General features: G+C 40.5%; 1 protein-coding gene across 1 annotated transcript; it reads left to right on the top strand.

Moving 5' to 3' along the window:
- The first annotated feature begins 12,934 nt into the window (after positions 1-12,934).
- On the top strand, positions 12,935-65,341 carry TEC (tec protein tyrosine kinase). Its single transcript, XM_062574615.1, has 18 exons — positions 12,935-13,070; positions 31,399-31,581; positions 47,749-47,850; positions 48,222-48,303; positions 49,447-49,575; positions 51,041-51,081; positions 51,166-51,347; positions 52,361-52,426; positions 54,310-54,364; positions 54,532-54,611; positions 55,510-55,643; positions 57,298-57,372; positions 57,959-58,130; positions 58,276-58,492; positions 59,040-59,104; positions 59,948-60,066; positions 60,403-60,560; positions 64,201-65,341. Exons 2-18 carry the CDS (start codon positions 31,444-31,446, stop codon positions 64,276-64,278), a joined length of 1,893 nt encoding a protein of 630 aa, XP_062430599.1. The 5' UTR covers positions 12,935-13,070; positions 31,399-31,443; the 3' UTR covers positions 64,279-65,341.
- Positions 65,342-72,089: the final 6,748 nt, after the last annotated feature.

Raw genomic sequence — 72,089 nt, 5'->3', positions numbered from 1 at the left:
ATGGAAAAATAGTTTTGTCTCCTGAGGAAGAAAAGATATATTAATTTTAATAGTTTTTGTTTTTTGTTGTAAGCCTATGCAGACTTTCACATCATACTTTATCTACTAGCTAAAATTATACTTTGACCCTTTGACCACCTACATTTCAGTAGCAGACTCTAGCTACTCTAGCTAAACAGACCACATCCTGAAACAAAATCTCCTTTCTTTTCTTTTTTTTCCCTATACATTTGGTGTAATTCCACTAAAGTCAGCTCTGAAATTTGTTTTGCTGAGCTCAGAATCTGTTCTTTGGAACATCCATGTCTATTTGTTAGATTTTACCCTGCCAGCACATATCTGAAGGCTGATTCACTAAACTTCCTTTTGAATACTAAGAGTTGTCTCTTCGAGGAAGCCTACTATGTTTCCTCAGCAGTGACACGTGGCCTCTAAACCACATGCAGTGCTGTGAAAGCATTGCAGACTGTGCTGCAGTGTGGCTTAGCCCAAATTCTTGCTAGAGAGTCCTGGTAACTACATGCTGCAGACAAACCCAAGACGTGTCCAGGAATGTGTCATACACTCTGCACTGCACCCATGGTGCTGTAACTTGCATCATGCAGCTTAGCCAGCTGACTTAAGGATCCTTAAAATATCTTCAGAGAAGCCTCAGAGCGAGAGGATCTTACTGAATTGAAGGACTGCCTTTTTTTGGTTACCTCCTGTGGGTCTCCTGAGAAGTAGTTGCTCAATATTTATAGACCCAGGGGCCACACTTTAAAAAAAGGTTACAGAGCAATCCAACACCTTACTCCACAGCCTTTCCTTTTTAGGTAGCTATTCCTTGTAATGAAACTAGCAAGAAACTTTAATATGCTGCCCAATACTACTGTGCTGTCTCTATATGTGCGTTAAATGGGCAAGTAAGCAAAGACTGTATATATTCTCTTCTATTTTAGGCACATGCTTGTTATTTCCTATTATTTTATTGGATTAGCATCTCAAGTCACCACTCAGATCAGACTGCACTGTACTGACTTGTTTTAGTGATAAACTACCTAAGTTATCATAGAATCATAGAATCAGTAAGTTGGAAGGGACCTCTGGAGATCATCTAGTCCAACCTCCCCACTCAGCAGGGTCACCTAGAGCATGTTAGACAGGGTTGCATCCAGGCAGGCCTTGAATATCTCCAGAGGAGGAGACTCCACAACCTGTGGAGCTGGGCAACCTGTTCCAGTGCTGTGTCACTCACAGTGAGGAAATTCCCCCTCACGGTCAGGCAGAACTTCCTGTGGTTCAGTTTCTGCCCATTGCCTCTTGTCCTGTCACACGGGACAGCTGAAAAGAGTTTTGCCCCGTCCCCTTGACACCCTCCCTTCAGGTACTTGTACACGTTGATAAGATCCCCCCTCAGTCTTCTCTTCCCCAGGCTGAAGATGCCCAGCTCTCGCAGCCGTTCCTCATAGGGCAGATGCTCCAGCCTTCTGATCATCTTCATAGCCCTACATTGGACTCTCTCCAGTAGTGCCATGTCTCTCTTGTCCTGGGGAGCCCAGAACTGGACACAGTAGTTGAGATGAGGCCTCCCCAGGGCTGAGTAGAGGGGCAGGATCACCCCCCTCGACCTGCTGGCAACACTCTTCCTAATGCACCCCAGGAGACCCTTGGCCTTCCTGGCCACAGGGGCACATTGCTGGCTCATGGTCAACTTGTCATCCACCAGCACTCCCAGGTCCTTCTCTGCAGAGCTCTCCAGCAGGTCAGCCCCCACCTTGTACTGGTGCCTAGGGTTATTTTTTTCCTAGGTGCAGGACTCTGCACTTGCCCTTGTTGAACCTCAGGAGGTTCCTCTCTGCCCAACTCCCCACCCTGTCCAGGTCTCTCTGAATGGGAGCACAGCCCTCAGGTGTGTCAGCCACTCCTCCCAGCTTGGTATCATCGGCAAACTTGCTGAGGAGACCCTCTGTCCCCTCATCCAGGTCATTGATGAAAAAGTTGAACAGGCTGGGGCAAAGGTGCACTGCAGTATTGCAAAGTAGCAGAGAGAAAGGGGAAAGGAAGATGTTGCAGATGTGTGTGGTGACACGATTTACCAACCTTTGCGGTCAAACAGGCCAACCACCTAAGTAAAGAAGTCTAGCAAAGCCTTCTGTAAGTTTGTGGATCCAGTTTATCTTAAGTGCATGAATACAAATCCTGTAGCTTTAGAGACACCTGTGTGTGTGTATTTGAAGGTTAATATAGCCTGATGTATATTTATTTTACCTTTTGATCCTTAAATCAGTAATTAAATTCATGTTCCTTACAGAGTCTTATCAATTATATATATATATGTATATATATATATATAAATTGATATATATATTATTTTTATATATATAAATAACACTGAAATGTTTTATAATGTATCATCTCCCCTGTTTCTTTCCCTGGATGGAGTTAGCATACATTGCTTTATCCGTCATGGCTAGACTGTGGATATAAAAATGCCAAATTCTTGGGTGGCATAACTCTGCATGTGAAAGGACAATCTAGCATCAATTAACAGTTCAAGCCAAAAGGCTAAAAAGTCATCATAGTAGAAACAGAAGACACCTGGAATCTGCAGGAAGGTTAATCCCAGCTGGATCAGTGAGAGTTATCGTTGCAGTAGGTAATAGTGAGTGTCATGATGCTGCCCTCTCCCTTCCCAACAGCCCAGCAGAGGCAGCCACGACCTCCCACTCAGTGAAGCTGGCTGCTTAGTCCAGAAAGAAAAGCCTGTAGAGAGGAATTCTCAGAGGAGAAGGTGATCAGAGAAGGCAGCAGAGAATGTCAGGAAGGGAAAGGACAAGTGATACATACAGATAATTGCTGCTGCAGAAGTCTAGGTTATAATCATCGCTCAGATACAGAGGTGCAGTGTTATGCTGGGCAATTTTTACAATTAAAAATACTGTCCTAAGCACCAGCTGAAACCCCAGATTGCCTGCATTTCTAATATGTGCCTAAAACTCCTCACTAATTTGACTAAACTCTCCTGTTGTGACTACACTAGCCTGTAAAACCACCTCCTGTAGTAATCTCAGGGCTTGTTTTCTCACCCTCCAGAATAACCTAAGAGAGATCCTGCTAGTATGCTTGCACTTGTTACTTTAGGAGCATCCGCACAGGCAGGCTGGATGACCTGTACTTAGGAGCATCTTTCCTTGGTATTGTATTTGCATGTAACAGCAATGTTATGAGGCACATCATATGGCTTATAGCATCAAGCACTGACGTCGCAGCCTGTTGGTAGGATGCTTTTGCTTCTTCGCACATGGCCTGTCTTCAAAACCCGTGGCACAGACAGGATACGATGTCCTCTCATTTGTGGTGCTGAAACACAACCCCAGTGCCTGGGTAGATAATTGAGCTGGTAACAGTAGGCTGACAGGCAGAAAGGAGGTGAAAGGTGCGAGGCATGGGGCCTCTGGATACTCCTCAAGGATGACTGAAGGAGATACGATTGCTTCTTATTCTACCTTTTGCTATTCTGTTGTTTGGCTATCTTATTTATGTTTGGTTATAGTCTGTGAAAATGGACAATATTTAGCTAGCAAATGGGTAGATATCCCAGGAACTGGGCTAGATGCCCACATTTTTATTTCCTGTACCCTTATGGATTCATGTTAGTGGACAGAGATTCTCTTCGTTTCTTAGATGGTGGTGCCAGAACATGGCGTGTGTTTACATTCTCTTTTATTCTGAGTTCTCTCTCATGGGCCATAAAACAGAGACACCTTAATCTGCAAGGATTCAGAAAGGAATCCAGAGGAAACAAGCAGTAATGGCAGGGGAGCCTGTCCATGCATGGTCAGGGAGAGACCTATGTTTAATCTGGTCTGGCCAGAGCAGGGAAGGGATGCATACCTGAAGATACACTGAATACCATGTGCTCACCACAGTAAAAAGGGCTAATCAGACTACTAGTATTTTCTCTTCTTTCTTTTTTTGAGTCTTCCAGTAGGGCACACTGTCCCCAGACTACAGACTACAGAGGCCTGTCTTTTAAGGCTGCCAGTCAGCAAACTTCCTGTGCATTTGCTTGCTTGCCTTTTACAACCTGGAAAAAGTTCTGATGACAACAGGTACTCCTGTACATATTTTAAACGTGTGATCTGTTCTCTGAAGTAAGAGCTCAGAGGATTCTCATGCAGAGTGTTACTCAGCTTATAGCCAACCGTCATTGCTGTCCACTCTACAATGTGCTTGGAGAACCTGTTTTTTGAGTCAGTAGAAGAAGGATAGCCAGACCTGAAGTTGAAGGCAAGTTCTCCATGCTATAATCAGTTGGCAATGTGTCCAAAAGATAGATTTTTTTTTACAGATAAGAATATGTTTTTAATAAAAGAGGGTAGGAATGTCTTTGTGGTCTGGCCGCTGTGGCCAGAATACTGCCTGCTGTTTTAGCAGTAGAGGAAATATGCCATCTGAATAGGGATGATTCCACTGTTTGAAACAAAGTAGGTAAAAGTAGGTAAAGCCAGCATTCATTAGCAGAAAGTTGGTATTGGCTTGTCCTTAGAGCAAGGTGGGAGACTTCTTGAATGCATAGTCATCAGGCAGACATCTGGCACATCTGGTGTTGCTGTTCACGTATCGCTTCATGACCACTGGTCCTCAGAGTAGGACGGGATGATAACAATTGTAGTTATAACCTAACCATGTTTTGGAAACATCTAGTTTTCTCAAAGACATTCACTGCCTCTTAAATATCTCAGCTAAACAGGCCAGCTAGCACACATCCTTGTAGACCTTTTTGATGATTACAAGGGTGGGACTTGACAATAACAAATTACATTGCCCCTTGCGTAACTGACTGAGGCAGTTTTCAGTTTTCATTTTTGGACCATGCTGGGGCCCCAGACGCTTGGGTTACTCCACAGCTGCAGTCACCTCATGGCACAGAATCCCATATGCTGAAGCACAGCTACATTGGAGATGCATGCATGAACTCACTGAGATACAGCAGGCATGAGATTTGTTCTTGGCACTGGCAAACACATCCTTCTCTGTCCTGACATTAGTGGAAGATCCATCTGCCTCTGTCTCACTCCCTATTTTTCATAAATCTCAACGTATTGCAGCAGTGAGGTCTTCATGGAAACACAGAAGATTGCCCTTTATTTAGAACTGAGAAGTTGGTTCTGGGTTGTGCAAACTGTAGATTAATTTGTGGTAGGGGAAGTGCTAAAAAGACCTTACTGAATTACTGTGAGGGCTTGTGGGATAGGAATAAACATTTCCCCATAACTCACGGATCTGTTGTAAAAATATATTTATTTGTATCTGTGAAACATAAAATCCATCCAGCCCAGCTATGGTGACCACAGATGGATGCCCAGGGAAGAGTAAGAACAGAGCAATTCTATGTGATACCTTTATTCAAGTATTCCTTATGGCACTCTGAGGAGGCTTCCCAAATTTGAGGCGTGTCTATCTAGTGATTCTCAATAGATCCGTGTTCCAAGTGTCTATCCAGTCTCTTCCAAAACCAGAATGATCTGCTCCCTCCACAGCATCCTTTGAAAAGCAAGGAGTTCAACACATCTGACTGCTGCATGATGAACCACCTCCTTTTGTTAGCTGCCAGTCTAGCCCTTATTGGCTTTATTTGAGAACCTTTAGCTTTTGAATCAAAGAGACAGTGAAAAGTAGATTCCTATTCACCCTTTTCATCCCATTAAAGATTGTGTAGACCTTTATCATACTCCTCTTAAGCTATCTCTTTAAAAGCTGGAGATGTTCCATTCCATTCATCTCTAACAAACAAACAAACAAACAAAAAAACCTAGAGAAGTGATTTTGTGAATATTATCCATCCTGAAAATGGATGCAGATGAGTCAAGAAAGAAGCAGATGAGTAGATGAAACAATATATGGTTGTTTGATTAAATATTGCATGATGGCATTTCTGACTTTGAAACTTTAGTACGTATGGTTTTCCTGGGAGAAATGGAAGAAGGGATTTGGGAGGTCATAGCCTATTTTATTCCCTTTTGTCAGGAACCTGAATGTACTGCCAGGCCAGCCTGAGGCCATCAGTCTCTGTCCTGCGACACTGCAGCAGTGCTGGGCTCCAGCCCTGCCATGGCCATGCCATGGCCATGCCCAGCCATGGGTCTCCAGGACCCTGACCTGCAGGATAGTTCAGCCTCAGCCAGTCCCCACAGCAGTAACTGATACCATTGGCTGTCCCTGGCTGCCCTGCTTCCTCATGGAAAGGTAGGATGGGCCCTGGCTGCCTGGCCCTGCCCTGCTGCAAATTGTGAGCCTCTGGAGCCTCCGAGGAACTGCCAGCTCCCGTGGCGCCCTGACAGACTTTCCTTTAGAGCTGGCTGGTGCCAAGTGTGCACTCGGTCTCACGGCAAAGCAGAAACTCTGTGGGTTCATTGTTCCTTCAGTCTACGTTGTGGCTGGATCAACCCACACTTGATATTTTTTCCCCTAACTTAATTAGGTAGAAAAGGAAGATTAAGATCTTTCTCTCTTGTTTCTCAGATAGGAGCACATAGATACAAAATGACTTGAAAGCCTGGAAGGGAAGTAGTTTTCATAAAATGTACAGTTAGACTGTGGAACAAAATGCCTTGAGTATCAGCAAGTTTGGCAGGATTTAAAAGAAGGTTGTTACATGGATAACAAGAATATCAAGAGTTCAGATGGTCTAAACTAAACATATTTTCTGCACCTAGGGAGGAATAACTCCATGCACCAGTACAGGATGTGGGCTGAGCTGCTGGAAAGCAGCTCTGCAGAGAAGGACCTGGGAGTGCTGGTGGACAAGTTGACTATGAGCCAGCAATGTGCCCTTGTAGCCAGGAAGGCCAATGGTCTCCTGGGGTGCATTAGGAGAGTGTTGCCAGCAGGTCGAGGGAGGTGATCCTGCCCCTCTACTCATCCCTGGGAAGGCTGCATCTTGAGTACTGGGCTGGAGCACCTGCCCTACGAGGAAATGCTGTGAGAGCTGGGCCTATTTAGCCTGGAGAAGAGAAGGCTGAGAAGAGAGCTTATCAATGTGTATAAGTACCTGAAGGGAGGTGGTCAAGGGGATGGGGCCGAACTCTTCGGTTGTCCCTTGTGACAGAACAAGAGGCAACAGGCACAAACTGAACCACAGGAAGTTCTACCTGAATAAGAAGAGGAATTACTTTACTGTGAGAGTGACGGAGCACTGGACCAGGTTGCCCAGAGAGGTTGTGGAGTCTCCTTCTCTGGAGATATTCAAGGCCCGCCTGGATGCAACCCTGTCTACCATGCTCTAGGTGACCCTGCTGAGCAGGGGAGTTGGACTAGATGATCTCCAGAGGTCCCTTTGAACCTTACCCGTTTTGTGATTCTGTGATACTTCGTAAGGAATATTAAAATTTATGCTTCAGAATTTAAGGAACGATCTCTCTGCTAAAGACTCACATGAGACTTTTTCCTAGAGTTATAAATTCTTACCTGAGGACCTGTTTACATCTTGTTTTTCAGTGCCAAGTACTAGTCACTACTGGAAACTCTTGGCCTGAGCCATTGTGGGAATTCTAGGGGACTTTTTATTGCTATTGGGTTTCTATTAGAAAGTTATAGAAGACACTGCTACAGTGGGTTACAGAATAGAATTCCATGGGTATGCTTAAACTGGAAGATATGTTAAAAAGAAGTTAATCTTATCTAGCTTCAAAAGTCCATAGTGAAGATACAATAAATATCTGAAAAAATTGTCTTACCTTTAACAAATAGCTGAGAGAGAGACTTGCCCATGGGCAATTCCTCTCATCCTACAATAATTGCATCAGATGAAGTGGCTGTAAAAGTGCTGATTCCTCTCTTTAAAAGCAGTCTAGATGAATCATCTCAGGTACAGATATCTGTATTAAATGTATAAAGTTAGGTAAAATTAATGTAGTGCCTCTAAACATGCAAGTTAGCTGTAAACTAGTTAACTTCAGTACTATTACCTGTGAAAGTTAGATAAAAGTTCATAAGGAAGAAAAGTGTATTTGCTTCCCTTTCAAGGTTTATTCATGTGTTTGTTCTCTCTCTCTCCTTCCTAGTATTCTTGTATTTGTTCTAACTATCCCATGCAAGTACAGATCACAGGGTATCAATAATTACAAGTGCACAGTTGTTTGATTACTCCTCCTTTCTTTTTTTGCCACCTTTTAGCTCATTTAATCTCTCTTCCTCTTTTATTTTTTCCAAAATCTTGAAGACCCTTTCCTCTTTTTTGTGTTTAAGTAGTAGACTTTATACCGTACTGGTCAATACCATACTGGTTTATGTAGCTCTTGTAGATCTATATCTACAAGATGCATTCATCAGTGTGAAACAACTGGGGAATATTCTGGCACATTCATTCCTATCTGGTTCCTTTAAAAACTTTTGCAGTAAGTTTCACTACAGTAATATTTGTGTTGGTCATAATGTCTCTGTACAAACTTCTTCTGATACTCCATATACTTTCCTATGCTGCTCTCTTCTATGCCTGTACCCCTGGGGTCTACTCTCTTTGTCTGATAATGAGATGTCCCACCCCTTCTTTAGTTGCCTGTATACAATCAGGTTTGTTGCTTCACTCCTTGAAAGTTGTCATAGCTAGCATTTTGTTCTATCCTGACATTAAGTCTTCTTGTTACATGAACTGCTTGTGTGATGCCGAGATATTGGACCTCTATTTTCTGGGGATACCTGAGGATCCAAAAACTTTGTCAAAACTGAGATTTTTGTTTAAACTCTGAGTTAAAACTTTCTTTTAGTTTTAAAGGCATGTTCTAGTAGTGCTTTAAAACTGAGGGCATGCAGCTGGCTATGGAGAAGTAGAAGGCAAAAACCTCTGGAGTTGGGCAGGATTCTGGCAGACAGTTATAGTATTGATGTACACATCATTGTGAACATGACTGATGTGCCCAATGTCATCAAGTATGGCAGGACCAAAAATCCGTAGCACAAAGAAGTACGTGACAGGGCACTGGCATACCGGAGCTGATTATGAAGCCACCACAGACACAGATTTGAGTACTTGGCACTCCCTGCCCTACTGACCTGCCTTTACTGCCAGCAGCACTTCAACAGATGGCTAAGCTTAGTCACCTGTCTTTATTGCATTTATTGAATGGCATGTAGTGATGTATTCCTCGTATTTATCATTTACTGTAACACCTACAGATGGATATCTTCAGCAGATGTGAACTTGCAGCCTTTCTGAGTTCTGCTCTACAACCCTCAGTTAAAATCTGCAAAAACATGCTTGAAGTGGCTGTCAGTAATTCCATAACCCACCTTGCAAGCTGGCCTGCCAGGTAGAGCCCTTGGCTCCCCTGCCTCCTGGTTTCATCGCTTTTCTCCTGACCAAGGCGATGGTCAAATACAATATCTGTCGTATTCAGCTATTTTGCTGGTCTCTCCATCCATCTTTAAGACCTGCTCATATGCAATGCTGTGAATCCATGTGACAGCAATATTGCCCGTAAGAAAGTACACTTTATAATAGAACTGTGTTATGCTCTGCTGTTTAGAATTACTTTCTGTGATGAGGAATGACTTTCTGTGATGCAATGGAATTACTGCCTCCAAAGTCTCTTGAAAGTAGGAAGCAGCTCTGGAGAAAGGATCTCAGTATAGGCAGCTCATTTGCTGATACGGAAACCAGACAATGAACAATAATGGTGTTTTTTCTCTCCTTCACAGGGTTCACTCTTGAGATGTTATGCCATCCCTGTCCACAGCAAATGAGAGAAGAGGAATAAACAGAGGAAATGATCAGTGACTGATTTCACAGAAGCCTCTGAGAAATGAAGAAGGGCCAACTAAGGCAAAGAGGATTTGACAGGAACAGAAAGGAAAAAGAGGGGGAGCCTCTCTGTGACCAGGGGACTGGCAGAGATGCTTCTCTCTGAGTAGAAGGATTGCAAAGATGGAGCTTGCTGGACAGAAGAGCTAGCCAGACCACACTGGATCAAAGGACAGAACTGATATGGACCACAAGATGGAGAAGCCTAATCAGATGAACAACTGTTGTTGGAAAGGATATGCTTCAAATACCCCTTGGTCCTTTATGCCACATGAACCTCAGATTTCATAAGCCTCAGGGCTTTCCAGTGGAGACTTCCTCCTAGAGAGAGGTGCAGTTTGGCACAAGAAGTCTTCACTGCTGTTCATTCCTTTGCAGTAGAGCCGCAAAATCAATCACTCTGGGAACTGAGTGCTTTTTCTCTGAAATGGACGACAGTCACTACACCATTTCAGCCCACAGGATCCATTGGGGCTTACCACAGAAAAGGCTCAGGAACAAGTGCTCTGATCCTTTCTACCCTGAGGTGAGATTGGTGCTATGCCAATCCAGTCCACAAGATGCCTGAAATTTTACAAAGAGAAAAGTTTGAAACCGCGAGTAACACTGCTCTTTGGAGTGAGCTCTTTTGGAACTGGAACTGACCAAAACTCCTGAAGCCACGTCCTTTTTTCTTTCCTCTACCACTGCACTGTTTGCACAACTTTTAAGCGTGTGAAATTTTAGGGAAATGAAATCATTTCTTGTTTAGACTTTCTGTTTTTTTACAAAGCAGTTTTTTAAAAAACAGAAGCCAGCACATTCCCCTGGATGGAAAGGTCAGCCTCCTCCTTGTTTTAAAATGTATACAAAAAATGTATACAAATGTATAAAACAAACGTTATATTTGAAAGATATCTTTATTCTTTAAATTCATTAGAGTAGGACAGAGCCCTGGCAATGGAGACTTGAGAAAAAATTTTCATCCTTTTCTGATTTTTTATCCTTTCCCCAATAATTCTGCAATCCCTGCCACTGTGCAAGGGTTGCCAGGTCTCTAAAAATTGTGCCAGTTACTCTATGTAATGATAATGAAGGCATATAGACCACGGGAAACCAAAACTGCACAGCAGAAATCCAAATGCACAGTACTGTGCTGCTCACCAGGCCAAAACAAGCCACCCAAAATATGGGCACTGCTTTTTCCCAAGCTTTCCTCAATGCATGTGCTCAGTGGGCATTTAAGAGAGAGTTTCCCAAAGGCTGCTCAGAACATCCTCAGATCGTCATATTTTTGCCTCCCAGCCTTTGCAGGGCTCTTTTCTCGCTCTCACAGTTGCCATTCGGCCCAGGGTGGTTATGACTGAAGCAAGCACAGCGAATCAGAGCCTAGTAGTCAGTGAGTGACCAACCTGCATCTTCAGTCCCTTGGAGATGCGTCCATGTCCTCAGGTCATCTTGCCCTTTCTTTATCCCACAAAAGGCTTTATCAGCCATTGTGGTAGAATGAGCTGGGAAGGAAGGGAGAGCTCATCTCCAGCACTAGCTGCAGCAGACAAGCCAGCAAATCTTCTGAGAACTGGAAAGCCTTATAAAACATGAAACTAAAACTTGTTAATTGTAATCCATACCTCCACTACAAATCCTCCATTAGCTGATGTGTCAACATCAAATTGCCTAACTCCAGGTCTGCAGTCAGTGAGGAGGACAACTTCAACATGGCAAAGGACCACAGAAATTGTTTCTTTTGTCTCTATACTGCCACTGCAGCTCCAGAAATTATGTAGCTGCTCCTGATCATATCACATTGTAGCATAATCCTTTTCCTCTAGATGACACTTCTTTCTCGAGTTAGAAATGGAACTGTAGTGGGTAAAGCTACTCCAGTTCCCTCCTTAAACAACTGTTGAGTCTTACTGCCACACAGTCGATGGGGTGGGGAAATGATAGCTGCTGTTGCTCCAAAAACACAGCTGAAGTTGCCAACGCTAGTGCCCACTTTGCAAAACTGTTGGCATTGGAGGCAGTCAGGAAGGATCTGCGTGGGCACCTGACTGTGCACTCCTACGAGCATGCAGGACTGCGTGGAGGATGGTGAACAAGGGTTGGTGAGATTGGGTCCTGCGAGGTGGCCACAGGGCAACTGTCATTTGCGTGTAGCTGAGGTGCCCCACAGCTCCCTGGGCTCAGCAGCAGTGTGACAGACACAGGAGACTTGGCAATGCCAAATGTGCACTTTGGAGGAAATCCCCCAAGTGAAAACAAAGACTGCAAGTCATTTCCTCCAGGCTGAACAGAAAGACATCTGTGTTGATCCAACTATTACATACTAGTCACAACAAAACAATTTGCTTTCAAGCAGCATAGGCCTCAAGTTCTGTTTCTGCTAGACTGAGGCTTAAAAATATTTGAGATCTATTTTGAATGATCTTTACAGGCCCTTTTTTTCCTTTGATGAGATTTTGCAGGCTGGCAGTCTTCTGCAGGTGAGACTGAGCTAAGATAAGGAGGTCTGGAAGAAAGGCTGGGTGATGCGTCACTACAGACCTTGAAGCTCTGAACTCCTGACTGGGGTGAAAAACTGCCTTCAGTTACATCTTCTGTAAATGGGTGTCTGAGCTCTGGGGTGGCTGGATGTGACCGTTATGCACAGTTAGGTTTGAAAGAAGGAATTGTAACCCCAGCAGGTGTCTACGCGTGAGGCAGATTTGACCTGCAGAAGCGAGGAGTTGCAACTGAGCATAACAACCCGCTCGGGACAGAGAGGAGCCATGCCCCACTTGTGCCTGCTCTTTCTTCACGGCAAAGTTTTTCAGAGTGAGCAGCACCTGAGTCAAAATGCTTCTCACATGCATTTTAATACCAGATGGTGCAAGCAGGTGCGTGCACGCAGATTTGGGAGAAGATTTTGCATCCTGCTGTTTTATAACATGCACCCCCACTTTTTTTTTCAATTTTCTTTACCAGCTGGAAACACCAGTGAAACGGGGCCACTTGATGCGGATCCCCTCCTTTATTTTAATTTCTAGGCGCCTCGCGCTTGCTGCAAGCCGCGAGGGCGATTAGGGGCAGCGCCGGCAGCACCCGCGGCGCGGCGCACTGTGCGGGGGGAGCTCGGCGACCGCCCCCGCGCACCGCCCCCAGCGCAGCCGCGGCGGTAGCGCGGCTTCCTCCGCCCGCGCCTCGCAGGCTGCTGCTCTCCGCGGCAGCGGGCGCCTTCCCGGGACGGGCGAGTGCGGCGGCTCCCTCCGCACCTGCCCCGGAGGCTCCGGGACCTTTCCGCGGCGCTGCGCTCCGCCGTCTCCAGGTAAGGCAGCCGTGGGGCCGCCGGTTCGCGCCCGCCGTCCGTGTCCGCCCTGCGCGGGCGCGCTGCCGGCGGCGGAGCACCGCGGCGGGGGAGGGTTCGCTGTTCTTGCACCCGCGCTGGGCGGGAGCGGCCCCGGTGCTGCCAGGCGCCGGCAGCCGCGCTCCCGCCGCCCCGAGGCGCAACCCCGCGGGGAGGGCTGCCAGCCGCGTAACCTAGCGGGGCCTGCGGCGCCTCCGCGGTTTACAGCGTGTGCGGCACAACCGGCATGTGCCTTTCTCAAAACAAACAGCGTCCAGCTGCAGTTCAGTTCTGTAAATGGGAGGCTGTAAGAAAAGCCACGCTTGCAACCTCTGCATAAACTTACTGCAGCTTGCGTGATACAAGGCAGTGTGGTCCAGACTAGCAAACCCAGTTTAAAGCTGACATTTGCTTTGTATTTCTCTATTTACATAACTCCACTGTGGGTCTTTCCTTCTATCTGTGTAACTGCTGTGCTAAGGTAGACTAATCTGCCATGTCTCAAGGCACTGAGAGACTTGTACGAGTTCAGTAGTGTTAATAGTTCCCTTTGCTTTCTGTGTTACGATGTGACTGTCCTTTCACTGTGGCGCATGTTCTGATGTAGTTTAACACTCAAATTCAGCGTGCTTGCAACCAGCACAGCAGGTAACTGGATTCACATTTTTTTCTGAGTCCCTGCATCCCTCTGAGTTGATACTGGTAACTAGCTGAACCTTAAACTAAGCTTTTAGAGTAGACACAGCTGTGAATTTTCTGCTTGGAAAAGTGAAGATATACCTTACTTCAACAGAACAACTAAAAAGCTGAACATAGCAAGAAATGCAGCTATAAGTATATCCTGGGGGTACTTGCTTCTTGACCACTTGTTTTTATTTTAGAGTAAACATCGCGGACATGTTAGCTGGCTGTTTTACCTTTGCCACAGCATGGCTGCAGAGTCGAGCACTGCTGTTTAATTTCTCCCAGAATTGTTCAGTGCGTGGAAGACAAGGTGTTAGTTATGGTTGGCATATGAAAGTTTACACTATTTTTTTTGGCCTGAAAGGGCATGGGCCATATGAATAGATGCTTAGATACATTTGAGTGAGTACCCTGAGGAATTTTGAGCATGCCCTTCTTCTCAGCATGCCAGCTGTGCTGCTTGGCTCTTGCACCCTTCACACCAAAGTGGGCTGTCTCCCTTCCTTGAACAGGTGATTTCTCTTCTTGCATGACTGCCCATCTCCTTTTCCCTACAAACGCTCCCTTTCCTGCTTTGTCTTTCCTAGAGATTTTTCTGTGTCATCTCCCACAAAGCTTTTTCTGCTTGAGCCGAGTGCTCTGCTGGAACACGCAGAGGAGGGCCTGATGGCATACATAGCGCCCTTGTTTTGTTTCATGGGTGCTGTCCTTGCAGATGGGGAAGCACCTTCCAGCACAAGGTGCTACAGCAGGCAGCACTGCAAAGGCTGGGGAAGAAACTTCTGCCTGAGGAGCAGAAGTTGCAAGGCATCTCCTTTTGAAGCAGCATCCAAGTGGCGGGGGGAGTCAGTAGCTTGCTGTACCCAGCTTCAGGGCTCCATCGCTCTTTGCTGCTGCCTTTCTTAGTCTTTTGGCAATTGCGGTTTGTAGGGGGGACTATAGCAGGAGAGGCCATTCTGTCAGGAGCCTGAGAGTCTTTATATTTTTTTCAGATTTTCCTTTCTATGATTTAATCTCTAAGAAATTGAAGTTGATGGTAAAATTACAACGTTTGTATGAAGGGATGCCTTACATGCTCTGCTAACTCTTAAAATGAATATTGTGAATGCTTTGAACCAAATAACTTCTATATGAGCTTATATGCTGAAGTCGCTTAAAAACGTAGCAATGCAGTTAGGTTTAGCCACTGTAGGCACTGTATTTTAGCCGCTGTAGGCAGTCAGCCAGGTTTCTAGATACACTATAATACCTGGTTACTTTTGTCTTGTCTGTGTCCTTATTTATTTATTTATTTATATTTATTTATTTATTTATTTATTGGTACAGCTGTGAAAACCAAGGATGAAGATTTGGAATTCTCATAGTTAAAATACAATTCTTTGTAAAGTGACTCTAGGTCTCCTATGCCAGAGCTGTTTTTTATTAGCTCCTTGAGATGCATAGGAGGAGCATCCCTTATTTCAGAAGTTAATTTAATGCTTTAAAACAGTTGATTGTCAGGTAACTAAAATTATATCCTTTAGTTATGTTAGACTTTAATTCTTAGCTATGTTTTCAGTATTTTGAATTCGTCACTGTAATGTATCTAGAAACCTGGCTGACTGCCTACAGTGGCTAAAAATGGAAATAAATAAAATATCAGCTGTATATTGTTTTATCAGCTCTACTGTTTTATCTTTCCCTAAAACACATTGTATTCAGAAATGCCGTGATACTGTGGTATCCTGTAATTAATGATAAAGTAACTGGGACGTGCTTAACTTTACAGAATTACTTGACAGCATCAAAAAAATCTTGTGCCTCCCCTCACTACTTGTGTAGATGAAACCTCTTCTAGATTAGCTCTGTCTATTGTGTTAGCCTATAAACTGAGTACACAAGATAAGGTGCAGAATGGTCTAATTTTCTTACGAATGTGTGTATCTGAAACATGTAAAACATTTTCTGTTCATTAGATAATGGAACTTTGTGGTTCTATCTACACAAGGATCATGGAAAAAATGTCTTTAACCTCCCTTAACCACTGACCTGTAACATGCTTTGCTAGACTTGACTTTTCTGTAACCTATTTCATTCTCATTGCTGAAGTTGGAACTGTGCTTTAAAAAAACACAAATTTGTATGTGCCAAAATATCAATTATAACAGTCTACAGTGGCTCTCCTGCAGAAATAGGATAAGAAAATAACAATATTAAAATCAAACAAGATAGAAAGCACTACCCTGACAAAGCAAGGCAAAGATTGGCATGGGGAAGAAGGCTCAACGACAACAGTTGTGGGGTTTAGAGTTGTGCTACAGATAGTTTTATTATGTAGATGCACATATTTCTAGCCAAAGTATAGGTAATTCTGCCCAAAGTGACAGCAATGGTCAGTTATTGTACCATAGAAGTTGTGAAATAGTGTTTTGTTAAATGGCCTGCTGATACCCATAACTTCCTACGTTATGCAAAGCATAAAGGACAAGACTGTCATTCTGCTGACTGCGGTGTGACAGAACTACTTATTGCAGAGGGATCAGCCTGATTTATCTTAACTCTCACAGCCAGGACATAATGCTAGTTGTATCACTAAAATAACTTGGCATAGCTCCCCAGAAACCAAGGAAACTGCATGTGTTTTTAACAAATGCTCAGCTAGGTCTCAAGAAATTTATTTTTGTTAATGAACAGAGTGTTATTTCTCAGGGCAAATCCCTGGTTTGCTATACTTTCCTCAGACAGAGACAACACTCTGCTACTCTATTTCTAGTCTGTTTTTTCTAAATGTAATTTAAAAATGAAAATGCAATAGCAAAGAATGATGTGTGTGTGTGTGTAGGTGAGGGAAGCTGGCCTGCAGCGGAAGGCGCGTGCCCTTTCTGTCCTGCTTGATGAAGCAGGAACTGGAGATGGGTGACTTGCGACTGACCACTGCCCCGTGGCAATTACAACTCTGGCAACTCTCAGTCATCCTCTGTCTCAGGCTCAGCTGTGCGGGCAGTGATTCAGAGTCAGGACATAGAATCAGGAAGAATAGCATGTTAAGTGATTTTTTTTTTAAGAGACTTTTACGTGTGAGATGAAAAGGGTCATCATAAGAGATGCTTTGGAGGGGAGGGGAAATGTGTTTTTACAGTTTCTTAGAGTGGAGGTATGGTAGTACATGAAGAGAGATCGGTTCCTTGCAAACACAGTAAAGTGGCTGCTATGTTCGGATTGGATCATGAAATCTATGAGAGCAACAGAAGTCTCCTGAGAATAAGTCCATCTCTTAAGCAGAGGATTTACCTTCCTTAGCAAGAATGATATTGCCTAATGGAAGTATTTTTTTCAACAATACCCAACGTTTAGGAGAAAAAAACACATCGCTGGAAACACTCTCTTGTTTGGATGACAGTTGTGTTTTTGGAGGTTCACTGAAGCCCATATCTACCTCAGCTTGTCTAGCCTTGATCCCTGCAGGTGGGAGAGCTGGGGTTTCGAGCCTGCCCCAGAGAGAGAAGCTGTGGTGACAGCCCTGGGGGTGCATGGGCCTGGCTGACCGCTGAAGGAAGAGAGTTGCTCCCCATCTGTCGAGGGCAGCCGTGGGAGGCAGCTCTCGGTGATTGGCGGGACATGTATTTGGCTGTTTGAGGCTGCACTTGCAGGTGCAGTTCCTCTTCTGAGGAAAAGCACTGGGCTGCCAGCTGAGCCACCCTTTCAATTCTTAAGGTGAAAAATTCTACACAATATTAAACAAATACAGGAAAAAAGTTGCAGGGTGCTGGTGGGCATGTGGAGTGAATGGGGCCTGGGGTGAATGCTTTCTTGGCGCTTCCACTCTTCCTCATTCATGTTTCTGCTGTCAACAGGTTGTGTGAATGGGTACCACTTTGCTCCAGTTGCCATGTAACTTGATGTATGCTCAACTAGGTCATGGAATAGTTCCCTGTCAGGAGGGTTTTGCTCAACTCTGTGCCTGTTATGAGATGTGACCTGACTAAATCATAAAAACACTTTAGATCTAGGTCTTATTTGCTCTTGAATACAGGGCAGAAGAGAAACTGGCTTAGAGTGCTGCGGGAAGTAGGGCTCTTCCTTGTGAACCATGGTCCAGGCTGAGTGCACAGGGGCTCGAAGGTGCTGGTAATCCCTTCTAGACTGGAGGGGGATCAATGCCCGACCATTTATACTTAGTAAACAAAAAGAGAATTTTTCTCCCCTTCTCCCAAGTAATCATGTAGCTAACCAGAGATTATTATGAGATCCAAAGGATAACTGCCCTTTTAGTTCTAGCTGAATGAAATATTCTTTTTAACATTTGACAGTCTTGTGCCAGAATCTTTTCATCAGCTTCTCTACTAATCTAAATGGTGGGTGAGATTATAAACTTGTGTTCTAGTTAGGTCTTCAGGGTTGCCATCTGATCTGACCTGTGAATTATAGGATGCCCTATATTACAGGGATAAGCTCCATATCCTGACAGAAAGGTAATTGTTGTATTTTTCCTATAATCACTCGAGTCTCCCTATCTGAAGTTGCAGATCAGTCATTCCCAGCCCTGCTACGGGAGAATGAGAGAGGGGCTGTCCCATGTCGGGTTGTGTGACATGATGCAGTCTAGATGTTCTTAACATATAGAATTGAACTGAAAAGACTGCTCTCTGTCCCATGGAGACATTTTAAAACAATAAATCTTAAATAAACTTTTGGGATCTTTTGGAAGTCAAATTGCTGTCTAGGCGTATATGGCAAGGATGGTTAAAAGAATGTTTCCAAAATGGAAAAATCCAGCACTTGAATGTTAAGAGTTTCCAGTCTCAAAAGTGCTTAGGCAACTTCAATTCAACTCACTTATGCATGAAGTATTACAAAATACTGCTTGGGGATGTCATCACACACTATTTTCTTTTCCCATCAGACCTCTGTTTCATTCAGAGCACTGCTTTCCTGGACCATGTTAGTTTGCTCCCCCTCAGGACCCTGTATGTGGGCTGCCAGTGAGCACCAGTTTGTTCTCGGCTCCCGAACCTGGCACCAGCCTTGCAGCTTAGGTGACCTCCCATTCACTTGCACTTGTATGGGGCAGGTGCAGTTCCTTGGTAGAGGTGGCATATTGACAATTCCCATGTGTCAAAAGCACTGTGACTTGTAAGGGTCATTTTATCCAAACGGAGTCTTCAGAGAAATAAATAGTGAAACACTGTGTAGTGTGACAGAGCAGAGAGATCCCAGAGCCCTATGATTCTGCATCAGGAGTTGCAAACAGCTCTCTCTTGCCATCAGTTCACTCTTGTCAAAGTTCTCTCTGAACATGAATGTGACTGCTGCTTGCCTATTACTTTATTTTTCAATCGAGTAGCTGTAAATTTCCCTCTGTTCTGTTCAATTACTTCTCTGGATCACTTGGACCAAAGCTAACTCTGAAAGGCAGCCTGAAGCAGGTAGTCCCCATGAAAAACTTAGACCCAGCTGTAAAGAACTATAAACCTCATCTTATCTTTACCCCTTGTAATTTTGACTGTGATGGGCATGGATCATGGTAGCCTTACTTCTGCTGATGCCCTTACTGTAGCATCCTTATGGATTACCATAGTCACAGTAGATTAAATGGAGTAAGACATCATTGAGCTTTGCTGAAGTGTCTGAAAGGGAGGTTAAGCTAAATAAAGTCCTGTAAGATACTGTGATGCCTGATGAGCACTTTCATTCCCTGTCTAGCTCCCAACAGTTGAAATGTCCTGGCCCTTAAAGGCAGGCACCAAGAGGAATGGAAGTAATAAGCTGCTCTGCTAGAGATGCTTGTATGTTGCAGAAAGGGATATCACGAGATGTCAGCACTACCTCAACAGTGCTGCTTTTCTCATTAAGAGAGAAATTCTTTCCTTGAATTAATACGTCAATTCTTACACCAGTGAAAGTGAAGTCTTTTGGTGTTCGTTGTTGCTTTTGCTGCACTGTATGTGAAGAAATAGTTCTTCAAGGTCACAACTTGGAAGTTCAGTCCTGAGTCTGGAGACTTTATTGGTAAATGGCTGAAATGCAAGTGAAAGTTTAACAGTTTAACAGAACTCTACAAATAATTTTAGGGTAGAACTCTGTGGGATCTACCTTAATTCCTTCAAAAAAATAGGTCTCACTCTTTCAAGTATTTCTCCAGATGGGGTGGGTTTTACTTTTTAGTTTCCAACCCTTATCATAACATGCACATAGCTCAAGTACAGTGTAAAGCAGAAACTGAAAGGCATTGCTAACTGATTAAAGATAATGAAAGTTACTGTAAGTATAATTCTTAAAATCCTTAAAATAGTGTGTCAACCATGTGCAAAGCACAACACCGTGAAACTCAGCCTAGCAGCATTACTTCTACAGTCTTGAGTGTAATTAAATTGCAGTGCCAGTAATGTGGGCCTCGATGTCCCATTTCAGGGTAGAGAGGGTGTGGCACAATGGTGAGGGAATTTTGAACTTCATTTATGTGCCGTTTTCCCTTGTAATCCATTCAGCATAACAGGATAAGAGGGGCTGGAATCGGAAGATAAGAATGCTGACCTTACTAGCATTACTGTTCTGGCACGTTTAGCAAAAAGCACACGGTTTGGGAATCCGTGAGTTGCCAGCTATGAGAACAGTAGTGCAAGATCTCAGCTGACATGTAGATAGTCGTTTGCTTAGTGTCCAATCTTTTCTACTTGCTTTATATAGCAGAGAAGACCTATCCCAATGAAAATGATGCAGGGGAAACTTGACAAACAGGAACTTGCAGTATTTCCTGTCCCCCTACTTGTTTGGTTTTTATCTCGCACACAGAAGACATTTTTGTGCTATAACTTGAGACATATCATCACTGTCTGTATGAGAGAAGGTTTAAGGCTGGTCATCTACTCAGTAGGTGCAAAAAAGCAACAGTTCATGTTGCGTTACAGTGTTACCTTAAGTTAATGCAGACTTTTAAGGGAAGTAGACCCATTAGCCAACATGCACTCTGACACATGAGTTCATGCCAGTAACTCTTCTGCTGAGTTAACTTCACAGTTTTGTCTTCAACTGAATTTCCCCTGTTCGTTGAAATAGTTCTTACTATTGTAGCTTCTGCATGGTCTAGTGGGAATTTCTTTCTGTCAAAAGTAAGCTATTCTTAAAGTGTGTGTTCATTTTTCTATATTAATAGCCCTATTAATATCTTTAAACAGAGTATCATATTTCTGCAGTATTGTTTCAATTGAACAATCATAAGAGTGAACTATATTATGTAAATTTCTAGTATCTATTTCCAGGATCTTAACACACAGCAGACAGTTACCTCAGTTATGTCTTTTTTTCATGTTTAATTTTGTTAAAAATATTATGTTGGTATACAGACTTTAGAATTACTCCAGGTGGAATGCATAGGGCATGTAGAAGCCATCGCTTGTTGATAAACCTATCTGAATCTTGTACTGGATGACCTACCTATTCAATGAAATGCATAGATTTCAATATTACAGCTTGCTGTTAAGATGTGCTTCATAGAATGTTTAAAAATCAAATAAAGATACTGTTCAACAGTTGAGCAATTGTTTGAAAAGTTGCCCTGACTTGAGGACTTCCATGCGGCTCTTCCCAAATGAGCCATAGGCTTGCTTCTACGATCGTGTGGTCCTTTAGCTGAGAGAGAGTAAATTTTTTACAGATGAATCTGAGTCCATTTTCCCATAAGATCCAGCTGTCCTTATGCAGTGAGACTAAAGGATGAATATATAGCTGACACTCAGTAGATGCTAAAGCACTCAGCTGTTTTCTTATGTTGCATGGGTTACAAGTTTTTACCTATTTTAGGAAGTACAATTTCTACATAACTGTAAGGGCTGGAGAGTATCTTAAGGGGCACTGCAGAAATAAAAGGATTTATTACCAAATTATGAGATAGTTTCATCTAGGTAGAGTAAATCAATGATTCAAATGATAGTAATAATTTTAATACAGATGCATGCAGATAAAGAGTTATAGCGGCTATCAATTTGGGTAGGAGTGATACTTCTGAGCAGTGAAAAGTATCTTTACATTTCTTGTATATAGAATACAAGTGCAAAAAGAGAGCAGTAGTTTAATTCTGTGGCAATAAAGTAGCAAGCATTAGCTGATGTTTGCAGAGTGCTCTGTTTTGATTCAATGAAAGAAAGTCTTTAATTTTATTTGGAGCAAAAGTTTCCCAAACTCATCTCATACAACTTGAGCTGCTAGCTGGCCACATCTAAAGATGAATTGCTACCTTTCTGACTACAGCCAGATCTGTTATATCTGGGTCTAACATGGCTGCAATGAACTACATAGTCAAGAGTTTCTGTAACTAAAGGTAGGCCTTGAAGATGGATTTCAAAACCTATGCATCCATATCACTGGATTTCCTACAAGCATTTGAGAAAATTGTAAGTGCTGCAGACCCAGCATGCTTCTTCATTTATGTGTGACTAGATATCAGATCATTTGAGGGTAGCCTGGGAAAGAGAGTGGTAGAGAAGAAATAATAATTGATGCCCAGTTCCACCTCATGTGGAATAGGCACACAGACCACTTCTGTGTGCTCCTCGTGAGACAAGGGAAGTATAGTTTATAAAGCTTTTACCAGACTTGTAGTCAGTACATCTCCAGGTACTGAAAACTACAGCTTCAGCTACTGAAAATTGTGCATAAGCCTAAGTACGGATGACCCAAAGAGGTTAATTCTTAGGTTTGTCTGCATTTCTCAAGGGAGTGCAGATCAGAGAAGCTAGTGACAACCTTGCTAGGATTGAAAGCAGGCACAGCATTATCTGCACCTCAATGGATGCCTCCAGAGAAGTAGGATTTAGTAGTGCAGGTGTAGGATAGTGCTTTTTTTTTTTTTTTTCCCTTACTATTTCTTTTCTTTTCTTTTCTTTCTGCTGTCCAGAGCAAGACCAGGACTTTTACAGCTTCAGCTGTGCCTGGTAAATGTGCCAGGGGCTCTTTGCCACAGCAGTCCTTCCTTGTAGAGAACAGGCAGGCTCTTCAAAGTATTTCAGGTTTGCTTATTGCTGGCAAAGTATATTCAAGCCAGGAATGTTTTCTTAAGCTACTAATTTAGTTTTCTTAGTAGCTTTTAAGATGATCAGAAATGGTGATCCTGAAGATTGAGTATTGTTTTTACCTGTTGAAACGTTATTGCAAATCAACCGGTCAGGTTTGGACCAGAGGAGAAATGGAGCCAGAAGTTGGTTTAATAAGTGACTGTCTTTACATTCCTCTGTGCTGAGATGGTGCAATTCAGTGGTGCAAAACAAGACTGTGATCCAGTTAAAAAATAGTGCAAATTCAGATTCACTCCACTACTATCGGTTACTTGGAGTTTGTACTGGCAGAACAGAAAGAATTAACTACATGGTCTGAAAACAAATAGTTGTTTAGGGAAGAAAGTTAATTATGGTGTCTGGAAGGAGGACGTACTTACAAAATATTAGGCATTCCCTGTATCAAAGCAAATATCAAATGTTATAGTATATTAGATGATGATAAATGTGTCTCAAATATTAAAAAAAAGAGAGCTTATTTGTGGTCTATCACATGATTCCCTGATATCCTGTACTATTTGGAAAACAAATACATATTATGAAGAAACTGAATTAAAATGACTCCTTAGCTGTAATTTAAAAAGGTGAGGACAGCCTCAGGTGTCATGTTTTATGTACAATAGCAATTAATCTGCTACTTAATTGTGAGCTTTGGGATTCCCAAACACAATTAGGTTAAACCTCTGATTTAACAGAGCACTCTTTTCTTTTTTTCTTTTTTTCTTCTTTTTTTTTCTTAATCTTCCTTAATCTCCAGATTTCCTCCTTCTGAAGGAGGAAAAGCTTTTCCAAAAGCATCACCCATTTCCTTTGCCAATCTCCTCTTTGCTTGTTTCTTTAGTAAGCAGTTTAGTTATTGTTCCTCCTCCCTTCTTATCGCAAGAGGCTTTTAGGGGACAGACTGAGGCAGCAGTTGTGTTTTGCCGGATGTATCGCCAGAGCTGCAGAGCCAACAACAGGCTGCCAGAGTAGCCAGTGTTTGTGTAGAAGTAAACTTAATACTGCTCCTCCAAATTAATGCCAAGCTGTTCTTTTTTGGTTTGTTGGTTGTTTTTCCCCTCTAACCTGCCATGAAAATACTTGTCAGAACAAGAAGGACACACTTTCCTTTTGAAGGTACATAAAGTGCACAAAAGAGCAATATACTGCAGACCCTGACCTTTCCCATCTAGTCATGCTTTTTCTTCTGTCAGGTAAGGGCCAGTTACATTTGTGCAAGCATACTGAACTAATAGTCATTACTTGACGCCTTTACCCTGCACATATGAAAAGGCGAATCTTTTTTTGTGCCTGCCTTATTTTTTGTGCCTACCTGCAGCTGAACTGCTAATTCCCTCCTGAAGTCCTGGTTGATGGCACCACAGCTGCTAAGAGCTGTTATGTGTCTGCAGAAAATTAGGTTTACCATTTGTGCTGCACTTTATGAAATTTAGAAATAGAACAGAGCCACAAAATTTGGACTGGGAGAATCTACTGTATGTCCAAGGATTGAATATTAAGCAGTGGTATGTAAAGGCAGGAGTCAAGCTTGGATTTGGTCCTTGTATGAACATACTGGATTAGGGATCATGGAAATGGCACCGTGTGCAATGCCAGGCAGTTGTGTAGTTGGCTACAGCATCTTCAGTCCACTGTTTCAATTCATTGCTGGGATAGCACTGCTTCCCTCATTTAATATTGAAATCTACCTCCATAAAGAAGCCCTTTTTAAAAAAAAGGAAACTTGTTTGTGTTTTTTAATGCCTCTTCCAATTTATCTTTCTCTGCCTGAATCAGATGTGTGATAATCAAAATGTTGCTAATTTTCTAACATGATTTTTGCTGGCTGTCAGAACCAATTGGGGATGATTGATTTTTTTTTTTTTTTTTTTTTTTTTTTTTTTGGACAAGCTTAGTCTATTTGTGCTCTAAAGCAAGCTAATATAAAAGGCTGTGATCTGAAAGCCATGTGAATGCAGTAACTATGGCCATGTCTGAGTTAATAAACCCTGCTTCCAGCCAGGCAATCCTAGTTTGTGTTAGACTGCAGAGGGCTTCTGCTCGGCCCAAGACCACGCAGATTCCCAGGAGAGGAGGTCACCCCTGACGAGGTGTGAGGCTGGGCCTCGTCTGCTGGAGGCGTTGGGTAATTGTGGTGCATTCCCTCAGTTGGTTAGAGCGTGGTGCTAATAATGCCAAGGTCATGGGTTTGATTCCCGTATGGGCCACTCGTTTGGGGTTGGACTAGATGATCTCCAGAGGTCCCTTCCAACCTTCCCAATTCTATGATTCCCTCAAAAGCTTATGATCTATAACAAAAAATAAGGTGCTTCTTTTTTGGAAGCTGGAAGGAAACTTAATAGTAGCTAATATTTGTAGCTAATAATAGCATTATTATGGAAATAGTAGCAACTATTAACTTCTGTGTGCAGGTTGAACAGAGACAAAGAGCTGCCTTATGTATGTGCTTACAGAGTTATCCAGTTTTCTCAAGTGTAAAATACTGGAGCGGCAGAGTATTTGAGACTATTACTGTTAGAAATTTGCTAGATACAGCTTTGCATGTGTCTTTAATTGCCTATGAATATGATGCTTTACAACTGCTCTGCATATCTATGCATGCACACGCACGTACAGCGCTTCCCCTTCCCCAATCACATTAAGCCACCAGCTTTTCCTGTCATATTATTATTACTTTGTGTGATGAAAGGGGCTAGTTATGCTATGGATATGTTATGGATGGGTTAGATGTTAATCAGCTGTACAGCTGATTACAATTTTTGCTCTTCTCTGCCAAGTGTTGAAAGAGTGGCAAAAAATACAGGCTTGGAGAGGTTCCAGCCTTCTCTAAGTCGTCTGGCATGCAATAAGTAAGGTAAGAGAACAAGTTCATTTTCAAAAAGACCTGGAACTCTTAGGTAGTGGGTTTTGCTCATTTTTAGTTCAGAAATGAAACCGGATTTGTTTCTAGTCTTTGATTAAATCACAAGACAAACTCGATACCTTTTGACTAATGAGATATATATGGTAAGTTGAGGATGGAGTATAACAAAAAAAAGCTGAATATTTGTTCTGTAGTTAATACTATTTTTTGAGGCAGTGACACATTCAGGGGCTTTTTATCTTTAAAAAGAACAGATGATTAAGCATGCAAAAGGTCAGTAGTCTGAGAAAACCTTTGGATTTTGCTGCTTAGACAGATGTTTCAGAAGGCTTCCCCCTCCCCCCTGCCTTGTTTTTATGCATCCCAAACTACCAAGTTTGAGCTCTGTTTTCTTCTAGCAAAGAACTGTACAAATGCAGAAGAGGTTTTTGATCAGAATATGCTATAGGCAAAGTAGAGCAAGTTTACAGATATTACAGGACTTTTAGGTAGAAGAAATATCAAAAACTACAAATATTTCACTCTGGAGGAGGGAGTAAAAATACAGTAAGTTACTGAGAACAGTGAAAAATGTTCACTGAATCCGTTGTGTGATATCCTGTAGTGTCGCTAACTCAAAATTAGTAGTAGATAATTTAAACTTTATTTAAAGCCCCTGTAATCTTATTTGCTACATCTTAGATCTTAAGAATGTAACTGTTGTACAAGTTCGTTTCCCAAGTGGTTTACTCATGAGGAAATTGAAGGTGTGCTATGAAGCTGTAAAAAGATACTTAGTTATGGGAGTGTGCTATTTATAGGGGGCCATGATTACAAGCAATAGCAGGATTTACAGATGATTTGGAGATGTGTACACTTCATTCTCCTAAATGCAATCTCATTATAAGGGGAAAGAAACCCTTTTGCTCTTACTGCTTTCACCAAGTGGCTGTATGCACTTTGGAGCTGTTTCTCTTTTTTGACACTGGATCAGAAAGCAGTGAGTTGGCAGTCGAGTTTGCTGTGATGAACCACCTCAATGCCAGCTGACCCTTTTTAAGAGGTGTGGTCTCTTTTTCAGCACTGTTTTCATCATTCACCTGCCCTCAGCTACAAAAACCTCCCTGGCACTGGATAAAGACTTAAGTAATTTCACACCACTTGTCTACTGTCTTGGATAGTTACTCCCACACTTCAGTGTAAGTGTCCACCAAATGGACTGTAGTAAAAGATGAAAGCGCATTATCTTAGTTTATCTGCCTGTGTGTATCAATATTGGCAAGTGTGACTGACATTGCATTAAACTTCTACTTAAAATTATAATACTAAAAGGGAACAATTGCAATTATTTTATAAAATGTAGTGACCCTGTTCCAAGGAATTTCAGAAAACTTGTGCTGGTTGCAATGCCATGCACCTCCTGTGTGTGTACGTGAGTAGTTTTCAGTTGAACAAAGGATGTTTTACAACATTAAGTTGAGAGTGCTGGAATTGCTATTCATCTGGAATTCAGATTGATGAGCCCAAAATCTGAAAAGGGGCAGTTGTATGGAAGGTGTGAAAGAAGCATGAAATCTGTCAGTCAGAAGCTGAAGTTGCCTGTTACAGAGGTTCTCTGCAAGATTGATCATCGTCTGGACAGCAGCCCATCAGCTTAGCAGCAGGACTTTGCATGGGAGAAGGCAAATCACTAGGTCGATGTTACCATTAAGGAGGGGTTGAAACTTGGAAAACGAAGTTCTAACTTGTTTGTTTTTCAAACTCATCCTGTTACAAAGACAAATATTTTCTATTGTTACTTGTTTTCTGACTGTTGTGGTAAGTGTGTTTGCAGAATGCCTTTATTTTTCTGAATGACTCCATTACTTGTGTGATACAAAGATTTGTGCCAGAAGGAGTGACAATTAAATATTATATTTGGACCAGAGAAGCTCTAGCCAGATCAGGATATATTTTTATTTATTTATTGAATTGTTTGAATGTTGCGTGTGCTTACCAACAGGCTAGCAATGACTAACTTCTAATAAGCAAACATACTCCAAGGCTTGCCAGCAGGAACCAGGAGGTATATGGGTAATGTTGCAACTGCTCAGGTTACTTAATAATAATTAATTTAATAAATTAAATAACTTGACTTAAGTCTCAGTTTCCCCAGTGAGAAATGGGAAGGGTGGTATATGATTTTTATAAGGAGCCCTGAGATTTACAGGTACAAACTTACTTTGTGCATCTTGCCCAATATTGACTTAATGAATTTAAGAACTATCTTATCACTTTCTTGTTTTGAGGAAAAAATGTGATTTTGTGGCCGTATTATTGAATATTTGTGTAACATGAAGGCTGGTCAGTGGATGTTGATGCAGACTTCTGTTACTTAAGGTAACCTTTGATTTTGTTGTTCTTGTTTTTCGATAATTTTTTTCCTTCCCCAAAATGCTGACCATCTGTAACTCTTCCCGATTTCAGTCATAGTTGAGTACTTAGCATCTCTGCAGATTAAATCATATCTGTTATTATACAACTAAGATTCACATGGGAACAGGGCAATACCTGAAATATTGTGAAAAGTCTAGGGTGGCATCATGAAACTCCCACAGCTATTTAGAACAGGATGAATAACCTGTCATACAAACAGATTGATGCTCCGTGGAATGGCTTGGGAATAAGGGAGTACTTAAAAAATATTGCAGAAAAGTGCTAAAAACTGTACTGAAGAAAAATAACTAAAATATAGGCTCTCTAAGAGATAAACGAGATTTGTTAGCAGTCCTTCTCAAGGAAGCGTAGGAAGTTTGGAAAGGAAACTTTCAGAGTAATAGCTGAGGGTTCAAGTGTCCTGACCATTATTTATGGAAGTAGAAAGGTGGCTGAACTACTGTTTGCGGGCGGAACAGATTTCTGTAACCGGATACAGATTCAAAGACTGATCTTCTGACCTGGCAAACTGGTTCTAATCTGCAGAGGTCTGCATGTAGGTGATGATTCAATAAATATCTGTAGCAATTGGGTACAAACACTGGTCAATTTTATTATCAATGTGTTAACTTAAAACTGGTTTTTGTCAGAAGGATTTGGTTTGTTTCTTGTATAATGTTAATTTGACCAAAGAGGGCTGGCGAGGAAATGAAGTATTTTAGCATTATCAATTCACAGTTTCTAAGACAAATAATAATTCTATTTTTTTGTAAGCTACCAAAGGAAGATTTGTACTGTAGAGGACACGAGGATTGTTTTGAGTGTTAAAGCCGGTGTTGGGAGCCCCTATAGTTTGGCATGCCTTCAGCTGGTCTGAAAATTAATGCTGACTTTTAATTTGTTGAATAATGTTATCCAATTACCTCTAAGCATGCCAATTTATTTTTAGAAGGAAAATAAAACTGAATTTGACAGCTTGAGTAATTAAAGAATGCACTTAAGATAATTATTAATTAAGAAAGATCTGTCGTCTTCCCAGGAATGCGATGTGAAAGATCACCATCAAAATATGTATGTGTACATGCATCAGACTGTAAGCAGAGGAGTAAAAAAATCGTTCATAATAGTCACTATTTCCAATTTCATTATAGTCTTTTACTTCTAAACTGTTCAGTTCTTGTGGCTCCACATAAAGCACAGGTGAATTCTTTAGCGTGCACACTGCTGTAGCATACCTTAGGGAGCAAGGGACGTTTCTGGAAGTGGACAAATAAATCCGGCTGTGTGAAATGGTAGGAACATGGGATATAACAGATTAATTGACCAAGGCAGTGACTGAGACTCGGAGTCAGGATTAGACTGAAAGGCAAAGGGCGTCATTTCCTCTGCTGTCACAAGAAATAATGAAGTGGTTGGGCCTAAAGCCAACGGGGAGGAACTAAAGCAATTGCGTCCATATTTCACTTTACTTAAACTTTACCTTTGTAAAGTAATACTGTTAGGAGGCCTGGGGCTTTTAAACCTTTTCTGTACAATACTGTCAAATGTATTATTTTGTCCATGCTAGAGTTGTGCTGTCTGCAGAGATAAGTGTACGTGCGTTTCCCAAGAGAATTTTGAAATAACTCCATGCAGTAAATAGGAGTGTAAATCATCAATCAATCAGCAGCCTAAATCTCCTGTGAGAACTGAAAAAACTCTTTATAGGTCAGAGGGAAGTTCCCCGTTGATACGGAGACCTGCAATATTTACTTAGGGCTTGGATTTGAGTCAGCCCCTCCTGCTCCCCGCCGCGTGGGAAGATTCGTAGTCCCCGATGCACCTGAGGACAGGCTGTTGCTTCTCGGAGATGTCTCCCCCCAGTTGCAGCCAGAACAGGGGTGCCGTGCCGGGCGCGCACTGTGCGGGAGCTCGCCTGGGGCCGCGGCGCGGTGCCTGCCGCTGGCAGCTCTGGCACAAAACCGGGAGAGCAAGAGGTAACTAATAGCAGGTTTCTGAGAGGGCTTTTCTGCAGCCTCTGCTGCACCTCTCCCTCCTGCCTCTGTGCCTCCTGCACAGACGGCGGTCTGCCCTGCCTGATGAAAAGTTATTTTTGGTTGGATCCGTTCCCAAGCCCGCCTGGGTGCACAGCTGGAAAAACATTTGTACCAACACAATGCAGGGTGGTGCGGAGTGGCAGGAATGAGCAGACAAGGGAGGAGATCAGCTGCGCTTAAGTTGGCAGCATTGCCAAAAAATTGCATGCTGTTTTCTGTCTTACAAAGCACTGGAGCCGGATTTGCAAACAAAGTAGCAAAGTAGCTCTGGGTGTATTTGTTCTGATGCACCCCTAAGTCCATCCTTAGGTATCAATTATTGTGCAAAACTTTTAAAGCAGCCTGACCTTACTGCCCAATGAGAACTGTCCAGAGTGATGTAGCTTTCCGGTGGTCAGTATGAAACCTTGCTAAATAGAATGTGGGGGGCATGCATTTAGCACTTTCAGGGAAAAAAGAGTTTCTTTAATTTTTGCTTCTCAAATGGACATTCTCCTAAATCACCTTTTGTTTCTGAAAATTTTCATTAGTATAATTGGGGTGAATTTTCGGAATGATTTCTGATCCCTGTTCAATTCTGTATATTAAACTTTTGCAAATAAAATATTCTGAAGCAACAAGATTTCAGTTGCTAAGGTCTGTGCATATGTAAATGTTAAGTGTCACCTTTCTAACTCCTTCCCTTACTCCCTACCTGCCAGAGCTGTAGTTAGATTTTTGTATGGGAGTTTCCTCTCTCCATCTGGGGCTCCATGTGCCAAATGCAGGCCATGCTGTGCCTGCCCACACAGACTGGCATGTGGACTCTGCAAGTGAAATAAAAATTATGGCATTGAACCATCAGTAAATGACAGGGGACAGTGTTTCACCCAGAATTTCTAGGACTTGGCAGAGTGAAGTTTTAGAATAATTTGTTTTGCAAAATGTTGTGTTACAGTAGGTGATGTAGTGGGAATCTGTTTGCCTTTGTGGTGAAGAATACTTGTACATGACTATTTCCATGTAGTAGGTCTCAGACTACTCATCCACGTTGCCTGTGACGTAGGCTGCAACGTCCTTTCATACTGATCAGGTACAGCTTCGGGCTTCCTGAGAATGTGTCAGTGCAGCTCTCAATTGAGCAATGCCTGAGCTTTCTTGTCTAATGAATAACTTCTGTAAACTTCCAAGTGCTTAGGATGTGCTCCAGCTTTCTGTGTTTTCAGGTGGCTTCATTTACCAGCAAAAGTCTCTCTACTACAGAAATCTCCAAATCTGTGATCTTCCAGAAATACAGCAATGATTTATTTCTCTCATCTTCACAGGAGCTGATATTCAATGGCTGGAAACAGAGGTGCCAAGAGGCCGAAATGAATATGACTACTATCCTACAAGAGATTTTGATTAAAAGATCACAGCAGAAGAAGAGGACTTCTCCCTTAAACTACAAAGAGAGGCTTTTTGTACTTACAAAGTCCATGCTAACATATTATGAAGGTCGAGCAGAGGTAGGAAATACAGACTTGTGCTATGCTGTCTTTATTCCTTCTTACTTTGGTACAGTATTAGCTTTTTTTTTTTTTTTTTTTTTTTTTTGAGACAGTATATCATACCTGTCAGGAACTGATGGGGGAAATGAATGTGAGTGGCAATGAACATGACTTGCTGTTTCCCCTTTCTCTTATTCATAATGCAGACAAAACAGCTTTTATAGCTGCTCATCAATGCTGATTTTCTTTTTCTTTCTTTTTTTTCTTTTTTTTTTTTTTCCCTCTCCCCTCTGCTATAGTTTTACTCCTGAGTGTTTCTGGTGGAAGGGCCTTGGCATAATTTTACTGCTGGTATATATCAAGGCTTTGTCAATCGCTTCTAATAATCAATTCCTAACTGATTTTGGCATCACTTTTTCTGAAGTTTTAAACTGATACGGCTTTTTAGGCCTCTTGAATACTGTGCTAGAAAAGCTTTGGCAAGAAGTTTACACATCCCCCTTGTAATTGAACACCCTCTAGTGCTGCTGTAGGTTCTCACAGGGTGTCTCAGGTAGGGTCTGTCCTCATGAAAGTTTGCTGAAACTTTGGTATTTGGTATCCATCTCCCATCAGTGCATAAACTTCTTATTTGAGTTTCATGGGAACTTCAAAACAAGCTTGCTGACATTGCTAGAGGTAAAGCTTAGGAGTGGGTAAAGGTTGGGGTAGGAGGAGGGAAGGAAGGAGTTCACATAAAATGTGGTAGTGAGAATGCTAACTCACAGGTTGATAGGTCTCTGGTGTCTTCTCTTATTTTCCTGAACATGCTCATAAGAGCAGACATTTTTCTCAGACTTCACTGCAAAGGCTGTTCACGTTATTGTATTGCAAAAGGCAGTGGCCTCCTCCTGTAGATGTCCTAGCACTGCACACAAGGGCACGCAGCAGCAATGTACCGCGTGTTTAGGTGTGGTCTTCAAGCTTGACCAGCTGCAGTGGTGGCTGAGCCTTCCTGGCAGAAGGGCAGGACCTCACTGCAGGTGCTGGGGCAGAGTGCAACCAACCTGCATTTCAGCTGGACCTCTGCTGAGGTTGCTACTGCAAACAGTAAAAGATCAACACTATCACAAGGTGACAAAAAGGTAGAAAATCCTACAGTTACAGTTGATTTTGGCAGTGTTCACTGTAAAGGTCATTACTTTCACACCTGGAATGTAATTGACTTTTAAATTAAACAAGTTAAATATAAAGAGAACAAGCATTTGATAAGAACAGTGCATTGCAGACCAATTTCTGCTCTAATTTGCACTAGAATGAACCATTTAATGCAGTGATTGAAATTATTTTTCTCTGACAGCACAAACAACCCATTATTGTTCCTCCTTTCTATGTAAATTAAGTTACACCAGGAATCAACAGTGTAAATCAAGCAAATCCTTAAACCAGCATTTTTCAAATGAACACCAGACTCAATTTCGTCAAGATTACTAGTCCCGTCACGCCCCACCATATCCTCAAATTTTCCACTTAACTGAGCCTGCTTTGCAGGTTTATAGCAATACATTCAAAATGGCAGCAATAGCTAGTGGAGAACTCTCTGTGCTCTGGAAAGCCATTCAAGAAATAAAAATTAATGGAAACTACTCTGCAACTTGTTGTGTCTGTGTCTTAGCTCTGGTAAAAGAAGGAGGTACAGAAAAGCTGAGGCTTGCTAAGTGTGTTTCTCTGCCAGAATGAAACATATTACAGAGCTTGCACTTGCAAGCTGACGCCCAATTCTGCTGCTCACTGTGCTCCAAGATCATAGCAGATTATCGTAGTCACCATTCTCTGAATATAGCTTGGACATAGTCAAGGATTGAGAATGAGATATGTATTTTTACTGGCTTTGGCATTTGAGTATCTGCTTAGTTTGAGGTGCAGGTAGTGTGCACTCTTGTGTGTACTTTCTCTCCCTCTCAAAAGGGGACAAGAAGCCTTCTCAAACTTCTTACAGGCTTATCTTGTGTTAGCTTAACAGGTTTTGCAGGTTTAGTCGGTGTCCTTTAAGAAGTTACCATCACCTTTCTCCTGCAGCTTAATACCCCTTTGGCTAAAATACACTTCAAGAAGACTGAATGATGAATCTGTCTGAGTAAGGGTTTAAACTATTCATTTTGTTTCTACAGAAATGGAGTAGGATTGCTGACAGAGTGCCCTCAGGTGTGGCAGCACTAACTTAAAACTTTCCAGCTTGAGAGCAGGACTTTTGGGGTAAAACTATGTGTTACACCTACATCAGCCCAATAATTTGCTGCTGAAAGAGATCGGTCCATCTCTGCCCAATCCTAGCCTGGCAGCACTGCCTCCTTTTCACCCTAAGTGGGCCTGGTACTTTTTGGACTCCACACTGGTCTGAATAAATCTTCTAATCAGCAGAAAACCTTTTTTGTTTGGTTGGGTTTTTTTACGCTCTGAATTATTGTTTTGCTGGGTTAGCAAGCTGAATTAGCTCCACTCAGGACCAACAAGCACTGAAGGTGGTGCCAGGTGGTGGAGGACAGGAGGCCTCCAACAGTTGACATTAGCAACTTGTTAGACTGGCTCAGCCATAACATGTAGCTTTACAACCAGTGCCTCAAGACCTCTCCGTTTTCCCTGTTCCTTGCACTTTAGAGTCTTTAAATGTTAATCAATGAATCATTTACTTGATTAAGAATATTGTCTGAAAATAATGAGGTCTAATTTTACAGGGAAGCGCTGGAATATTTTATTTCAACGATACTCAGATTCTACATAAAAAAAACTTACTGATGACTAAGTTCTGTCACATAGTGATAGTTACTTCTTTGTGTCAGTGTGCAACTGAAACAAAAAAATGTCTTTTATTAGCCTCCCCCCTCCAGTGATGATGGTTGTAAATTTCTGTTTACAGTAAGGCACTTTTATATTCCAGCTGAAGTACTTTCTGCAATATAAAGTATTACAGAGTAATATAATTCTGGTGCCTCTGAATATTTGAATATTTATTGTGGAAATCAAATGTTACTGCAGTTTACTGATTGAATTCAGAGATTCAGCAGATAAAGAGTAGGTACAGACTGGTTTAATTTCAAGGTTGATAATGTTGACAGTTTAGATTGGTGAGACTGACCTGGAATTTCCAAACTAAGAGAATCCCACAGTCACATTTAGTCACGTAACTGCAGTGGCAGCAGTCAGCCAAGGGCAGCTGAATTCTGCTCCTCTGGGCAAATATGATTCCCAATGCAGTCACTAGCCAAACTGAAGCCTTTTAAATTAAATTTTGTCAGAATTTGACAGAGAAGTAACTTATGAAAGAGTTCAGTAAGAGCCCAGGATCTGTGTTCACATAAATGATTGTACTTGGTTAGAGCATGGTGCTGCTAATGCCAAGGTTGTGGGTTCAATCCCTGTATGGGCTACACTGAGGGTTGAACTAGATGATCTCCAGAGGTCCCTTCCAACCTTACTGTTCTATGATACCAATTTATTTTAATAAGATTAAATTAAATTCTGTTAACCAGATTAGTCACTGCTCATAAAAAGTGTGGGCAGCTCAGCACTGTAAATAAGGCAACAGAATTAGATACTTGGTGTGTCTGGTGACAGAAGTGGAACATTTATAACAAAAAAAAAAAAAAAAAAAAGGCAGTCAACCATGGAAAATGTTGTTCTTGTAGATGCTTCTGAGTGTTTTGACCAGCTATATGCTGTGCAGTTGGGGTCGGGGGTAGTTCAGCGGGTTTATTTGACCAGAAACTGCATAGGATATTAAAAAAATGTATATATTCTTTATTTTTTCTGTCTTATGCGTGACAATGTGCCATATAGCTACTTGAGCAATAAACAATTTTGTAATAAACATGACTGTTAGCAGCAGGGTAAGATCTTGTTTAAACTTGTTTGTGACATACTAAATTTTTCTTTGTATGTACTTTCAAGCAGCTCTGGCTCTTCATTGTTTTTGCAAGATGATACAAAATGCTCCTGTGGTGAAACTGGAGCTGCGCTACAGTCACGAAAGGGATAAATGTAGCTTCTGCACTTAGAAATACTGTTGGAACATAGGTCATACCAAGAAAATATAACTATGGAATCAGGAAAGAGGCTAGATTTCAAGATTGATTTCAAAGCATGGAAATGTGGGGAGGGAGAATCCTGTTTATGTTCACCTATGTAAAGCTCTACGATTAACAAGTAATACCACAAAGAACTTATTGTGTATAGAAGTCAGTAGGACCTTTTATGGCTTGATTTCTTCAGGGTATTATATTTTTTAGTAAGGTACAAAAATGAGATGTATCATCTTAAAATTGGTGGAAAGAGATGGATGTTATAAAACTTCAAATTAAAGCTACAGGAGGAACTGACTTCCCTTATGTGTTAGGGAGATGAAGTTAATATGACATTAGAAAAGAAGAATATTTTGTTTAAATTGCAAATGGCTTCTATTTGGGGCTTTTTGGCATAAATTCTGTGAATTAGGAAGTGTAAATGTTGGGGAAATGTCACTATTGCCTTATGGAATTATATACTTGCAATTCTTGATTGCAGAAATGGCTGAGTTACCATTATGTTTCATGAGACCATTAAAGGTTTATCAGCTGCTGTTACTGGAAAGAATATTTTCTATTCCTCTCTCCTTTTTTATTTATGTTGCAGAAATGGCTAATGAGATCTGAATGTGTTTGATTCCGTTTGTAATGAAGACAAAAATTCATCACAGTAAGAAATAATTGAATTGTCTTCCAAGCACAGGCTAGTGATCACAACTACGTAAAAATAAAGTAGTAAAACATCATCTGAGTGTCAAGGATGTAATCTAAAAACCCTTGTGCTGCAGTCAGTAAGACTTAAGATATGTACAATGTTCTCAGACAGTCACTGTAGACTTATCAAGCCAATTTTAAATAGATTTACATAGATGGTGGCAGCTACGTCAGTTTAGGGAATGAGAATTAATAAGCAGAATGCTGCAGAAATGTGAAGATGATTTGGGCGTTAAGATGGAGGAAGCAGGTTGGCAAGCCAGACTAGAAATACCTGGGCCATAAAACCTTTGGCGCTAAAATGCCTACCCTGGTTGTAGGTAGGTTGTCTTGCTAAATTCTCAGTCACCTTTGCTGATCTTGCTGCATTCCTCTGTGACATGTTACCTCTGTCTCTGCTGTAACAGGGCTAACTGGTTCTTATTAAAAACAACAAAAAAATTGTTGAAGCCTGGGGCACTTCTGGAAAGATTAATCTATCTTGTTTTAGGTAGTCCAGATTAAATCAGTGTTCATGTTGCTGTCATTACTTTGGGGTAAATTCAGCATCCAGCTTTGGCGAATGAAGGAACTCTGCTTCAGTCAAGCTGTACCTTCATGTATTCAGGCCAAATTGGGCTTTTTTTCCATTGTCAGACCTATTTCATGCAGAGTGTGGCCTTCTCTGCATAAACAGGCTTTCTCTGTTGAGAGGTCCTGCATTATGCTGCATGATAGCAGCTGAATACATTGATTGCAATGCAACTTTCCCAGATAATTTGATTGTACAGGAAAGCCGTGTAGCATTCTAGTGAGGAAACAAGGATAAGTCTGATACTTCTAATGTGAAATATTCTGTTGGGAAGTAGCTTCTGTGTTTTCTGTGTGTGTGACTTGAAAGCTCAGTGTACTACTTTAGGTATACTTCTGTTCATTTTGATAGACTTTTCTTCTAAAAAAATCAAAAAAGATTAATTTGTATGACATTAATAAGTAGTTAAGTGACTTTGAAATAAAATTGCTTGTCAGCAAAATAGTTAATGAATCATTAAGCTAAATATAATCAGGATTCTTTTTTGTATTTTTGATAAACAACAAATTAAAACTTCAGTTAGTGAGACTTTCTCCACATAGATCCTTTCATCTTTAAGGAGGTACAGGTTTGAAATTCAAGGAGACATCTGTGGAAATAACTTGATATATACATAGACCTTGATAGATTTGGCTGCTTTTGTCAGCAATGGCCTTACGTTTTGAATATTCAACTTAAGGTGGTCTGGATTTTATTTTCAAAGGTGCAGAACATCCATACTTCCAGATGACTATGTTTGGAAAAAACAAGCCATAGAGCTTATCTAGGAGCCCACCTTAATGTCAAATTTGGAAATACTTCTGTAAATAGCTAAGCAGTTTTAACTCTATTTACAGCTTTACCAGTATCTCTGACTGATGTGTCCTGGTGCAAAGTGATCTCGTGTTCTCCTTCGCAGGGTGTTCTAGCTGCTATTGGAACTGCTGCTTTTATTCCTCTCGAGTTTGTCAAAGACAACCAAGACAGACCTTGGAGAAATACCAGTCAGGCTGCCATGGCCACTAGAGCACTGCATATATGCTTGGTTTATCCTGTTGCTCTTTGTGTCGCAATAAGTCATGCTATTGTATATTCTTTCTCAATGAATTTTCAGAAGACATATCTGAATTTGCCCTTGTTTGGGCAAGGTGAGCTATATGAAGACATTAGAGAAATCTGACAGCCCTGGTTAGAGTTGGCTTATTTCGTTGTTACAGAATAGTCATGATAGCAGGTAGTATGTATTTCATGCAAATTTTAGCTAGATTCTGCTGACAGGTAGCTAATGTGAATTCAAGTACCACTGGACTTGTGGTTTCTGCTTTATATAGCACTTTGGTTAAAGGAAGTTCTTTGAGGTGAAGGCAAGACATTAGTTAACACAAGCGTTAAAGCATTTGTCCCTGGAGCAGTTGAAAGGAGCTGGTTTGTGCAAGTGAGATCGCTCGCTAGTTTGTTGGTTTGAAAAACTTCTCGTTAGATGTTTCTCATGAGAGTGCAGTGCTTCCAGAAGGCTGATGCAGATCCGAACATATAAATATATATATATATATATAAAATATATTTTATATATTTTAGCTGTAGTTAATGTGCTGATTCATATCTTCATATCTTTTGGAGTTGTTGAGCGTTCCCTTTCACTGGTATTTTTGTATCTCTTGGCTTCCTTTGCAGCGATGCTCTTATCAGCTGTGTGCTGCTCTGTGCGGTTTGGTTACTGACCTACCACACACAAAGCAGCATGTTCCTGTTAACCTTCTCAGCCCTCATCGACTGACACTGGCCTTGGCTATGCTTAGGAACGTGAAATTGCTTTAACGTCTTTGTTTACTTGCCTTAGCTGTATGGATTACGATTTACGGTGATAAAGGGCTTACATCGGGTGTTGTGTTTTCGTAAGGTGCAGACCATACCCTGGTCCCCCTGGCAGGGCCGGCTTATCCCGCGTGTGTCTAAGCGAACTGGGGGGAGTCTGTGGGACTGAACTGCAGGCAAAGCACAGAGTTGGTGCTGGCCTGGTAGCTCTGGAGGGGCTGCACCAACCTCTCCAGAGAGGACGCTGGAGTAGACACAGCGCTTACCTATTGCTATGTGGAAAGCAGGCATTCAGCAGAGGCGATTCTATGAATGCATAGCTCCAGAGGGAAAAGATGAAGAGCCTTACTTAGAAGGATGCTGCTATGGTGTCAAGCAGAAGATGATTTTTTCTAATGAACTGACCGTATCTTTCCTGACAGTAGTGGAATCTGAAGGTATTTGGCATCAGCAGGAGACTTTCGTCCATTTACGCAGGACTGTCTTCATGCGTTTTTGACTAAAAAAACGGACCAGGATTTAGATGAAAAAATGAACAGTGGAGAAAAAGTCAAATGTTCTTGCACATTCCCAATTTTGAAAGTATCTTCCTGAGTAAAAGAATTGTCTTCTGAAAGAGTTTTATTTGGCTCTTTCAATTTGAATAGAGAAGAGACAAAAGCTACTGAAATGACAGTGGTGATATTTTAAGGAAGGAAAAATAACTTTAAAAGCTCTGGGGCCTGTGTAAAGCTGCAGGTTTCAGGGTAAAATTAAGTAGCTGCATTGCAACAGTAGTCTTGTGCAAATACTTCCTTTGGAGCATAACGACGTGATGCAGAGTTTCATAATCCTGAACTAATTACCTTCTTACAGTTTCGTTTTCTTTTTCTTTTCTTTTTTTTTTTCTCCTTTTTCCCCCCAGTGTTGCTTATTCCTGTGGTGCTTATCCTTTATTTTTAACTTAATTAGCCTGCTTCAGTACAGTTTCCTTAGCCATTGCATAGGTGATTTAATTTTCTGTATAAATGAGAACTTAATGAGAGCTTAATTAAAATGCCTCTGATGACCTTGGTGATTTACACCGGTTACTGTTGTTTTCTACTGTAAGATGGATAGCTTCAGAAATGAGTGGATTTGCAGAGCTATTTTTTTAGTTTTTATTTTTTTCCTGTTCCAAGTCATGTATGGGTGATAACAATGGAACTTTCTTATTCTGTTTGACAGCTTGCACAATAATTTCATAGCTAGGCCTGGAAGAGGACTGTGAGTTTGCTGTTTTTTTTTTCTAGGCAGCAGAAGCAGCTGTACCTTTTCCAGGTGAATGATGTAGAGATCCCTAGCTGTACTCACTTTGACATGCCTTTGCAACTGTCTTGGGCTGCAGCTTTAGGTCGGTACAGCTGTTAGGGTGCATCACGCTGTTTAGTGATTTTTTTTTTTTTAATGCAGTTGAACAGAGTTCTTTTCCCCCCAGCATTGTCAGAAAGAGACTAAATCAAAATTCTTAAAATGCAGTCAGAATAGATTGGTTTAAAAAAAATATGCAAGACATAATGGCTAACTTCTTACAGTGATTTGCAGCGTAAATTATATTGCTGAATAAGTACCAGACTTACACATGTAAATGATAATGATGTATTTACAAGTTATCCCACCTAAAACGATACTTTTCGTGTTCATCTATGTAGACAATATTGTGGTTTTATCTCTTATGAAAAGTTAATGAGTGAATATTCATGACAGTATAAAAGGCTTTTCAAACTTCTTCCTAAGAAGGTCTATATTGAAATGATACTTGGAATACGAGTGGCCACTTTTTCTAATTTTGTTTAATACTTCTGTCATAACTGCAGTATAATACTTCTATAATAACTACAGACATTGCTTCTACAGATTAGCAGTATTAGGAACAGTTGTAACTACTGCAGATCAGTTACCTATCCTCTGTGACGGTGTCCTGGGGAAGAGGAGGGTTGAACTATGATTGCAGCCAGTATGCGTGTTCCAAGTTACTGTTCAAAGCAGATACAGTAAGCCAGTTTTATTTTAGGAAATGAGGTAGATGAAACAATAGGAATTAATTATCCAAAATATAGCTGCAGATAAAGCTGGTCAGAATTTTGAGCTATCTAGGTGCACGAAAGAGAAGACAGCGTTCTGCAAAAGCAGCAGAAGCCTCGCGGGAGACAGAAGCTGGGAAGAAAATCTTGAGCAAGAGAGAGTTTGGATAGAATGAGCAGTGTGGCAGATTGAACAGTGAAGCTGTGTCCTTTCTGGGTTATGAGTTTGGGACTTTTTTAAGATTCAGGGAAATAAGTGTTGTTGTTTTCTTTTTTTTAAAAAAATATTTACATCTATAAGCAGGAAGTCCTTGTTATTAAGCAAGAAATCCTTGACTGCAGTGTTTGTTATGATCCAAAAGGTCCCGAAGACCCCTCAGAACCATAAGATAGGAATGAATGATGGGTACAGCTTGGGAAATATTAAGGAGGCACATTTAAAAGTGGTTTGAATCATTGAATCAAAGAAATAAAGCTATTAATGTGAATGAAGGCAACCATAGCAGGGGTCATAAGAGTGCTTGCTTGAAAACACCTAGTCATAAGGAAACTTAGGTTGTTTTTTTTAAAAAAAAAAAGTTGGCTATGTTGCAGTAATCGATTCTCTTTTCTTTGAAATATCTACCAAAAGAGAAGACTGATAAGAATAAATTGAGGATCTAGAATAATTATCTTTTCAGAACTATTTTGAGGTTTGTAAGATGGAACAAGCTAGACTTAAAGTTGAAAAGAATAGGTTGCAGCTGTTGAGATGCTGATAGCGCACAGATGAGGGTGTTTACCTTAATACTAGACAGGAGTGGGTGAATCTTAAAGGTGCTGTGAAGGATGAGGAGGAAGATAGGTGAAATTCTGAAAGGCTAGAGAAAGGCCTCTCTTTAGAAAGAGTACACGTGAGAAGCAGAAAAACTGTGAAGATGTCTTTTAGGTACTTTCAAAAGTCTGTTCTGGCACTTTTCTAGAAATTGAAGGTTTTTTTAAGGAACAGTACATCAGCAAACAAAATTTTGAGGGTTTGGGGGTACTTGTCAAAACTAATTTAATTCTTTTCCCGCTGGGTGACAAGCCTCTTAGCTGAAAAGATGCAGATATCCTGTGTTTTCATCCCATTTGGGGTTTTGACCTTGCCTTTCATGAAACTTTTGGATACCAGCATTAGAAATGACCTATACAGGCCTTTAAGTTTGATCCAGAATTTACTGGAATGTGATATTCAGTATGTACTAGTGGCTTGTTTTCAGATTAAAAGACTATTGAATGGAGCAGCCCACCTTGTGTCAAATACAATGTTTTTACTAGTGATTTTGTTGATGAAATAGAAAAATTTCTTACTGAATCCTCAGTGGGGACAAAATTGGAAGGAGCACAAGCATTTTTGAAAAACAAGATTTAGAAATCAAAATAACTAGAATAAGATGTGGGTTTTAGGGTTTTTGTTTTTGTTCTTTTTTTTTTCCTTCAGTATGAAAAGTGCAAAAACTATAAGCCTAGGCACAAATACAGAAATGTTTAAATATAGGATGGGAATAACTAGCTAAGTATCAGACTGTCCCCAGCAGGACCTGGGCATGATAATGAATCATGAGCTGGTGGATAGTACATTGGATCATAAGTTGGTTATGTGCCAATGATAAACTGTTGCTGTGAAAAAGGCAAGTGTTATATTAGGATGAATTAACTGTGAAGCAATTCTTGTGCTTTAATGATAAGGTATCAGCTGCAGCACTGCTTCTAGTTTGGGGCTGTAAGTGTGAAAGATGATGTGGACCTACTTGAGAGACTTAGGACAGGAACAGCAAGAAGGATTAGTTTCCCAAAAGCCTGAACTGTGATGGAAATTGATGGACTAGCAACTGTTTAAGGCCGGGAAAACAAACTGGTGATAGGAATTTTCAAATTCAGAAAAACTTGCAGCTCTGTAGATGTGGACAGTCTGTTATCTGAAGTTTTAAAGAGAGAAGGTAAAGCTTGGGACAGTGGATAGGCTAGGTGACCTCTCAGTCTCCTTTCCTGGAGCTCCAGTCTGTAGATACGGACTCTCCTTCACTCAAGTTTCTCGAGTCCAGCATTTGGCTGTAAGGCTGTTAAAGGGGTGCCTGCATGAAAGGCATCATTCAGTTTAGGATCATCCTCCACACGTTGTTGTGGAGGAAAGACAGGGAAGAAATATTACAGCTGGGCTGGGCTGGACTCTGGCCTTTGTCAGAACTTCAAAGAAAACAAGAGATTTCTGAGAAAGAAGTTAAAGTTGCATGCTAATATGTCAAAAGCTGAAAAGGTATGCATCAAGAGTATAGGTAACTTAAGGCCCGGTATGGATGTAGGCCTGGCTGATTTGTTTCTTTTGCACTTACTTACATCGCTGCCTTATATGATTACAGCAATATAGTAAGACACTTGCAGTTGAATGACTACTTCTCAATTGCAGGAAAAGAATGAGTTACAGATAATGTGCTGTAGTGATGGTTAGGAAGTTGCATTGGTACCACTGAGAACTTTTTGGATTTTTTTGGTCTCTCCAGTGCTGGTGACTGGCCTCCGCTGAGCAGCCAGGCCAAGGTAATGGATTCTTAGTTCCATATTTGGCAGAAGGATGTTTAAGACCTTCTTTCTTCTTGCTTAAGTTTCTTCCCATTTTGTCTCATGAAATTCTTCCCAAAAATTAGAGGTCGAATCAGATCAGAATAATAATCACCCTTCACTTCTGTATCTTACTTCTGGACATTTTGGAAAGGTATGTAGAAATACTTGAAACTTCCTTTTTTTTACAATAATAATTATAAAAATTACTTGGAAGAGGCAGGACGTTTTTTGACGTATCTGAGACGCTGAAAAAACAAGGCAATGGAAAATGAGGCCAACTAACAGGCTAGCTACAGTAATTATAATGATGAGACTGGGTGAAAACACATCTTGACAGGGAACTGCAGTGGTATGCAGTGCTTATCCCTCCTCCCCCCCCCCCCCAAAAAAAGAAAAAAAAAGAAAAAAAACCCCCCAAGTACCCATAATCCCACCATTTGGGTTTGGAGCAGTATCTACCAGAGAAGATACTTCAGTGAATACTTAGTATACTTAGTATAGCCAGGATAGAGCAGCTCCATAAAAGCAGATGTAATTGATGCATGGACTTGTGTATGTTTTTGGAACACAAGTTCCATGGGTCCCAGGCTGATGATCTTAGGGTTTCCTCCATGGGAATAAACGTAGGAGAAAGAAATGCTCAGTATGAACGAGAGAGAGAGAGAGAGAGAGACCACGAATGAGAGAAAAAGCAACTTTCTTGACAACAGGACTGGACTGATGTCTCTGAAATTTTTCCAAATGGAAAGTTCTTTGTATTGTTTAACTCTCTACTCTGCTTTTCTGGAGGTAAACAGTACGATATTTTTGTAAACAATGAGGAAATGCATTGAAGAATAATTTTCTCTTATAGTAGGCTTCTTAAGAAATTGCAAAGCTATTATATTGAGAAGAGGACTAATTCCAAGTGTATAAAAGCTGAGCTGTTTGATTGTATACTTATCTAACATTCATATATTTCTCATCTTCCTACATTCTAAGATTATTATTTTTTAGGACAGGAATTGTGTAATCATTTGTGTTTATGCCATATCTGCCAGTGCAGTTGCAGAATAACTTCTGGATATTATTGTCTTATTCAATAAATAATAGAAGTATTTGTTCTTTTGCATTGCATGGAAACAAAATCATTCATCTTCACGGTGAACAGGAGCAAGACTTATGAAACTGTAAATCAAGTTTGTGTAGCATAGGAAAATATGAAGTACATATGGCATTTTGCATTTTGAGAGGCTTTTAATAGTAGTCCTGTATAGTCACTTCCTTTTGGTAAGTTATTTTCAGCAGGCAGATGTGTGTTTTTTTTTTTTTTTTTTTTTTTTTTTTTTTTTTTTTTAATTTTGAAATGTTTGAAACTAGGACATTTTAAAAATGTTTTGAAAACAGTGAAGCTCATAATTGTGTCTATTTGTTATCCTTCCTGGATATAGCAATAGGCTTCCCTCTAGAGGCATGTGTCACTCTTCATAAAAGAGGTGGAACAGCTTTGACAGGTCCTGTGGGTTCACCGGCCTGTGGAGTTTCCCCATCCTCTGTGACTACCTGCGCCTGGCTCAGACTGTGTGCACAGATGTGCTGGTGAAATGCTCCTGTTTCAACAGGAGTTCCAGACTCTCTCCCCTATATTAGCTGTCTTCTATCCCCAGAAACAACCGTGGAAGATGCTAGTCTGCACCCTATGGTTTAACATTGTGTAACTATCCATTGTGCTGATCTAGTTTTTACTCTTTTTTTTTTAATAAAGATTACTCGTCGCAGAGAAAGTTTGCGGGTGGGTTTCTCGTGACGAGTTTGTGCCTGTCGCTCTGCTTCCACACTAGTTCAGGACGTGAGCTCTTGCTTGATCCTGTACTTTGTGACTGCTGTTCTGCGTGCTCTGCTCGAATGCTGGCCTGCATCTAGAGCAAGCCCACTGGCATGCAGAATAAGTGCAACACAGTGATGATGTATAAATAAAGGGAAACTGTTTTGAGTAGGAAGAGGAGAGGAATTGCAGTATTTTTTTTTAACACTTTTCTTAATTATTCTTTCCTGCTCCTGTGCACGCTGGTTTAATAGTGAGAAATGCAGAGTTGAAACACAGCTGCAAACCTGGCAATGGCTGCCGGCCATTAATAACTTCTGTTTCTGATGCAATCTGAAACATGTCTGGGTGGAAAGTTTGCATTTAATTTTGTACATTCAAGTTTTTTTCTTTCTAATTTCTTTGAAATACTCAAAACACTTATGCATTTCCCTTTGCCATACAGTACAGGACATTGTACGTTTCTGTGCTGAGTGGTGGGTTTTGTTTTTTTGTTACCCTCTCCTGCTTGAGTTAAATGAAAATGATTTAAATCAACCACTTCAGATGCAGCCACCTTCAAAAGGTCTGCTTTTCTGCAGACTTCCCTGTTGTTAGTATTACCTGTTACTTGTACAGGTGACAGCAATACAAATTAAAGCTTTGTTCCCACTTCCCCCAGCTGTCTCCTGTTCTTCCAGAGTTTCATCTCGAGTGTTGAACCGCACTGTATTTTCATGCATTTTTACTTTGGGCAGCAGCTGGTAAGCTTTGTTGATTGGTCTGTCTCTCTCAGTGGTCCAGCTGTTTTAGTGTCCTAATTTCAACTGCTTCTAAATTACCAGTTGTAAGCTCTTGCATGTCACTACAGAGAACCATGAACTGTGCTTTCAGTGCAGGGGTTGAACAGTTCACAATACTGGAGCCACCTTCTTAACAAGAATAAAAAATAAATTCTAAAGCCATTTATGGAGGAGCCATGACAATGTAAAAAGCTTTATAGAGATTACTGTAATATCAGGCCGTGAATTGTTTTTACACTGAACAACTGAATGTGGTTTGTGCCTGTTATCCACATCCTACAGGACAGATGATTAGCACAAATGTGGCAGTTCAGCCACGTGCACGGGCTTCAATAACTGCACTTCACAAATGCAGCAGTCCTATTTCTAGATGCGCACCTGACGGCATGCCGGTAGCTTGGTTCTGTCTGTACACTGTGTTTCTTTTGCTACGTTGCCTTAGCCTGAGTGCCTTTGCACATATGGAGCCATATCATGTGCATACAGCAGAGAAATTAAAGGATACCCAAGCATCTTTCAGCTTGCATTTCCTGCCTTTATAACCTTAATGTGTTTTAAGATGAAATTTGCCTTACTTTGTTGTTACAGCACTCAGAGATAATAATCTCTCTAGAAGTGCTGCAGTATTATATATTAAACTCTTTCCAGCTTTAAAAGCTCTATAATTAGCAATTTCAGTAAGCCAGACCTTCTCAGGTGCTTCATTGATTGCATTTGGGATGCTAGTGCCTTGAGGAAGGACTGAGTTTGTACAGGCTTCAGACTATGGCGTATTATCTGGTGGCTTTCCAGTAAATTATTGTGCAAGAATTGCAGAAAGGGTTAGAGAAGGAGTGACAGCTGGAGGATAGGGGTGAGCATAGAAATGTTAATGTGAGCACTGTAAGAAATGACAGGAATTGTGGCAGTTGTAGCAAATGGCCTTATAGCAGGTATGTTTTAGAGGGTTTTCTCCAGCCAGGAGAGACCCCAAGGGGAGGATATCTACCATAGCTCCTTTTCTGTCACGGGTTCATTAGGCAGAAGCCAAGAGCTCTGCATTCAGTCTCACCTTTGCTGGGAACTTCTGTCTGCCATCCAGATGCTGAAATTCAGTATGAATTGTTTTTAAATCAAGAAGTATAACCTGAGTTGCTGGATCATAAGGTGGGGGAGAAAAGGAGCTGAGCCCAGGACTGGTGTTTTGATGAAGCCTGGGACCAGGGTCTGTACCTTCAATCTTGGCTGCTTCAGGGCTTCTGCCAGCTTTGACTTGAATGAGATCTTCCAGCCCAGACCACGAGTTGCCCCAGGGACAGGCTTCACCCCGTCTCCTGTTTCCTACTGCAGCATGAAGTAGCATTGCCAATCACAGTTTCTCTAAAGAGCTGAAGAAACACTGTGGTAGCCACCAAATGGTGGGAGCACTTTAGCAGCAAAGCAGAGGAGAGATTAGATGATGTATCAGCACCTGTTCCACTTACCAGTTTTAGCTGTAGTTTAAAATCTGCGATAAGGGAACCTCTGCTTCATCTGCGTTCAACTTACTTTTTTATGGAAAAGCTGATTCTTGTTAGTTGCTACATAGGGATTAAAGCAACAATTACAACTAATTACAAACTTTGTATTGAGAGGGGTCCTACTTTTCACTAAGCAGTTACACACTCCTCTGTGCACTTTCACCAGTGTAGATCTTCATAGCTTTTCTCCCTCACCTTTTGTATCTGAAATGACTCCGCAGTTAAAGCAACATCAGTATCATAGGTGGAAAAGAAAGCAATAAGGCTCTGCAGAAAACGGAGAATTAGATAAATGCCCTTAGGTGAATCTGTTTCACTTGCATTTTACATGAAGGTTTTTTGCTTTTCTTTTATAGAAAAAGTACAGAAAAGGATGTGTTGACGTTTCAAGGATCAAATGTGTAGAAGTTGTTAAAAATGATGGCATTATTCCTTGTCAAAATAAATACCCATTTCAGGTATGTTCCTTTGCTTTATGTTGAATTCAGGGCTCTTCAGCAGAGATTGATGTGTAGCTCTCTCCAAATTACCATCATATTTATATGCTGAGGCCTTTCTGCCTCTCCCTGGGGCTGTGGTGGAAGTGGCTCAGGACCAGTGACCAAAACCTTTCTTATTCTACTGAAAGCACCATATATGAATATTGAACTCTTAATTTTTCCTAATTTGTGAGTTTGGTGTCTTGCATTTCTTACGTCGTTGAAGACCGCAGTTTTGCCAAGTTTAAAAATCATTTGCTTTGTTCAGTTTACTCTGTTTCCTAAGAAATAATTAAATGAATGTGATGATATGAATGTCTTTTTGGATTATTTGTTTTTTCTTTTTTCAGGTTGTGTATGATGCTAATACACTTTATATTTTTGCACCAAGTGCACAAAGCCGGGATCAGTGGGTGAGGAATCTGAAAGAAGGTAATAAAAATTGCTGGCACTTAGTACCTGACCTATTTAGACATATTTCTTGAGCTAGAAAAATATAATAGTAAAATTTTTATTGCATTTTTCTACTGATTTTATTTTTATTGGGCCAGACCACCCTTTCTTTTAATGCATGATAACAGGCAGTGGAAATACCAGACACCTAGATGGATTTCACTCAATTTGTGCAATCTAGCTAAAATTAGAATTTGATTCTATGTTGTTGCACAATATGTTAATCATTAAAAATCTTACCACAACAGTTAATGGCATCACTCATTTACAGATCACTTAATTTTGTTTGAACGTAGCTAGATAGTGTTATAGACCTGATGATCCTCTTGCCTGTTGTCATTTTGCATCAGGATATCTCCACTGAAATATGCTTCCGGTTTATGCTGTTGTGGAGAGTATTGTGGAGTCCTACATGTTTAGCAGCAGTTTTTTTTTTTTTTCTTCTTTTTTCCCTCCAGGAGCTTTCTGCCACCATCAGATGTTTCTGTTAATCACAAGTGTGCTACAAAGTAATAAAAGAATTCCTGGGCTGGGGACCACAGGGCAGGGCACAACCTCTCTCAAGCTCAGCAGCCTAGAGGGTGGGGGCAAAGAGCCCTTTAAACCAAACGTAGACCTTGTGCCGCGGCACGGTGATGAACGTTAGCCAGCTTTCCCTCCAGAAAACTATTGTAGGGGAAATTATGAGTCATTTGCAGTGGAATAAAAACAACAGAGGCAGACAGAGCCCCCGGGGCCCTTGCAGCTGCCTGACCGCACCGCCGGGTGCAGGTGGGCGCCTGGCCCGCGGGGTGCCCCTGCGTGGCCGGCCCTGCTCTCCTGACCGTGGCGAGCGCCTGCCTGCTGCTGTGGCCAGCTCAGGCAGGGGGAGAGACCTCTTTCTGCTGGAAAATGTGATGCATTATCCTAAAAATATTATCTATTATCATTGTATGGCTTCCACATAAACAGGTAAGGAATTTTTCAAGAGTAGTAATGCTATAGCAAGGACAATAAGAAGTCAAGATTATGTCTCATATTAAAAATTTATTAACAAATTCAGTGGCACTACTGTGGATTTTTTTTTTTTCTTCTTTTTTTTTTTTTTTTTATCTCGCAATATGTACTGTTTACTTCTTTTAGAAATAAAGAACAACAGTGACATAATGGTAAAATATCATCCGAAATTCTGGACGGAGGGAATTTATCAGTGCTGCAGACAGACAGAAAAATTAGCACCTGGCTGTGAAAAATACAATCTTTTTGAAAACAGTAAGTTCATATGTTTTCATATATAATTGTTTTGGCTTGATTTTTTTTTCCACCTGAGTGCTACAAACAGAGAAATTTGTAGAGGAGGGTGAATCATTGATGCTGCATCTTAAGTAAACCCAAGTGTGTTATAAAAATATTTAAAAGCCAGTGGACTATCCTTCCAAAAAATATTCAGAGAAATTTGAAAGGAAAAAATTTGAGGTTGCTGAATTTATTTTTCATTTGTTCTGGTTTTTACCCATCTATTTTTTTTTATTTTTTTAACAAAATGATTCCCTTAGATTGAAGTAAAACTTCGTGGTGATTCAAGTACAAATTTTTGTCAGTTCAGTTTTAATAAGTAACTTGCACAAATGTAAAGGTTAATGTAAAAGAAGAATAACTGTATTGGGATCAGTGTTATTACAGTAGTATAAAAATGATACAAGAAGACGAGGCTCCATGTGTTTATAGACATGTGACTGCATTTTCAGTGCTGAACCTGGGTGCTGAACCTGGCTGAACTGATGTCCATATGCATTTAAGTATTCCAGCATGTAAATCGTAGATTGTAACTTTTGTATAACAGTGTCCAAAGACATGAAAGTGTGCCCCTCACTGCAATACTGTCCTATATAAGAATACAGTGATTTAGTCCTTGATTCAAGAAAAAAAAATCCTTAGTAAGAAAAGATTTGATAGATGCTTACATCCCAATGATATTGGTGGTGCCTAGATACTTTTCTGTATCAGGGCAATACTTTTCTATATATAAATGGCAATGATGGGGATCTGCTTATTTAGTTGTGCTAGAGGAGTTGAAGAATAAATCATGGTTCATGGTCAGCCTGATTCTGCAATCATGAAGATACGAAACCTGACCTAAATTAAAATATTAGCTCAGGCTAATTTCTAATTGGAAAAACTCAATGTGGAAATAATCACTACTGGACTTGAGAAGTAATAAAAAACAATAGGTATAATTGCTATGCCTTACTTAGCAAGGCAAGTATCCTGGGGAAACATTATCTATTGTTGAAATAACAGATGTTAGTAGAAACAGACATCTAGATTTTTCATGGCTATAAGAATACTGCTTCTAAATCTTTATTCCTCGTTAAGGAGCAGAACATGGATATGACATGGCTTTATATTCTGTTTGGAGTTCCTTCTAGGAACTCTAAGGATTGCCCTGCCTGAGCCTGCTGGGTAGTTTAGAAATTTCTGCATGGCAGAGACATCTCCAAATCTGGTGGTGAATATAGTCTTCTGTCCGACTTTTAGTATGTTTTTGCAGAATGCTTAATTGATGTTTTCTTAATGCTTAATCATAACTGTCTTTGTTTTCTGACTTAATTAGCCCTCAGAATAACTTTCTGAGATGTTGAAATCTTACCTGAATTCAAAACCTTTTATTCTTTTTTTTTTTTTTTTTGATTTATAGATAAGCTAATAGATGCAAATTTCTGTGCTCTGTTTCTAGGTATAAGGAGACCACCCTCTCCAATGCCAGAAAAAAGTAGGGTAGGTCGTCTTTAAAGTATTGGTGTAATAATAAGGGTAGAATTACAAGCGAATGGAATAATAATAGTTTTGTGTTGCTTTCAGCGAAGGCCTCCACCACCTGTTCCGCCAGCTGAAGAAAATGGCAGTGAGGAGGAAGAAATAGTGGTAGCAATGTATGACTTTCAGCCTACAGAGCATCATGATTTAAGATTAGAGAAAGGTGAAGAGTATGTGATAATTGAAAAAAATGACATTCATTGGTGGAAGGCAAGAGATAAATATGGGTAAACATTGTTTCCTTATTTTCTGCATTCATTTTAAGTTGACTAAGGTTATTTCCACGTTGTAGTAGTTTATATTGATTATGTGTCAACAACTGACTGTGTTAGATCCTGTTTGGGGCCCCAGTGCTGAAACCTGATCGATATCTTTGTAATGACAGTGTGTCCCATTTGAAAAAATGAGGTTCTCAATAAATTGCAGAGTCTGCATGCATAGACTCTGTTGATTCATCATAAATTCTGTTGCAGAATTTGAAGCTTTTACAGTTACATCTCCTTTTGGTCTTTATGGTTTCCTATTTAAAGTGTCAGCCCATCTGCAAAACCTAGCTAGACTGGTAAAATACTCCTGCTTCCCTGGGGAATGGCTCATTAGGGAGCAATATAGTTAATATTCGGATCAGCAGGCTCTAACTTCCAGGCATGAACGATCATCATCTTATTTAATAGCTGAATCATTAGGGGTAATCTTTGAGGAGATTCTTGTAGGAGAGGGAGACTCAAACTACTCCGTGACGAATCAGAGTGAGATGCCTTAATGACTGCCACTTCACCAACTGCAACACCCAACTTTTACGTTCTCTGAATTAGAACTTTTCCCTGCTATTCAAAGATGAGAGTTTCTATACTTCACTATTTATTAGGTTGATATTGCAAAATGTTGGGGGTAGTTTTCAGTTATTACACATGGCAGGACTGCTGTGGCAGTCTCAAAACATGCTTCCAGAGGTTGGCTGGTTCGTTCAAGTGCAGAAGTGACAGCAAAGCGGAGTTGCTTGTTTTGACACTTCTTGGGTCGCTTGAACCTTGGACACTTTTGACTGTTTTATCTTCTTTAGGTGCAGTAAAGTTAATTGAGGAAAATGGGTTGGTTTCTAGGTAATGAGTAGTTGAGTGGGTCTGTAATAAGCCAATGACTGCTAGTGACCTCTGGTAATTAGCAGGATAAAGAATTGTTTTCTAGGCATGCAATTTTGTATCTTCTTATTCAGATTTTGTACTGTATATTCTTCTAGAAATCAAGGATATATTCCAAGCAACTATGTAACAGGAAAGAAGTCCAACAACCTTGATCAATATGAGTAAGTGAATCTTTAATTTAAAATGTGGAAGAGCATAAAATAAATAATACTATGTTTTAAGAACTGCAAAATATTTTAAAAAGCAGTTATTTGCATATTATAACATTGGTCTTGGAGATTAAAGTTAAATATTTGAAATAGGCACATTTTTGTTCTGATTCTTCTATTGATTTTGAGGTTTGATTTTTTTGAGGATAAAATTTAGAATGAAATGAAATGGCAGTCAGGCATGTAGCTTATAGGCTATTATTATTAACATCAAAAGAAATTAATACCCTCATCATATTCTGTGATAGACTGTGGGAAGCATTAAAGGAACTTTACCTGTTATAAATGTGCTGAATGTGTGTTTTTTTTTTTTTTTTTTTTAAATATCAACGTGGCACAGCTATTCAAAGTGTGTGACAGTAATATAGCAGAACAGAAAACATTGGGAATTGCACAAAATAAACATAACAGGTCAGAGATTCTGAATGGCAGGTTTAATTTTCAACAAAATATATTGTTCAGTGCATTTTAAGTCTCAGTATATGCATGCAGTTCATCAACTAAAAATAGAAAGTTTATTTTTATTCTTTACAACACGCACACACAAAACTTTACACCACAACCAACTAATGTTTAATTATGGAGTACTCAGTTAAGAGCATTAGAATAAAATTTAACACTCCATTCTGCAAGCCTGTTTTTGATACTCAAATTTCAGTGTAACATGAACCCGATGTGCTTGGATGCTTATGACCTATTTCCTGACTCTTAGATAAAATGGAGCTGTAAGAAAAGAATATTTAAAACAGTTTATGAAATCCCATTGATAGTTCTAAAACTCTGTGTTGTCATGTGTGGTTCCTACGTCTGGTTTTGGCACAGGATAGAATTTTTTCTGGGATTTTGCCTTCAGTATTTTTAGAGGATATTGCTTGTTCTTTGTTACTCTCATTTTTGAGGCTTTCCTTACAAGCCCAGCTCTAGGCTGTGCTGTTAAACTGGTAGAAAAGGAAGGAAGGAACTGGGCTGCCTTATCTGATCCAGGCACTTGGTGCCTTGCCACCTTGTTGGCATCATTCTGAGCTCCTGAAGAGTCCAGGGAGGATTACTCCAAGTCATCTATAAATTGCAGGAAACCGCTAACACTGGAAGCGCAGAACCTGTACAAAGGCTTCTATATACCACTTCCCTAGGCTTTTACCACTCTATCAGCATAGCTCAAGACTATTGCTCCACACAGTTTACTTTACTAGCCCTATGGGTTTGTTGTTGGTGGGGTGTGTGTGTGGGGGGGGTAGCGGGCAGGGGTTGGGGGGTGTTAATTCAGCTGGCAGAAATTTCAGTGATGCTTTGGCTGCCTTACCCTGGCTATGCAGCATAGAGCTCAGGGCTATGCAACTGTGAAATTTAGTTCACTTCTAACCTGCTCTTTGGTAGGTCAGTCCTCCCTTAAAAAGCCAAACTAGTCACAAAGTTATTGAACAAAATAAAAATCTAGCAATCAGCTCAACGGGTATCTTGACTGGTGTATAGATGGCTACTTCAGAATTTACTTGATTGCCAGTTTGCCTTCAGGCTGCCATTCAGAGAAACAGCTACTATCAGCAAGTTCATATTTGAAAAGTACTTTTCTTAAAAAATGAATTATTTCATCTGTATTTGTGGGCTTCTGTAGGATCCCACTGGATTTATTCCAGAGCATTTTTAAGTATAAGCTGTGCAACATAATAGAGACTGTTCTTTTTGTAAATTGACTCTCAGTCAATTCTATTCAGTTCTTGACCTTCAACATCATAAAATTATTGAATCTGCAACTTTATAGTACTTTTGCTTTAAGCATTTTACATAAAGAAGCCTTGGAAAATTTTTGGTCACATAATGATATTATATTGCAGATGGTATAGCAGAAATCTGAACAGAAGCAAGGCAGAACAGCTGCTTAGAAATGAGGTGAGTTCTGACTGTTGTGTTAGCAACCATAGGATTTAGTTAAAATAGCCTCTTTTATTAGAGTTGAACTTTGATTTTTAGCACATGCAAATCACAGCTTAATTAAAAAAGACATACAGCTTAAAATTGTTTGTGGCAAGAAACTGCTGTTGTGCTTGCATTTTTAGGACAAAGAAGGTGGTTTTGTGGTGAGAGACTCAAGTCAGCCAGGCCTGTATACAGTTTCCCTTTATACAAAATTTGGAGGGTAAGCTTTTTTGTGGCTACTCTTCGTATCTTGTTTGAGTTGATTTGCATACATATTTGAACGCATAGGCTTGGGGAAAGCCTGAGAGAGAATTCAACAAAGAAATGAGTGCTGCTATTTAAAAACAAACAAACAAAAACCCCCACGTGGCTAAAATTTAAAATTGGCTTCTAGACTCCAGGGTTAGGCCACAGGTGCTTAAATCTAACATAAATGTAAACTGCCACCAGAAGAAGAAGCCTCACTTTCCCATGCAATTCATTCTTTTCCCTCATGACAGCCTAAATGTTTGTGTGGGTGTTTGGTGAGCTGGATCAGGGAACTGATCTGGTTGAAAATTAACCTTTTTTTGGTTAATCTTCAACTTCACCACATTATTGAAATGAGTGTGAATAGCAAATGCTCAGCATTTCTAAGACTCAAGCTCTTGCTGAAGCAATTAACACGGGGCACCTGTGCAGGCTGTTTTTGTGCCTGCCCTGGGGTGTCAGAGGTATGTGCTGCATCCAGACGCTCTCTGGGAAAAGTTGGTGTCTCCTAGGACTCGAAAGCGGGTGGGAAATGCCGTGTCCCCCTTCCTCCCTGGGGGCTGTCTGAGCTACTCCACTGTGACACTGGGCAAATGGAGCCCCTCTGCTGTTGCCCCTAGTGCCGGTGACCAGGTGCCAGCTTTTCAGCTCTGAAAGTGGAGGAGTAACATGCTACTGCCAGCTATGGTGGGAGGACATGCGGGATGGACCTATTTGATCTCCCCAGCATTTGTGCAGTTCTTCAGGTGTGAAAATTACTCAGTTTGTTTTGTATTTTGCCTCTCTATTAAAGTGTTCTTTTTCATGTCGATATGTATTTTTAAAAATTCACAAGAAATGGCATTGTATTTTTTACTTTTTTTCTTTAGAGAAGGTTCATCAGGAATAAGACACTACCATATAAAAGAGACAGTGACATCACCAAAACAGTTCTACCTTGCAGAAAAACATCTTTTTAACTCTATTCCAGAAATAATTGAGTATCATAAACATAATGCAGCAGGTAAAAGAATCTGATTTTATTGTCACTTAAGGTGGATTTGAAAAGGTGTATTAGGCTTTTGGTGATGATGTTTAGGTTTGTATAGATCCTTCTTGCTTTGAAAATATTTTGTATATTAATTTAATATAATACTGTATATACATTTACTATAATACTACATATTTACTTGCTTTAGATACATACATACATGTGCACACACAGGTGTGTGTATATATATATATATATATATTTATATATTTTTACTATTCCTGTTATTAGCATAGTCTAGTGGATGTACACAAGCAACAGGGGGCATCTGAAGCCTCTGACTTTATGCAGACAGATAATGCTTTCTTCAGCATTCTCTATCATATTTTATATATCGCTCAGCTGACATTCCTATTTGTTTGCTACACAGTGGGCTAGATCCTTTTTCTTCGCTGAGAGACAAGCCTAGAGCAATCCAGGATGAAGCTGCTGAAGTGCAGCAAAAATCACTTTTGACAGTCTTGGTGCCTCTCAGTGCACCCTGATGCTCAGTATAACAAGAGAACTGCTGTATCAGGTCAGGAAAAAAGCCATTCACTTAGGCTGTTACTGGAAACATGAGCTATAACCCACAGCAGATGCATAGGGATGGTACTTCCCCAGAGTACCAAGCCTTTCCAAGCCCTAGCTTATTTTATGTGTGGGTCACCATTCAAAATAATCTAGCCTGCATGTAAGAAGCAAATAAGGAAAGCAGCAGTACATTGTTCAGGAAATTCCTGAAGATGTGTCTTTGTAAAGCTTAGATGCTTTAGATCTTTTATTGGCAGCTGATGCTAGTATCTGCCCACTGTTGGATAAGGTGGGGAGAGTTTAGGAATCTTCCTGAGTTTATGTTCCCTCGGCTTTATAGCCAGAATCCACTTATCATTAAGCATGTAGAATCTGGTTTGAGGCGCAGATACTAATATACTGTTCTCTTTCAAGTTCTATGTTTAGATTTCCATCATGAAATATATTTTCAAGATGCTTATATTAAATTTGGGTGAGCAGAATATCATCTCCTAATGATATTCTCGGACAGGTTTATTTTATCAGTTGCTTAGCTGTTTCCCTTTCTGAAAAATCTACTTGCTATTTAGTATAACTGGTTGTACTACTTATTTTTAATAGCTTCATTCTTTTTACTCATCTTAATAAAGTTCTGACAAGATTTTAGGAAATTATTGAACTAGTGTGCAGCACTTACTTCTGTATATATAAAATCTCCTCGTGTGTATCCTTGTGCTCCTTATATGTACAAATGAAAAATGATCAACAGTAACAGTGTGAATATACATTTTAGACGATTGTTCTGATCTGATTTATGAAAGATGCAGTCTCTGCTCAGCAGTTATTTTGGTGCCAGCGTAACTGTAATGCACAAATATGTATACATATATCTATATCTGTCCCTTACTAGTAAAGGTGATGTAGCAATTTGGGCCCAGAAGGTAGCTCCTATGTACCTCTTAAAGCATTTGAATAGTCAAAACAAACAATAGAATAAGCAGAAAAAAACAGTCAAAGCTAAATATGTCTCTAAGCTGATTGTTAGCCAGTTTGCAGTGAACCAATGGCTGATTTGCTGCCTAGCGCTCTTTCAGAAGTAAACTATGTCCCTTGATGAGTTATCTTTGAAATTTAGGTCTTGTTACCAGGCTACGCTACCCAGTGACTCCGAAGAAGACAACAGCACCAACAACTGCAGGGTTTAGTTATGGTAATTGTGTGTGTTTTTTTTTTGTTAATCTACGCGTAACTTCTTTAATAATTTTGTATATGTGAATTGCTGCAATATTTTCTAAAATTTTTTTCTAAAAATTCTGTGGACACCGTGAGCTCTGTGCGATTACTGAGCTGTGCCTTTGCTCTTTCATAAGCTGTCAGATTTCTTTCTTAAACTTGGCCCTTTGATTTTTGTCTGTGCATTGATTACTCTCTTCATTCAGAATAATCCATTTTAAGCACGGCACATCAGATGACATGAATAGCTTTTGCGCACAATTCTACATCATAGCAGCCTACTGAATCAAGTCTGATAATGCCAGTATGTAAATACTAGCTTCAGAAAATTTGATTTTGCCTTCTGTGTTGGTCAGTGGCTGCTTATAGGTTGTGTCTATCTAACAACTTAAGTTTTTTTTTAAGATGTGAAAGTGCTATGTGTTCACCTTAATTCTAAGGAGCTTTCTCCCTAAGCTCCGTAACTTGATAGTAGTCCGGCTTTCCTCTTTCCCTGTTACCGTCAAGTCAAGATCAACAGTCTAATCAACAGTCACTGGTTTTTCTGTGGTTGTTTTTTATAGAGAAATGGGAAATTAATCCATCAGAGCTGACCTTCATGAGAGAACTGGGGAGCGGTCTCTTTGGAGTCGTGCGTCTTGGGAAATGGAGGGCGCAGTACAAAGTAGCCATCAAAGCAATTCGGGAAGGTGCAATGTATGAAGAGGATTTCATTGAAGAAGCTAAAGTGATGATGTGAGTTGCTGCACAGTGACACCTCTGTTGCCAAGCGTAGGCTCCTGATGCAGGGTAGTGATAAGACACCTCAAGCAGATGGTATTTTTACAGTTTTGTGGGGGTGGAGGAGGTAATAGTAACTATGTGATTTCAATCTTTTCAGGAAATTAACACATCCGAAATTAGTGCAGCTCTACGGTGTGTGCACACAGCAGAGACCTATTTACATAGTGACAGAATTCATGGAGCACGGCTGCCTGCTGAACTACCTGAGGCAAAAACGGGGGCTGTTTAGCAAAGACATCCTGCTCACCATGTGCCAAGATGTGTGCGAAGGAATGGAGTACCTGGAGAGGAACAGCTTCATCCACAGAGACCTGGTAACATCCCATTATGCAACATATGCTTGTTTAAACTTGTATTTTTAAACATTTCTATTCCTTGTAGCAACCACCCATTTATAAATAACAACTTTTATTTTTGCAGAGAATTAAGTGCTGTAAGTTGGCCCTTTTAGGCTCCTAGACCCTAAGGTTGCCCTGTACAGAGAAAGTTCAGAGGTTTATCTCTCTGAAAAAATGGAGTAGAATCTCTCCAAAATGTTCATAAAGAATTAACAGCTATTTCTGCTGAAATAACAGCATATCTTTATTCTGTATTCATGCCATTTCACCACTCATTAATCCTCTGAGATAATTTTCCTGCTTTTGTTTTGTTTTATTTTTACAAAATGTTTCAGTTGTGATAATATCATTAAGAGCAGATGTATTTGTACTTTTTATTCTGGATTGTAATGAGACTACCTCACTGAATTTGGTAAATCAGTTAACTTTCTAAGCAATGAAGACAAATTCCTCACTGGACAGCTGCAAATTTTCTGAAAGAGACTGACAATTTTAATTCAAATCTAACTGTTCCTTTTTGTAGGCTGCCAGAAACTGCTTAGTGAATGATTCAGGAGTGGTCAAAGTGTCTGATTTTGGCATGACAAGGTATGACTACAAACATACTTGCAGTGAATTTTGGAAAATTCACCTAGCCCTTACACTTCCCTGTAAGACAGCAAATGTCTGTCTGGCAGAATTACAGGCAAAAATGATATTTTTGACCTCTCTAAGGAATTCTGCCTTCGTTGTGGTGTGTGTGTGTGGTATTTTTTTTTAGTCTTCCCCTTGCCTTTAAATATTGTTCATTCTGTGATCGTGTGTCCATTTCCTTATTCTTCTTGAGCATCTTGCGCTCATTGTGAGAGACCCAGCTTTAACTCGATTCCGTAGTCTGACTGGTCTTCTATTAAAAACTTGCTGTAACTTCTGTAACCCCTTTATAAATTTTAATTTCCTGGTGGTGCAGGAGGCATGTTAGGTATATACTCTCGGATAATAGAACTTGGGTTAGAGAGCAATTGTCAACGGTATTTTGGCAGGTAAGTGTTGCAAAGAGGCTGCTCAGGCAGATAGGGACCCTCTCTGAGCCAATGTTTGAGCTGCATCTCGTTAGCCAAAGCATTGCGAGGTGCTGAGAACTGGTGGAAAGGGGTTTAATTTTCCACCCTTGTTTGCGCAGGCAAGTGCTACATCAGGTGGGTGATGTGTGGGTAAGGCGAGGGCTGGGGAGGGAGCCCTTGCAAGAAAGGAAAAAGAAAGGAAAAAAAAAAAAAGGCACGTAGGCTTTGACAGTGCTGTTTTTGGCTCTGCCACTTCTGTGCTGCTGAACCTACGTACTAACAATCATGACCATTAGGTGGCAATGTGAGCTTCTAATATTCAAACACAAATTAAACTATGACCTGCAGGTTTGGAGGCTGACCGAAGGATTTTTTTCCTATTTTCTAGGTATGTCCTTGATGATCAATACACAAGCTCTTCAGGGGCTAAGTTTCCTGTGAAGTGGTGTCCCCCAGAAGTTTTTAATTATAGCCGATTCAGCAGCAAATCAGATGTCTGGTCATTTGGTAAGACACTCATCATCGAAATAAAACATTTTTTAATTTATCAACAAGCAGAAAAACTCCAGTTTTCAAGACTTCCGACTTTCAAGAAGCAGTTCAGTGAAACCATTTACCATAGTTCTATGCTTGTATTAAGTTCCACAGAAATTATGAAAACTGTTATTTTTTTAAACCCATGCTGGAAGAGTAAGATTTCATCAGATTCGTTTGAATGCTTTCTATATGTAGGTCTCAAAGAAACTCTTTCCCTATCAGAAAACTTGTGCCTAGATCTTGAAGTGCTTGTTTATTTTAGGGAAACTTTTGCTTATTTTCTTAATGTTTATTTTCACTTTTTAGGTGTTTTAATGTGGGAAGTGTATACAGAAGGAAAAATGCCCTTTGAAAAAAGCTCCAACTATGAAGTGGTAACTATGGTTAGCCAAGGACATCGTTTGTATCGGCCAAAATTAGCCTGTAAGCTGGTGTATGATGTCATGATGATGTGCTGGCAGGAGGTATCTATTTTTTCTTCCTTTTTGCCTTTGAATTGACAAGAACTCAATTTAGCAATAGCAGTTAATCTCTGCGGTGGTATTCTGACTGTGCCTCTAGACCCCACAGTCTTCTCTATGTACGCCTGCTTCCTGAGGAACATTTGTAATTGGAGCTATTGGCTCCTGGAACAAAAATGACTCGGATGTCCTCTATATAGGGTGCCCAAAAAAGAGATAAAAAGCAGTACAAGGAAAAGAATATGGCTCCTGATCTGCTATTGATTGTGCATAAAAGACAGGACACAATACATGGGAAGTAGGTCAGAGCTGAGTGTTCGTAGCCACCCTCAGGTGATGGAAAAAGTGTAAATTTGCTGTGTAAAAGGAACCAGCTGGATGAAGTATTGTTCTCAGGTCAGTAGGAGAATGAGTTTAATTTAGTAACTAATGTCTTCTTAAATGGAAGAAATGGAGGGGGGAAAGCAGAGAGAATAAGAGTAGTGAAATAAATATGACTTTAATGTAGCTGAGGTAACTGATCATAGGTTTTGCATGCACAACTAGATGTAGACAAAGAACTAAAGGCAGAGAGTCAAGGCTTATCAACACATAAAGTTTAAGGACAGTGGGACAGCTAAGGACCACGTTCCCATAACAAGGGTTGACGTATTTCTAAAAACAAAGTTCTGAGACATTAGGGAAGAAGGAATTGGAGAGGGGAAAACACTGCCTGGCCCATTTCTTCCCCAGAACTGGGATCCCAGGTGAAGAGAGAAGGCTCCTGCTTCTCTCAGGAACTTCCAAAATCCTCACATCTGCCTGGATGAACTCCACAGGGTGGAGGGAGGGCAGGAAAAAGCAGGGTGCCTGTGGCCCTGTTATGGCACAGAGGGCTTTGAAGGAGTTACCATGAGTGTTGGTGCAGGAGCACCACTTAAGTGCAGTGATCTGCCCAGGATAACCCTAAAGTAAAGCTAATGAACTTGGACAGAGCTCTCCTCTAACATGGTTATGTTGCTGTCCACAGCGTGAATTAGACTGTCCTTGCACAGGCAGCTTAATACAGCATCACTCTATGCTGCTGCCAAGAGAGACAACACTCCCTCTCTTCCATCTCCTCCTGGTTTCTGGCACTGCTAGTCAGACTGCAAAGCAGAGCTGGCCTGTGCCTGTACAAATGCTTGCAGGTTTCCTGGTGCTACTTGTTGCAGGATGGTATGAACCTGAGGGAGAACCGGCAGACAGAGGCAGGGGAAGGAAGTGACCTGAAGTGAGTGGGAAAGACAAGGACAACCTGGCTTCATTCTAGATCTACTAGGATGCAGGTCCTCCTAGATCCACTTCATCCTTCTTCCACTGATCCTGAAAGTGCACCTGTACCAAAATCATACTATGTTTATGGATGCAGCCTGACAGTAAAAAGGGGTCACGGATGTTACAAGTAGTGAGTGAAAGGCAGAGGGAGCTGGAAAGGAAGGATTGGTTAGATGCTTCTTTTCTAAACAGCAAACCACATATCCACAAAAACCTGTACAAGATGCTGGAGCCATATTTCAAGGCTTCTAGATCAATTTATCAGAAAAATCTGTCCTCTGTCTGTTCATATGCTTTTCTTCCCCCCACTACTCATTCTCTTCTGCTACATTGATAGCATTTGCATGGATATGTCCATACAAATTTACCATTGTCTCCAGTGAGAACAAGGCAGGTCTGCTGTGCCGTGATTCTGGTGCTGGGTTAACATTCTTGGAGCTATTTATTCCTGTTTTTTGTGTTTATTTCTAAACAAAGATCCAACCATGGTTTGCAGCTGAACTAGAGCTGTGATAAGAACAACTACTGAGGAAATTTCTGTGAAATAAACAGACTGTCAGATTAAGTATGCGAAGGTGTTTAATAACAAAATGAAGTAATTGGTAAATCTTGGGTCACAACTATAGCTGTGTACAAATAGTTCTAGCAAAACTATATCAGTCAGAATGCCTCAAAGTGGAGATTGTAATTCTCTACTACCTCAGTTTATTAGTCATTACAGAAACATGTCCGAGTGACCAAAAATATTTCTAAAGGAGTACTGCTTTGCCTGCTTATAAACTATATAGAAAATACAGATTAGGTTGCAGCTGAATTTAAACACAAATCTGAAGGTTTACAAAGAGAGATTAAAAATACACTGTACTACTAATCCTCTTGATCCAGAAAGATATTGACTGTTCAACTTTCAAAGAAGTAAAGGAGCAGCAAAAACAAATTTAATGCTTTAACTAAATCAGAAAGAAACACTTTTTTGCAATATTGAAGCTAAAAATCTCTTAAAATGTAGATGCATTTAATTATATGCTTCTAATTTTGGAGAGATCAATCAAGGAAACCAGGAACTGAAAGAGCCAAGTGATTAATTGCTAGTTGGTCTTTGCCCCAGAGATGCTTGGGAAAGACTGCTACTTCCCAGAATAAAGATGACGTACTGTCTGACACTTATCTTAGTGGAGAAGTTCCTAGAACAAGGAGTAATTAGTCATCAAACCAACTGGTGAATATCGAAAGCTTACGAAGTGCTGGTTTATGAAGCAAAGAATACAGTTCTGCAGAATACAGTCTACAGAATGGCAGATGTTGAAAAGGCTGTTCACGGGAACCAAGCAATTTCAGTTCATTAAATTTTGTTTGTATTAGGTAACCTGCTTACAATAGCTATTAAAATGGCTATTGGCTATAAATCACCTCCAAGATCATGATAAGTTATTTGTTAAGATTCTTTGAATATTGCTTTCATTTATAGAATTTATGTGAGCATTAATGAATTGATTAAAAGATTGATTTTGTCAGGCATTATTGATTGATTTCGTCAGGCATTATTGATAATTTAAGAAGTCATCATGTGTGAGAAAAATCTTTGTGAATCTCAAGCAGGAAATGAACAGTGGCAAAAAATGATCAATCTATCATAAAATATGATTAATCATAGGTGCCTCAGACCTTGCGTAATAAATTTGTTAATAACTTGAAAAGGAGATGAATACTGAAGCATCAGAATTTAGTAGATGTTGAAATTAAATTAGGCTTTTAAATGGAGGAAAAGTGCAAGTTACTCAGACATTCAAAAGATGCTAAATTAACTATCAGCAGGGTCAGTAAAGAGACTATATCAGTGTGTTGCCATAATTAAATGAAGCAAACGAGATGTTATGACAAAGAACTGTATAGAAAAAAAGAGCAATAGAATAATGCTGTTACATAAATCTATGCAGTAGTGTTATTTCTCAGTCCAAAAAATATGCATTGAAATAAGAAACTTCAGAGGAGGACACTCAGAATGCTTAGGAGCATGAACAATTTGCATGAAGAAAGGTTGCAACAATTTATTAGGGGTAGGAGAATAGGGAGGAAAAATGAAAAAGGACTGCAGTATGCAAAGTAAAGAATTACATGAAGACTATAGTCTAGCAGCACCTCTTCACAGCAGTCAGAACAAAAAATAAGGTGAAATTTACTGCAGTTAAGAGAGATATTCAAAATCAGCACAAGGAAAATTTTTTTTTTCACATCACATTTAACAAGATGGTAAATGTTTTGCCAGAGAATGCTCTCAAGACCAAGAATTAAAGTCAACGTACCACTAGTACGTGCTGATCACACCAGTGTATGCTTTTGTTTTCAGAAGCCGGAGGCACGGCCCACTTTTGAAGACTTGCTTCACACAATCATAGACATTGCAGAGGGTGAAGATGCTTTCTGAAGAAAAACAGCTGCAGCCCAAGTACAGGAAAGAATCCACGTCTGAGAGATGTAGCCTCCCGTCTTTTTTTTTTTTTTTTTTAAAGGCTTGATCCCGTAAGCTGCTGGATGTTGGTAAAGAATGTGGGGAGCCTGTAACGTTGCGGCACTTCAACCCAGGAAGCTCTATGTGATGCCAGAAAAACATGTGCGATACCCTCAGCAATACTAGCAGTCCCTGTATTCTCGCTGTAAAGTCAGCATCGCATAATGGACAAACTGAGCTCTCTGTGGGGAAAGAGAGGGAACGCGGCCAAAGCCCAGGAGCTTAGTTTGTGTTTACTGGGTTGTGTTTATGTATATACAGTCCGTGCTTCTGAGTTTCTCTTTACTCAGGCAGTAGGAATGGTAGTAGTAGCGATTTGCATACTTTAAAATTGAAGGTATTAATTTCTATTTTTCTATTAATAGCTAGTTACTGACATTGAAGTGTTTCCAGAGATTCTCCAGAAACATTACTTTTTCCTCAGTTGATGATTGTTCTGTGACACATCAAGAACACAAAACATGCCTCTTTCCTTTGCACGCAGTGAGTTGCCAACCGTGCAGTCATCAGTTTGGTGTAACACTCGAAAACTTTGCCAAAGAACAGAGCAACGATATGCTGAGACCTTCTAGGGCCTCTCATCAGCCAAAGACTCTTCCAAGATTAGTCTTAACGTTAGTTATGAAAAATAAATCCAGCACACCTGGCTGTCAGTGTACTATAGTACCTTGTTTTTGATTAATTATAAAATAATTTATATGCTGTATTGTAAATACATAAATTCTATACACTTATTTATAAAAAGTATGAGTGTTCTCCTCTTGAACTTTTCAAGTACAAGTTTGTTCTACCTTAACTTACATACACAACTCAATATATTGAGTTTGTAAATGAAAGAAATTACACCCTCGTGTATTACAGGAGAGCTCCTTTTCCTATCTTTGTCTTCTGTATGTACAATCTAACCTTTCCGTTTGTAAAGGAAAATGTCGTATTGTATGTGTGCGTAAATAAACTGAGCGTTAACTGTTGTTTGTAACAGAGTAATGTGTTGTGAATAATTTATGGACAAACAGTGCTTTATCAGCCAAACCCGTTGTTCACATGAATGTTATGCTAATCTATATATGTGTATCTGTACATATATACACATAAATATATACATTCTAATGAGTGTATATATTGTAGTATAAATGCGTATTTATGTGCATTTGACCATGATCAGATGGTCACTGCAGAAATGGCTGAACTACTTTTTAGAGGTTACTTGTCCTTTCCCCTCTGCTAGAGATTAAAGTCTCCACAGCCTCACTGAAGTCTGTTTAAATTAACCTAACTTTGTACTCACAGATGTGAGAAGCATGAGCAGTCCAGGTTTGCTGTGCTCACCTCCCGGCTGTGTTTTGGGTTTTTTGTTATCTGTTACTTGTGCCCCTTATTGCCCTGTGTGATGGAGAATGGTTTGCCTATTTGCAAAAAGGGTTTTCATACAGTGGTTAAGTCTACCTCAAATCAAGTTACTAAAGAGGACTGTAGTTAGCTTAGTGCAGACCATCATTGCTCCATTTCAGTGTCTATAAACAGTTTTGGAGATGCTTAGGTCTCCCCACTGCTATGTCTAAGTCTTTCTATTCAAAGAGAAGAAAGCCTCTTGTCTGAAGAAATGCTTTTCAGGTACTCAGAAGCACCTAGCTTGTGGATTAATGCATTTTTTTAAAATGCATCTAGCCCAAGATGGCAAATTTTGCAAAGGATCAGAGCATCTCTGCAATCGGCTACTTTACTGACTCTTTGAATGTCCTCAAAGACCATTTGAAATCACACCATCATTTCTTCTGGATGAACTCAGTCTTCCTTAAGCAACTTCATTACGTATTTTTCTATTATAACTAATTATTTTTAAATATCAAGATCAAAATTTAATCTGAATTAAACCAAATTTGGGGATCTATATCTGCTGGGGTTTTTTAATTTTTTTTGTTTTTTTAATCAATACTTAGCCCTCTTGATTTTTGTCTAGTAATTTGGCTGTAAAATATGCATTTGATATACTAGAAAACAGAGAGATTTTTTTTTTAACAGAGATGAGATTAGTATCTAGACTTTTTTTTTTTTTTTTTTTTTTTAAGAAAAGTAGGCGGGGTTGAGCTGTAGGTGTGTTATAGCCAGCTTCACACCAGAGCTAAGAGCTCAGCTGGGGTCTTTATACTGGCACAACTGCAGAAGAAAGGATTGCATTTCTATTTGAATATATGCAGACAACTAGATATGATTCTCTCTACCTGTAAGTAAACTGAGCCACATATTCTAATCTTGAAGCTTTGTTCTGTGTAGTAGTAGTGTAGTTAGCAGATCAGCTATTTAAAATCGCCGTGGAAGTACCAAACAGCATTCTGTTGTGTAACTTAGATGTGTTTAGACTGCTCATCTTGACTTTCAGAATTACTGATCCAGATACAAGTCTATGATATGACTGATTACAGACAGATGATGAGTTATTTCCAAATACTCTCCTTAAAAGCACATACAGTATGGACATGAATAAAAAGTTTAGTAGAATTAGAACCAACTTTCCTACCGTGCAGAATTAACTCATAGGAAAATACCAAATGCCTGGACTCGCACATGTGAAAAGCTGAAAGTTGGTCTTTTAAAGTATTTTAGAAGGAAATTATCCTATTGATTTCTAGTAGATCATTGATTTTCTGGTACTGCTAAAAATTGACAGACCTACCAGTTCGGGGAGGCATATTGTGTGTTATAGTAAAGATTTGTTTTCGATGAGTAAGTCTGAGCATTTCTCCATTGTATACCTTGTATACAGTTAACCTACCTGCCCTGCAAGAGCAAGAACTTTGTGCAGAACATGACACAGAACTCAAGCCTTAGAATTGGACTGAAAAAAAAAACAGCAACGGCTTGGGAAACAGTGAATCAGAAAAAGAAACTAAAACCAAGAAACTTGTGAAGTAGTAAAATTATAAAAACCAAATTACAAAAATTCACTTGCAACTAAACCTGTTGCCTTTACCTAGCCCTTAGGTACTGCTTCCCAAATGCTGGCAAACAAAGCAAGTTATAGTTGGAGACAGGAACTGGCCATATATACAAGTATATCAACCCAAACCGTATTGCTAGGTTTTGGATGTTGTGGAAGTTTATCATTTTAAATGGCAGTAGAGCTACTGGCAGCGAAGACCGGCTCAAAGGACTTCCATGTTCTCACTGTGCCTTTTCTGTTTTCATGAGATTTTCGGGTTCTCCAGCAAACAGCTGTTTCTCCTCACTACAGACCAATCTTTTTCTTCTTCCTCTAGCATCCCACCTGCTTTCTGTTGCGCACGGATAGAATTGTTAACAGCCTCTATCTCAGTTGGTTGTTAGAAAGTTTGCTGCAAATTTTTAAGAGATATTTGTAAGGTTGCCTTGAGTACCGTTTCTATGATTTCCACTTTTTCCACATGCTTCTCTTGCCACAGTATCTTTTCTCTCTTTCCAAAACTGTGCATGCTAAGATGTCTGCGTTTGGCCATCATAAACCTAAAAGTTATTCTGACTCCACTAGATTTGGGTTTTATATTTGTTAATCAGCCATCAGAGAGATATAATATGTTACTGTTTTTAAAACAAGTATTTTCCTCCTAATAAAGCCATTTCAGGAAAAGAAAAGACACAAGCAATGAAATGGGCTACACTTTGTTTTCTGAGTTGTCTGCACTATTTGAACTTTGAGCTCACAACCTTTCAGCAGGTTTTGGAGAAATGAGATTCTTTGCACCACTAAAAAGGAGGTCTTGGGAAACTTTAGATTCAGTGGCTAAATTCTTCTCTTGATTGATTTTTAACTTAGATTTTCAGCTAACAACTTTAATACCTGCAAAGACCACCTGAAAAGAGTGAAAGGTCTATAACTCTTTTAAAAGACTCCTAAAAAATAATTTACTGTTAACAGTTAGTGAATATTTCTCTCTGTTAACCTATGTTTCTTTCCAGTGTCCTGTCCAAACATTGTCTGTCATTAATAATATATTAAATCTGATTAGTCTCTGTTCTCTTCAAAAACAGGAATTCAAAACACAATCCAAAATGTGGTTTCCTTACAGAAGCATAACTCTCACCGATGTCAATTAGTTTTTAAATGCCGAACTCTTCAGACAATGTGATTAGTTGAGGTAGGAACTAGCAGGGTCAAGGCTTATCTATGCACTTATGACACTAGCAATCTTTGACAGATGTTTTGCTGAAGAAAAGGTGCTTAATCCAAAATTGGAGGAAATCAGAATCTTTCCAGTGGTTTCAGTGATTTGAATTAGGGCATAGTACAAAGGAAAATCAAGAAGAAACATTTGAAACTAATATTTATTTTCCATTTCTAATTTTTTATATTTTAAAGATAGTAAATTATTTGCATTAAAATGCAATTTACTTTTTCATTTTGAATATAGGAAAGTTAAGAAGTAAAGCAAGCAAGATGGGTTATAGGAGCGTGTGTGTAACTGTGAGAAGCGTCAGTCAGGAAGTGCAGACTTCCTGTAGCCCTTCAGGCAGCGTTGCTGTGGCGCCTGGAGGCAGCCCTGAATGTAAAGATCTTCCGGTGTTGCTAGCAGAAGATCAAGATATAAACCAGGCCAGTCAAATCAAAGCCTTTAACATTTGCAGTGTTGGCCAAGTCTTTCTAAGCAGCATCACAGCGTTGCTTTGGGCCTTTCTGTAGTGAGCTGTGAACTGAAAAACCTTGATTTTAACCAAAGGGAGAAAAAAAAATGTTCAGATGCATTGCTCAAGAAGCACAGTACCACTACCAGTGACTGACTGGGGCCAGGGCGGGGGGGAATGTAAGATGTATAGATCAGTACAGTGGTCTTTACTTGAGATGCAGAAATTCCAGTCTGTCAGGCCAACACTTCTCTATCTGAACCACCCATAATTCAATATAACTGAGGCAGGACCTGGTCCGAGGCTATGCCCCACTGAAGGGAACTGAAGGCCTCACTCCGTATATGTTCCTTGATATCCCCTGTAGACCTGGTGATTTTCCGAACAGAAATTAACAACTTGTACTGCATGAATTTCTTCTTTTATTAATTTCTACTGAATTAATTCTATAACTGCTACTGCAGTAACGTGTAGCCAAGAGAATTTCGGAAGCCATGTCGCAGAAAACGTGTATAGGGAGGGTCATGTGTGTAGGGAGGCTGGTTTTCAAAGAGCTGGCAATGCCCTTCCTTCAGGATGGTGGATATCTGCTGGATTGACAGGCCTTGACTGGATGCATAAAATACTCAGAAGGAGGAAGCGGGAGAAGCAAACTTGGCAGATCTTATTCCTTGGGCCCCAAGAATTCACTGCAGAATGGGCTTATCTGAGCCTTGCGCTAACCTGAGCCTTCACTTTTAGCCTGCCAAGTTCGGTCATGTTTTGTGATCTTTAATTGGTTAGACAACTCTAACCTTGGAAAAATCACTCGCCAAATAAAAGCATGTGTCCCATGAAGCCTGCTAATCACAGCTTCAATCTAAATATTAAATAATTAATATTATAACTGCTTGAGATGTTTTTAAAATCATCGCGTACATTTATTTATTGCTAATTGCTTTTAGCATAACAAAGGACATTCAGGTATGAAAAGCAGCCACTGGCAGGGCAAGGCTGAAAGTCACTGACAGCGAAAGGAATTCCTGAGCTTACGTTGTAAATTTATTTGAATCACTGGGCTCATAACGAAAAGCGAGACCGACTTCTATAACATCATAACATAACATGTCATAACATCAGTCTGAATGTAGGACTCCTTGCTTTCATTGTAATAGCAAAATCTTTAAAATCTTATTTGAACGTCATTCTTGCATAACATTGAAACTCGGCAGTGCTTAGGCTAAATATTTCCAGTGAGTGCTCTCATAAGGAGAGCGAGTTAGCTAAGGAGGAACAACATACGTAATTAGGCCGGATGGTATAATCAGAAGGAATAGACAAGCCTTCACATGCCAGGTTCCTTTCGGCATATTGCTAAATACTAGCTGAAGTAAGAGAAACCCAAGAATTTTTTCACCCATATTGTTCGCTTCTTATGGGGCACAGAAGCCGTTGTAAACGCCGTTATAAAACCTGATGTAATCTATGTCAGGGGAAAACCACAATTCCTTCTTCAGATATTCAGGAAAGTTTGGCAAGTAGTGTGAAACTAGTCACGCTGAAATGTGAACAATACTTTTTCTCCTGAAATTGCAATAGCAGTTTTCCTTGAAGCGCAGTTCTAGCAAGACAACACTGTCATGCGGTATGTGTCCAGGGTGCTAATGTCGTATCGCCTTAGAGGCACTTGTTCCTTAGCATCCTGGCTTCACTTTGCTCTGGGAATTTCTCTTTTTCTTAAGGAATGGAAAAGTAATGAGTAATAGAATAGAAATATTTCTCACCTGACTTAAAAAAAAAAAAAAGATTATTTGTTCTCATCTAGGATGTGAATGAACTAGACCCTGTAGTCAGCCAGTGCTGGAGACGGCGTTCAGGTGCAGTCAGGCTGCTGTAGTTTGTAACAGTTTAATGGACCCCAGAAAATTATGCAGCAAATAAATTACATTGCCCATATCTTCTGCTCTGGTTTCTTCAAAGAAAATTGTCAGTGTCAGCTAACTTGGGTATCTGTAATCCCCACGCTTTGCACAGCTGCCAGTGGAAACTTTTATCGAGCGGTTGATGCTGTCTTCTGATTAATGCAGGCTGGCCAGCTTCCCACGCGATAGCCTCTTCACAGGATGCAACAGTCGAGGGGAAATTGCCCCACGACTTTAATGGTAAATACTCAAACCAAATCGTGTACGAGACTGGTCTCTTCCTCTTCCGACCCAGAACTAATTTGATCTTATCTTTCTGATGTTTGACACTCTCTCCTCCTCCTTTTATTAGGGCAAAGTTTTCTACATACCGTGTGTGCGTTTATAGAGAAAATAATCCCATTTTTGTCAGTGTAAGTGTAAGGCTGCTTAGTGTTTTGAGTGCTAAGACGCATAGTCTCAACACACTTTGCTGAAGTGTTAGTAAAAGGCATTGTTAAAAAGTATTACAGGACACTAGCTAGACCGTCCTATTTATCATACCGGACTGGATTAGATCATCGGGATAAACAAACCAAAAAATGCCGTGAGGGAAAACAAATAAACTGGAAGACACTGGTCAGACTGTACAAAGACGTATCATGTGAATGATAAAGCAGCAAAATACTGAGAATTCAGGAAATTTCAAGTAAATTGTCATTTCAAGTAAATGTCTGAGGCCTCTCCAGGTGCTACAGCCTCTGTGGCTGAGAAGGAGCCCGACTCACTGCTGTGGGATAGGAAGACTGTTTTCCACCAGGGCAGCCGAACACCACGGAAGCCTTTTCTCCATACGCCTGGCTCTCGTCCTGCCTAAGGGAGCCTAAATCAGCTGCAGCACCTCCTGGCGGGTGGGCTGGCCTGCCCCGAGGCCACGGTGATGGGCGCACGTGAGACGAGGCCGGGGCTCGTGCCCGGAGGAGGCACCTCCAGGAGCCCCGACCGCGGGGGCCGCTGCCTTCCCGCCCGCTCTCGCGCCGTGCCTCTGCCGCCAGCCCGCTCGCGGGCTAAACCCGCAGGGGCTTTGCTCTTCCGAGCAGTTCCCTGCCGGCCCCACGGCTGCTCGGCTGGCAGGGAAGAGCCGCGCGGCGGCACAGGCGAGGGGGAGGACAAGAACCCCCGTGGCACGGCGCAGGCAGGGCCCGAGCGACTGCAAACCAGTCAGCTACTCGGTTCAAATCCTCTCCTCGA

This window comes from Rhea pennata, chromosome 4 (assembly GCF_028389875.1).
Source record: "Rhea pennata isolate bPtePen1 chromosome 4, bPtePen1.pri, whole genome shotgun sequence".
Classification (NCBI taxonomy): Eukaryota; Metazoa; Chordata; class Aves; order Rheiformes; family Rheidae; genus Rhea; species Rhea pennata.
Note: the sequence above shows the minus strand (reverse complement) of the source record. Positions and strands in the feature narration are given on the sequence as shown.

Excerpts from the sequence above, each read along its gene's own strand:
- TEC (XM_062574615.1), top strand. The coding sequence starts at position 31,444 with ATGAATATGACTACTATCCTACAAGAGATTTTGATTAAAAGATCACAG. Across the intron at positions 51,082-51,165 it reads CAATGCCAGAAAAAAGTAGG|CGAAGGCCTCCACCACCTGT; the intron begins GTAGGTCGTCTT and ends TGTTGCTTTCAG. Across the intron at positions 57,373-57,958 it reads AACTGCAGGGTTTAGTTATG|AGAAATGGGAAATTAATCCA; the intron begins GTAATTGTGTGT and ends TGTTTTTTATAG.